Source organism: Onychomys torridus, chromosome 15, assembly GCF_903995425.1.
Source record: "Onychomys torridus chromosome 15, mOncTor1.1, whole genome shotgun sequence".
NCBI classification, from domain to species: Eukaryota; Metazoa; Chordata; class Mammalia; order Rodentia; family Cricetidae; genus Onychomys; species Onychomys torridus.
The window spans coordinates 11,271,208-11,343,296 of record NC_050457.1 but is presented as its reverse complement, the minus strand read 5'-3'; positions in this window follow the sequence as shown (position 1 = coordinate 11,343,296).

Genomic DNA, 72,089 nt, shown 5'->3' with positions numbered 1-72,089 from the left:
TCAATGTGCAAAGATGATCCTTCCTTAACTCTACCTTTTGTGGCATGATATGATGATTAGTTATTTTAGAGCCAAGATAATTGACAACTTTGCTCTGTTGCACCTTCTCAGGGGCAATACAGAGTACCTTTTGCTTTAGCAGTTCTACAAGTGAGCTATATGCTTCTTGAAGAATGTTCTCCTCTTTAGCTGCTAACAGTATATCATCCATATAATGGAGGCATTTCAAGCCAGGAAAACGTGCTCTCAAAGGTTCTAAAGCAGTAGCTACAAATAATTGACACATTGTAGGACTGTTGGCCATGCCTTGTGGCAATACAACCCACTGATATCTTCTATCAGGTTCCTCATGATTAGTGGACGGTAAAGTGAAAGCGAATCTCGCACTGTCTTTGCAATTCAGTGGAATGGAAAAGAAGCAGTCCTTAATATCTACCACAATAATAGGCCAATTTTCAGGCAAAGCTGACAGCAATGGAAGACCACGCTGTATGGGTCCCATAATTCTCATTTGCTCATTTATAGCTCTAAGATCATGTAACAATCTCCATTTTCCTGATTTATTCTTGATGACAAATATGGGTGTATTCCAGGGAGAATGGGAGGGTTTAATGTGCCCTTTCTCCAATTGCTCTTTCACTAATTGATATGCAGCATATAATTTCTCAGAGGAGAGTGGCCACTGAGGCACCCAAACTGGCTCCTCCATTACCCAGGATATGGGAATGCCCTCCTCAGCGGCCCCTAGGAAAAACCCAACCCTTGTTTGGGTTTCCTAGGTACTGTTTGTATTGGCTCCTTTCTGCCTTGTAAAAGTTTTCCCAGGCCAAAATCAGGATGACACCCCATGTTTTTCATAATATTTTTAGATTCTTTGGAGTATTCATTGCTCAACTGAAAGCCCATGGATTTCATAAGATCCCTCCCCCAGAGGGACACTGGAAGCTCAAGGAGGTAGGGTTGCATAACGCCAGAGTGACCTTCAGAATCTTGCCAATTTAACAAATTTGCACTAATATTTGGAACACTGGCATAACCCAATCCCTGCAATGTTTGTGAGGAAGCCTGTATAGGCCAACCTCGAGGCCAATCTTTGCTAGCTATGATACTGCGATCTGCTCCAGTATCCAAATCTAGGTCTCTTCCCAATTTCTCCCAGGAAGGCACTGTGAGGCTTCCTGAAACTGCAAAACCAAGGAGCAATTACATCGTGTTGTTTCAAAAACCGCTCTAAGGTGTGTTTTTTTATTTTCAATTTCTTAGAGAGAAGCAGCTCTTTAAGAGCCAGAAAAAATGGGTGCGAGGAGGAAGCGCCCATGTTAGTATACTTTTTTTTTTCTTTCCTCAATTTGAGAAGTTTCTCGGAGGTTTCTCGGAGCCTCTGTAGAACTGCTCCAGCCCTCGGGTTTAGCCTTTTTGTTTTGTTTCACCTGCTGGTTTTGCTTTACCTGCTTGTTTTGTTATGCAAATTACCCATCAGCTACAGTTGCACAGCAGGCTTCCCTTGTTAACTTTGTTATTCTAATTACCCTTCTGCTCTTGTCGCAGCCCTATTGAATTACCTGTCCGCTATTGTCAGGGCTCTGCTATTCCGCTCCCCTTTTGTCTACAGGTGAGCGTAAAAACCCGCTTTTGTCGCGGATCCTCAGTTTTTTTTTTTTTTTTTTTTTTGTTTTTTTTTTTTTGTTTTTCCTGAGGACTCACTGGTACCTCCTGACTTTAAAAGGTTCTGAATCCGGAGAGAGGCATGGAATGTCTCCGTGCTTTCATTTCTCTGTTGTCCCCCTACGAGGCCACCACTTGTCGTGCCCACCTCGACCAGCAAGGATGACGCAACACCGGGATTCTTCTTAATACAGTTTAATCAGAACCTTGGTTAATGCATTGTCTCTCTCTCTCCTGGGGCAAGCCTCTCCCAGCACCTAAGTAGGACTGGGCTGCCAACCTCAAGCAGCCACGTGGGCACTGTCCACAGGTTCACGCATATGCCAGCAGCACACGAATCCGGCCATAGCCAAATAAGGAGTTGTTTACCATAAAGAGTGTTTGCCATCGGGAAGGCAGAGGGTAGAAGCCAGCACCATCTTTAGGGTGCGGCTACACGCAGCTCTCTACAAAAGAGTAATTGTCAAATGGTAAAATCAATATTGTGAGATATTATTTCATATTAAGTTTTAAACATTTTATAGTTAAACCGGTCCATTGTGTAATGTCTCACAAGAAAACATCAATAATTAGAAGGCAATAATAAAAATGAACACTGTTTACATAGAAAAATGCAGAGCCCATCTATTATTTGTCATAGAGCAGATATCTGATAGTAAAGCCTGTGACTCGGTTACAAGATTAAACTCTAGGTAGCATGAGTAAATCCGAGTTACTTTTACCCTTTGTTTTTCTTGTTACCTACCTTAATCAATAGCATGTGAACAGATATATAATAATTCTATGCAGTATTCTCTTGACCATTATGAGAAAAATTTCAAATGTTAATACCATAAATACCTATTTTTACTGATTATGGCTTTATAAATGTATACTTAGAGAAAATACTTCAAAATCATTGGGAATTACTCCTACTTGTCGGAGTCAACCAGCTGCCTAGATGAGGGTAACAGCCCTCTTTTTCCTGGTTAGAGTAGTTATTTCCAATTATGCCCAGAACCTCTCTAGTCTCTGGTTCTTGGCCACATCAGCAGTGCCAACTAGAGGTTCCTTGTCATGGAGTGAGCCTTAAATTCAATCCAAAAGTGGTTTGTTACCCATGTAATATTGGCGCCATTATTGAACCAGTATATTTTGCAGGCAAGACATTGTTTTAAGTCAAGGGGTTTGAAGTTGTGTGAAATTAATGATTACTTTTCTCATGTGGTAGCATGCAAAGTACCTCCCAGCACCATGAAAACTAGTGAGAAGGGTGAAACTTGAGATGGGCACTAGCAACTTTTCTCCATATGCATTGATAAAAGTAACTTGTACTAAGCAACTTGGAGTCTGTTTTGTGCACAACCTTTTGTCTCATTCATTAATTCTTTTCACAATTGTTTTTGCCTTTGGATTTTTCATTTGTTTTTATTGTGGTTGTTTTTCTTTGGAGAGAGAGAGGGAGAGCATGAATTTGAAGTTGAGTGGGCTGAGAGGTATGGAGAATATGGTAGGGGATGGAAAAGACAAATAACATCATTAAAATATATTGTATGAACATTTTAAATAAAAATGAAAAATATGTCAGATATATACAGATTATGTCATTCTCTCTCTAGTGCAGGAGCATGCATACTTATACTTTTGCTAGCAGTTGTGATTTTTAATTTACTTTCTATCTTCAATGTATATAATACTAATATTCAGTGGCATAAAATTTCTTGTTGCCCTGAACACTAGTTACCTTTTTTTGTTTGTTTGTTTTGTTTTGTTTTGTTTTTTGTTTGTTTGTTTTTTTCAAAATGGGGTTTCTTTGTGTAGCTTTGGGCCTCTCTTGGAACTTGCTTTGTAGACCCGGCTGGCCTTGAACTCACAGAGATCTGCCTGCCTCTGCCTTCCTAGTGCTGGGATTAAAGGCACACGCCACCATCACCCAACCTGTTTGCTTATTTTTATGTGGGCAAGCCCCTAAGTCTGGGTACTTTATTTTCCATACCAAACTTTTTGGGGTTTTGCATTCATTTGGCTTTCAGTCTTCCATTCATATGCACCCTCTTAAAGGATGCACACTGGCTTCTATCAGCAGACTATGGTTCCTTTCAAAAGAACTTGTAAACTAACCAATAGGAGAAAATAATATTTTTGCTATCCTTGTTTATTCTCTCTTTAATATATAAAAGTGTTTTGATTTGTGAGTATTGGGAAGTCTCAAATGCTTTCTCAGTTATTATTTTAGAATACTTCCAGTAAGGGTTTTTGTTAGACATCTGAATAAATGACTTTCTTGGGCATTGGCTTCTATACTGGTGGGTTAATTTAATTCATTAATTATATAATATAGGCATATACAGATATGTTATTGCATTTGGATTTAAAATTTTTCTGCTTTTTCTCCTGCATGGAAAACATATTTCTGTGCTTTAAACATTCTGGAGAAGTAACGAAGACATTAAAGAATTCTGAGAAATGAAATATTTCTCTTGTAGTTTTAATATCACAAGCCCCTCAACCCATGGAAGAAGTACATGATGCTTTCTAAGTACTATTGTGAAATAAACCGCTGGAATATACTGACTGTGTATTTTGATCGAGGTTTGCTTAATTACTTCATGTCAAGAATCAAGTGTGCCACATGTTGTTATTATATCATAGAGAATGGAAAATGTTATATAGTAACTGGATGACTATTTTCCTTATCTCTTTTAATGTTCTGAAAATGCCATTATTTACTATACAAAGTTTTATGCACTGTGAAGATGTGATTGGTTACTCACTAAAGAGTGGCTTCCTACTTAATATTGATTTGAATATGTAGTACTGATCAGATTAGGTTTAAAAGAACATTTTTACATAGGTTTGTCCTTTTAGGAAGTCAGCAACACTTGGAAGGTAGGGCCCAAAAACATAGAGAAGGCACAAGGAGATGGGATAGTTGTAAGGTATTCATCTTTCCCAAAACACTGATTGGGAAAATTGGGAGTGCCTTGTAGATAAATGTAATAAGCATCAGGCTCAGCAGATCAGATCATAAGGGGACAGAGAGAAGGTGGGAATGTTGTTGAGACAGGGCACTGATGATAAGATATTTCATGATATCTGAGTACACCAAGACTCTGTCCTGTAAGCCTTCTGTGAGTAAACTAAAGGATCTGAAGATTTTATGGATAGCCTGAATTATTTTTTCCCAATTCTTGGGCCTCATTAGTGTAGGATGATGAGCCCACAATCTTATGTACCCTGCAACTGTCTCATCTGCCTGTCTTACTTGTAGGCATAATTCCTTTCTTAATTAAACATCAATGTTCATTTGAGATAAATGTATATGTATAAATTACTAAAAGACCCTTCTTTAGTAAAATATCTTACTTAAATATCATTCTAACCATTGTGTTTTTAATCACTACACAAGTACAAATTTAGAAATACAAAGATTTGTAAGGGTTGGATTATTAAGTCTTACTTTCTTCATTTTTTATTTTAGATTTTTTAAGATTAATTTTAGATATAGCCATATATGTTACCATTTATGCTGTTAAAACATTTGGTGAAGTATTTTAAATTCATGTGAGTGTGTAATTATCATCATAATTTAATTCCAGAATATTTTCTTCTCATAGAATTACCCTTATTCCATAATTACTACCATGAACTAATGACCATATTGGATTTGCATTCTCCTAAAATTAACTATTGTGAGGATATTTTTCTGTGATATTTGGTATTTTTGATACATGACAACTTCAGTCATTTATTTGTATTTAAACTAAATTTTATCATTTATTTTTCTTGTAATAGATGTTCTTCACATTAAATGGTTAGCAAACATAATCAATACATATTCTTATTCTATAAACTTTCTATTTTTAATGATGCCATTTAAAGTATGCAAGTTTATTATTTTAATAAGGCACAAATTGTAAATATATCTAATTTTCTCTGGTTGCTGGTACTTTTGGTTTGGTATTCAACATCACTTGCATTATATTAAGACACAATAATTTCTGGCTCTAAAACTTTTAGACTATTAGAAAATATTTTTTTAATTTCTAAATGATTTTGGTCTGAATTTGAACAGGATTTGGAATAACAGCACAACTTCATTCTAGAGTAAATATTGTGGTTTCACTGAATGGTTGTGGTTGCTTTGCTGAATATCGGTTGCCTGTAGATATATGAAATTTATTGTATTTTCAATTCTGTCTCATAGATGTATGGCTAGCCAATGACTAAAACATACAGCTTTGATTACTGGAGCTTTGGAATAGCTTTGGAGTTCAGGCAAAGATTCTTCAAATATATTCTTTTATCCGGCTATTTGACTGTTTGTGATTTTTTAGAATGCCACATATCTCTGAGATATGCTTGTCTCTTTATATATTATTTTAAAAAGAAATGAAAGAGGGGTTTGAAAAAACACAGAATCTTATATTTTTGGTTGTGAGCCTAGCCTTTATGGATGGATCTAAAAAAAAAAAAATCATCCTGATTGAGGTAACCCAGACTCAGAAAGAGAAACATGGTATGTATTCACTCATAGGAGGATACTAGATGTAAAACAAAGATGACTAGACTGCTACACAACTCCAGGGAGGCTACCTAGAAAAGAGGACCCTAAGAAAGACACAGGGATCACCCAATGACAGAGAAATGGGTGAGATCTACATGAACAACCTAGAAGTGAGTGGGGGTACTGAAGGGCAAGTTTGGTGGGAAAGAGAGATTAGGGGAGTGGGAAATCTCAGCTAGATCAAGAACAGAGAGGAAGAACAAGGAATAATAGACCATGATAAATGAAGACCACATAAGAATAGGAAGAAACAAAGTGCTAGAGAGGTCCCCAGAAATCCACAAATAAACCTCCACTGTAGACTACTGGCTATGGTGGAGAGAGAGCCCGAACTGACCTCGTCTGGTGATCGGATGGCCAAATACCCTAACTGTTGTGCTAGAACTCTCATCCAATAACTGATGGAAGTGGATGCAGAGATCTTCAGCCAGGCCCCAGGTGGAGCTCCAGGAGACCAGTTGGAGAGAAAAAGGAGGTATGAGTGAGAATTGTTGAGACCAAGATTGGAAAAAGCACAGGGACAAATAGCCAAACTAATGGAAACACATGAACTATGAACCAAAAGCTGAGGAGCCCCCAACTGGATCAGGCCCTCTGGATAAGTGAGACAACTGAATAGCTTGAATTGTTTTTGAGGTACACAGGAAGTGGGACCTGGACCTGTCCTTAGTGCATGAGCTGGCTGTTTGGAACCTGGAGCTTATGCAAGGAAACTTTGCTCAGCCTGGGAGGGGGGAACTGGACCTGCCTGGACTGAATCTACCAGGTTGAGTTGAGTCCCCAGGGGAGTCTTTGCCCTGGAGGAGATGGGAATGGGGCGTGGGCTAGGGGAAAGGTGGAGGCAGGGGCAGGAGGGGGAAGGACAGGGGAACTCGAGGCTGATATGTAAAATGAAATTAAACTATTAAAAAAAAACCACAGAAACTTATTTGATTGGCGTGCACATTTGGTGAGTGTTATTTCCTTACCAATAACAATAGCAAAATGCCCAATATGTGAATATATCCTAACCACTTTTCAGGGCCTTTTAAAAGTGCTTTCAACTGTGGTATGTAGGTTTTTCACAGTTTAGATTTAGGCTAATATGGTAAATTTGCTTTTTTAAAGTAGGTTGTTCACTTCATAATATTTTAAGTGAAATGATTTCTTAATTGCATTCTTAAATTGTATCTATGGCATTGAACTTCAAATTATGCAAGCTTTTATATATGTCTACTGTCTCTTTTCTTCCTTTGCATTGTTTCCATGGTCCTTTATATATAAAGTCATGACATATGAAAGTGTTTTTAATTCTTTATGATGTGGGTATCAGTCCTCTATATCACCCAAAAAAGTCTTCACTAGGGATGACAGTGAAATGTTGAATAAATTAAGCAGGAATTAACTTATTTTTCTTACTTTTTCCCTTAAAGGGAAAGTTTTGTTTTTTCATCACTTAGTATGTTTGTTTTGTAGTTCCCGCTGATCAATTCATGCTGGTTTTCTTTTTTCTTTTTTTTTCATTCTATGGAGTTTAATGTTTTAATTGAGAATATTAATTAGATTTTGTCAAATTCATTTGTATTTAATGGGATGAAAATATGCATGATAGATTATTAATTAATGACCTAATACTGATAAGTTTTGTTTTTTAACAAAAATTTTATCCCTAACATGAATATTTCCTTTTATTCTTAGTAAATATTTTGTATTCTCATAAAACATAGTTGATTTCATTCCATATTCATAACAGGAAAATATCTGAATTTTATTCTTCACTGTGATATTTATGGTGTTAGAAACACTGACCTCATCAAAAACCTGAAGAAATATTTCATCTTCTTATGTTTTATCTAGAGTTTATGAGAAATTATTGTTAATTCCTATTTGAAGCCATGTTATCCTTAGCTTTTCTTTCTGGAAAAGTTTTCTGGCACTAAATCTTTTTACTTTAGTAATGCATACTTACACTTTTCTGTCTGCTCTAGACTCACTTTTCACAGTCGTGGTCTACTCGGTATTTGTCTACCTTATCTAAGTTATCTACTTCATTGGCATACCACTGTTCATATTATTCCCTGATGCTCCTTTTTGTTTCTGTGATATAGAAAGGATATCTGCTGTCATTCATTATTTTGGTCATTTGAATCTCCATTTGTGTTGGTAAATCTAGTCACAAGTTTATAGTATTCTTGATTACTCCTAAGGAATAGAATTTCAATTTATCAATTTTCACTGCTCTGTCAATTATGAATTTTATTCATATATCTATCTATAAGCACATGTTTGCTCTCCTTACCAACTTAAAGTAAATGTTCATGTTCTATGTTTGACAGAATATGTCAGAACCTTTCATAGACCCCTTAGGAAGAGGGTTTCTTCCCTAAAATTTTCTTTCATGTTTTTTATTACTCAAGAATTTGCCTTGACTTATCCGTTGCCTCCATAGACTGTGATATTAGGACATTTGACAGATGGCATTCTCACAGAAACTTCTAGCAGTGGATAATAAATACAAACTTTGTAGATTAGATCTCTTGGGAAATGACAGTATAAATGAAGAAAGTTGAGGGAATTGAATCTTTGGAAGAGCTCTTATCCCATTTTTCCCTGCAGTAGCACATATACCAGCTGTTAACTTTCAAGATTACAGCATATCTGAGAAACTGCAACCAAGAGTCAACCTTTTTATAATGACTTAATTCTTGTTAATTTAATCTGTGGGTTAATTTTCAGAGTTAATAATACATGAAAAATGTCTCACTTCCTGAACATTATTATGACTGGCCACCTTTTGGGCATCTTGTTCAATTTCTACTGATGTGTATAGTCTACATATTTTTAATTACTTCCTTTAATTCTTGCAATTATAAATTATTACATTTTTCTCTTTCCTTCTCTTCCTCCACATCCTCCCATATACCACTCCTTTCTCTTGTTCAAATCCATGACCATTTTTTATTAATTGTGAATATAGGTATATATGTATGTATTCCTGAAAACATGAATAAAATCTTCTATTTCTGTGTGAGGTAACTTACGGCTTCAGACCTGACCTTGTGGTATTATAAAGCCCATTGGTGTTCTCTTCCTTAGGGAGAACTGTTTTTCTAATCCCAGCATTCCTTGGTTGCCTGTAGTTATTTACTGAGGTTTCCCATTGCTTAAAATAATTCTCCCAAATCATAGAAATGAACTGCCCCTTAAATATGTTTCTTTAAAAAGCGTGGTTGAAACAGAATTCTAAAATTATAAAGTTTCACTGAGATTTTGGACTAATAACATGATTACTATGGAGTATTTTAAGCATACAACCGGATCTATGCTATAAATCTCTGTTATAAAACATTTAAAAAAGTTTTTCAATCACATTAACTTCATTATAATTTCCAGTCAGTAGATATGCTGAACTAAGGACAAACGTACTTGAACAGTATATATGAATTCTGTATTTCTTTGTGAATGAACTTGTAGGATGAAAGAAAATACTTCTTTAAGTTTTGTACTTTCTTCAAGTGATAAATGAACCCTTTTTTGAAATGATAGGCCTTTCTTTTTGGAGTGATATCTCAAAAAAGTTTCTGGCTTCTAGTTTCTGAAAAAGAGTGTTCGTGTCTGAATAGGCAGTGACCTGATTTCATCCCTTTGACTTCACTGGAGTGACAAGCATTCTTTACCACACAATAGGAGGAAGCTTTGTGATGATTGATTGTACTGACAAGGAAGAAAAGTAAAATAGTAATTTCTATATAAATTTGACCAAGGGCATTCCTGAAAGCAAAGGAAATTGTCAGAGTGTGATATTAGCACTCCATTTTCTAGTAATTGGATAAATTCTAGATATTCTGGTATATGTTGAAGCTCTCTCCAATCCTTTCTTAGCATGAACAAAATGCATGGCAATGCTTGTCACTGCTCGTTATCCCATCCATAGAAACAACAATTGCCTGTTGGACAAATCTGAGGTAATTAAGGAACTATTTTTTTTCATCGTATAACTTCATTTAGAGTAAACTATTATTGCAAGATTTACTTTATATATATATATATATATATATATATATACATATATGTATATACATATATATACATATATGTATACTTTTTATATATACACATATATGTATACTTAATATTCCATTACCAGGATGCCACACATCCACAATCCTTTTCTAAATATTTAAAAACTTACTGTATTGCAGACATTATTGGTAAAAGATGATACACTGTATACTTTGGACATAAAGAATGTACGGTCTGAAATAGGAGACACAAGTAGTACTGTCTTATTCCTTCCTGTGTTCCCTACTCTTCCTTCTTTTGGCTCCTGGGTGTCCAATTCACATTCAGTGAATATCATATGTGTGTGTATACATCAATTGCTTATTGTTCCCTCACCAGAGTCCATTTTTAAGTCATTCTTCTTGTCTTAAAATACAGCATTTGACATCTTATGAAAATACATACTAATCTGAGACAGGCAGCATTCTTAATTTATCCAATCTTTAGAAATCTTAGCAAAGGAGCAAAGTCACCACCATTATATTGGTGAACAAGTAAGTCTTAATGAAGTTAAAATAATGCATGTTAGGAGTTATTTTAGCTTCAAAGAGACAATCTAGGTAGCTTTGATTTAGAAGTATTTTGTTAATAAGAACTTGTCTGAATGGAAGTGGTTGCTGGAATTATTTTAGCAGTTCAATTACGGTTGGGTTACAGTCTATGCAATTATCCAGCCTCTTTCTTCAGTTTCAATATAGCAGCCCTAGTTCAATTTGTCAATTCTATTTCAGGCTGAAAGTCAAAAGAGGTCAAAGTAGCCATGGCCATCTATAAGAAAATAAAACTTTCTCAACAGGAACATGCTTGGTATACTTACTATACTTCACAAGAACTGAGTCACAGTGATACTTTACTACTCAATCCCACAAGCCTTTAGGAAAGCATGAGCATTCCCATACATACACACACATAACATACACACAACAAGTACACACACACACACACACACACACACACACATCACACACAAATACACATACATGCATGTAATATACACAAGAATATAAATGCACACAAGTACACACACACAAATACACATTCACACACAAATACATATACATAAAAATACACAATACACAAAAATACACACACACACACACACACACACACACTTTTTTCCCCTTAAACACCACAAGTTTAGACAAGGGGATTGAAATGTATAGAATTGAACATTACCTAAGTCTGTCTACTAGCTGTCACTCCCTTAAAGAGAATAGATAAAGAATTGAAATTGACTACTCCACTCCTAGCAGCTGCCAATTGCCAACAGTCTTTTAGTGAAGAATTGGATGTCATTTCCATCTGCCTTCTTTTTTGCTGAAATTTTGTCTTGCTGGAGCTCGTGTAGGTCTTCTGACAGCTCTGAGTTCACATGTCCAACTTCCCTGCTGTGTCCAGAAAACACCGTGTCCTTATAGTCATCCACCAACTTTGGATCTTGTATCTCTGCCCACTCTTTGTCAATGACTGCCAAAGAGCCTTGGGAGGTGAGGGTGTGAGAATAATGTTCTATGTAGTGTTGATCATATTGAAGTCTCTCATTCACAGTACAAGTTGAGAATTTTTGTGTTAATTAACATCCACTGTAAAAAGAAATGTCTCTGATGAGATTTGAGTGAAACATTAATGTACAAGTACAACAATAAGTCATTAGAAGTTGGTTCATTTAGCACAATGATGGTAGTGGGCTCTCTGCTGGGGCCTATGACCTACATAGCCACAAGCTGGTAGCCATGGTGATGACTTAATCTATTAAGTGTCATTCATTCCTCCTTTGGAATTGGAATTGTTTCTACATGGATTAGCTATTTCTTCTTACAAAATATGGTATTAACATTCACCCTTTTAAAAGGTCAGTTCTTAATTAAAATCATACCAAATAATACTGAAACATCACACTCGACTGCTGAGAACCCAACAGCCATGTTTGGAACAAGTTTTTACTTATCTGGATGTTACTAATGGATACTTATTTGAAAAATCTGCCACAAAAATATACTGTAACTAAATTGTTGAAGAAATGTTGAACAAAAAAAAAAATTAAATAAATAAAATCAGTGTGGCTCATAACTATTAGTTTTGGTCTGAATAGGAAGTACTCACATCTGGCTTATTGTGAACTAGGTGCTTGAAATGCACTATTTATTTATTTATTTTCATGAAACCATATTGGATGCATCTCTTTTCTGAGCATACTTGTGTTAAGAAACTAGCCCAAATCATTCAGCTAGTAAAGAATGGAATGTGAATGTTCACTAAGACAATCTGGATTCCAAGTTTTGGTTCTTACAAACTATCCATTAATCTTCTCTATTACCTTTCTGATTCTGTGGTATTTGTCCACCCGCATCTGTTTTTTATGCCACATGAGATTCATAGATTCCATTTTCATAATTTTTATGTAGCAATTGTATTGTTTATTGTTATAAGTTTCATGTTTCCTCATTAACAGCCAAGGGAAGCTAGAAGAAACCTTGGCAATGACATCTAGACATTGTTGCTCTCCTGTTAAATAAAACATTTCTAAAAATACCAAAACCACAAGCATGCACTAACAATATGTTTTAACAATGATCATTCTGTTCTCATCTTTGAGCACAAATTGTATGCAAAAATGTGTTGAATAAGAGGATCAGCCTTGTATTTGCTGACATGATAGAATTATATCCTCACCAGGAACGATTTTGTCTTCTCTTCCTTCCTTTTTCTTTGTGTGTAACATTCTAAGCATAGCTTAAGATTGTTTTATCCTCCTGAAACCATTCAGTGCATAGTGATGCCTTACATCCTTTAACTCCCTCCCAAGAGCATCAAACACATCCAAATCTCACCCTAAGCTCTTCTCATATCCTCTGATCTGGGTCTCTCAAGATTGCCACAATGTGTGAATTTCTTCATTATAAAAAGTCAATAAAATCACCTACTGCAGAATTCCCTATGACTTGGAGTAGACTGCTTTGCTGATATTAAGCAACAATTGAATATTCAGTGTTTCTTTTCTATTTAATTACTCTTTGGCTTAATATATCTACCAATTTTACTATAATTTTAAACCTTTCATAGGATTTAAAAATTGGATCTATTATGTTCTAAATTGATGATTTATAATCAGAGAATATAAAAAAGCACATTTCATTCAATTTTATCACCTGTATTTTATTATTTAAAAAAAAAAAACTGTCAATTTAACTGAAGTCTTTCTCTAAGAGTTCTATTGTCCCTGAAGTTCTGTCCAAGATCATACAATGGATTGCTTCCTGAATTTTCTTATGTCTTCTTGCAAAACTCTGCACATGCTTTTCTCATCTGTATTTTTACTTTTTTCCCATTCTCCCTGTAACACTAATTACATGTAGATGATTAACACATAAGCTTTTTCTTCACATAGTTATTTTAATTTTGCTTTTTGGAGATTTTTTTTTATCTCTTTAGTTGACTAGCCAAATTTAGAGACTTCCTCTCAAACTGCCATATGGTCAGGCCAATATTACTTCTTCCCTTTTGGTCATTTTGTTCCAAACTTCTATGCTGTTTAGCTTAGTAAATGCTCTGAAGTATTCAATCATTTGATTGGCTATTCTGTTTCTGACATAAGAATATTACTTGCAATTTACAAGTTGTATCTATGCATTAAGAATATGTATCCACATTACAGGGAGAATGCATTTCATAATCTCTATATATCATTTAAAGGTAATGTCTATTGTGATAGCACTGTATAATTTTTTTTTATTTTTCTTATATAAATGTAGTTCCTAAAAGTTGGTCTCTTTCACCATTTTCCACAACATGCAATAAATGTGGGTCTCTGTAGTTTTTAATACATCCACCTTTTATTATTTTCCTATCAGCAATCTGTATAAAGTATCTACTTAATCAAGAACTTTCTGGAGAACAGTCTTCAGCATGTGTACAAATGAATGTCTTTCTCAGTAATTTCCGAATATATGGTTACTATCCCATATTCTAGTTTCCAGTGTGATTTTCTAATAGCATAGTACAATATGCAACAGTTTGACTAAAACTTATTGAAGACTTCTTTCTACTTCTGCAGTTACTTCAGAACATTGCTTGTTGCCTCAGGACTATTGTTATTTGCTGGGCACCTGATATATGTTCATTCCTCTATGGTGTCATACGACAACTTATAACTTCATCTTTGAGTATAGAGATTCAACAATAACACATTTTTAAAAGTCAAAAATATTGAGACATGATTTTGATATGTCTTCATATTATATACACAATTCAGAAAATAATCCTCCATAAAAATTCAAAATATTTTTCTCTCTTCAATATTTGCCTGCACTGGATCTGACTTCCCTGCTGCTCTCTGCAGCCACAAATGACAACTAGCTATGTCCCCTTTCCTAGAGTCTCTCTGTCTTCCTCTCTCTGCATGAATGTGCATACACTTTGTAAAATGAAACAGCAGTTCACACATTTTAAAAAACAAAGTGTAATTCTACATATATATGCATCATTTTATGTTACTGTTGCAGGTTCTATGGTTTAGTATTGTGGGATAATTGTATGTGTATGAAGATGTGTTGTGATTGCTTTAATAAAGCACTGAATGTTCAAAAGCTAGGCAGGATAGAACAGGCAGAACTTTTATGGAGAGAGGGGACTTTGAGAAGAAGAGAGGCAGAGAGACACAGAGCAAGTTGGACATAATGGAAAAAAAATTAAAAGCCATGTGGCAGAATTGATATTAATGGAAGCAGGTTAATTTGAGTTATAGAGCTGGTAGGGGAAAACCTAAGCTAAAGATCAAGCTTTCATATTTCATAAGAAATCTCCATGACATTATTTGTGAGCTGGTGGCCCATAGAAAAGTCCAACTACATTTGGAGCCCAATGTCCAGCACATAAAACCACATAGGGGCTAAAAAGCTGAAAAACAAAAGGTTCTGAACACAGAGTCAGATGTGACTTCATGGCCACCCTGGTCTTTTGAGTAGGCCCAGTGCTTGCAGCATACAGAGCTTGTTTGAGATGCCCTGCTATATGCAGCCCTTGTGCTATTCTGTTGGCAAAGGGCTAGATAAAAATGCTTGCCTCAATGTACACCCAGTAACTTCCTGGGTAGAGCTAAGGTAGATAGGTGGGGATCCACAACAGGAACTACAAGCATGAGGCTTAGCTCTCACTTGTGGGGAGAGGGAAGGGGGTGTGTGGAGCCAGCTGCCAGCACAATTTACTAAGCTAGTCCCCAGCCCGAGGTCTAGCTGCTGCCTATCAGTTTAAGTTTTGACTAATGGGGCTCAGAAAGCACTACAGAAACTTAGTAAAGCCAGGTACAGACCAAAAAAAAAAAATCTAAATAGAGACAGAATGCTTAAAATTTTGCTTAGAATTAAAGAAAGAAAAGAAAATGGATATAGACAGTCATAGAAAATATATAAATAATTAGTTTAAAAATAATGCAGTCTTTAAAGAAAGAGTAGAGTAATATTTTTAAAAAGCCAATTAAGAATGGAAAACACACAGGGTGCCTAGATTCTGTGTGTTGTTTTGTTGACTTTAAATTATTAAAATGTTGATATAAAGGATAAATGCTCTGCATCTCTCTGCCATCTCTGCCTCTCTTCTTCCCAGAGTCCTCTCTCCCCAAAAGTCCTGACTATTCTCTCCTGCTAGCTTTTCGAATTCAGTGCTTTATTAAACAAATCACAGCCTTACATCTTCATATAGCATACAAATGATCCACAACACTTAACCATAGAACCTGCAACAATAATCTAAAATGTTATACACATATGTAGATTTACATTTAGTTTTCCATAATGTGTGAACTGTTTCTTGTACAATTTTATGAAGTATATGCAAATACATGCAGAAGGAGGAAGAGAAAAGAGAGTATGGGGAAGGAGACCTAGCTAGTTGTAATGTCTGGTTTTGGAGAGTAGCAGGGAAGATTTGTTGACTTTAATTTTTTAAATGCTGATGACTGAAGGACAAATGCTGATGAAAGTCTTTGGATTATAAAAAATAATGCTAAATTAAACCAAACTATATATTTCAATGGTGTCTTAACTTCAGAATGAAAGTCAGGAAATACATTGTGTTGAGGGAGAGGTTATGTCTTTGTTTGCATTGGAAATAAAAAGCTATGGGTTTCTTCAAATTGAATAAAGATCAGATTTGAATGGAGTAGAGCTCCTGAAAATCTTGACTATGGATGTGAAGGAAGAATCCAAGAACAACTACAAGACAGGTAACATATAAGCAGATCACTAGACGTGGGAACAGCTCTGAGACTAGATGAGACATGACAAATAATTTTCACTACAGAGTTCTCATGACTTATTATTTCATATGACATGGAAACAGATTTATATTACAGTTTAGTTATGTAGGCCAAATGGACTTATGAAGTTGACAGATGCTTTTCACCTGCTTAAATATAGAACAGAAAATCATCTTTTGCTAATTTGAGCACACTGCACATTGCATACTTGTGTTAATGGAGATATGCAGGTTACCCTTAAAAGTTTGTTTGTTTTCAGAACAAAGGGAGGAAAAATGAATAAAAGACAAGTAGCCCAAGTGATCCAGCCTCTCAGAATGCCTCAGTTGCAGTTTCCTCAAAGATCTCCATCCAGAACATCTTCAAAGATGCGCCCTAAGAGGGTCCAGCCTTACAAACTACTCTCACCAGGAGTTCAGATATGCTCTGCACTTTCCTATTACACAGAGACTAGACAACAAATGATACAGTTAGTACTCCCAGTGTTTCATCATGTTTCTTATTTTCTCAGGGACCTCTAATGATGTCATTTCCCTAAGAAAACAGGACTCTGTCTGGAGATCACAACATTTACATTACCATGAGGTAGGGTGGGTATTTTATTGGTCAATTGGTGGGTTATATTTATATATTTGTCATCATTTAGGGTGATTTGTTACAAGTTGTCACTGGTCATTGTCAGAAAAACAAAAACTACAAAGCAGGTTAGATTCACAGATCTCCTTCTGAAAAGAAAAAAGAGGGGTTTTGGAATGATAGAATAAAAAAGAAGATTATTGAGTCTACTTTTAAATTAAAAAGAAGCAACTACTAATCTCAAATATTTTATATTCACATGGACTTATGTATATTGATATAAATTTAGTTACTTTTGTTGTAGCATACTGTATATATGTTTCTACTCTTATTTAAGGTATTGTACATATGCAGTTCATTTTTAAATGTAATGTAAAGTTCAGTCTTTAAAGGCTATTATAATGAATTGTTAAGGATAATTAAGAAAAGTAGGTAAATAGTCCATCTACAACAATCAAACTTGCAGTCATATATGTATGTATTCAAGGTTAAACACATACATTTTGAATTGATTGATGGTCTTCAAACGCTTCAGAGACCTACAGAATATGGCATTTAAGATACTTTAATAACATAAGATTTTTCATGACAGTGAAACATGTCTGCTACTGACAGCACCAATCTACTTCAAAATAGGATGATGGACATCAAAGAACATCCATATAAAGTTTGATTTCATTCTTTCATTTGTGACAAATTTAGACGCTGGGCAATGAAACTTCTCTTACCTCGACTGCTGACAGTCAACAAGTATAGACAAACATAACACAGAATATTCTGACTGACGTATTTTGCCACGACAAGGCAGGACACTCATTTAAAATTTCTGCTTCACAGAAAAGTCTGTCAGGCATTCTAGTCCTATAGGCTCAAGATGGATGCCCCAACATGCAGAGGAATCTTTTGTTACTCTCCAGGTAGCCAGCTATTTCTGTCATTTCAATAGTTCTGGAAGTTGCTTGCTCTGAACTTCCTGTTTACTCAGGTAAAATTTTGTCCTCTTGAGTCATTGTTGGAAGTTAAAGACTATGTAGTTATACTGTCTCTCTACCAAATTAAAAAATATACAAAAGGAATATAAAGTTCATAGGATTGAGAGACATGAAATTTAAGTAATTTATTTAGGAAAATGTTTCGAGACTAAAAATTTTTTGGGGATGTTAAAACAAGTTATGATAGAAAATTCTTTAGGGATAAGACATTGAATTATCAAGATACAGTAAATAATAGAGTATTTTCTTTGAATTTGACAAATACTAATGGACTGGACATTGTGAATGTAATTTGTACCAGATAATTATAATTTATAATAATAATAATAATTATTATTGTTATTATTATTATTATTATATTATATATGTTTTAGTTTTATATATCAGCCATGGGTTCTCCTGTCCTCCCCACTCCCGCCCCCACCCTCACCTTCCCACATCCCCTCCCCTCCATTCCCATCTCCTCCAGGGCCAAGACTCACCTGGGGATTCATTTAAACCTGGTGGATTCAGTATAGGCAGGTCCAGTCCCCTCCTTCCAGGCTGAGCAAAGTGTCCCTGTGTAAGCCCAAGGTTCCAAACAGCCAGCTCATGCACTAAGGACAGGTCCGGGTCCCACAGCCTGGATGCCTCCCAAACAGTTCAAGCTATTCAATTGTCTCACTTATCCAGTGGGCCTGATCCAGCTGGGGGCTCCACAGCCTTTGGTTCATAATTCATGTGCTTCCATTCATTTGGCTATTTGTTCCTGTGCTTTTTCCAATCTTTGGCTCAACAATTCATGCTCTTACAGTCTCTCCTCTTTCTTGACAATTGGACACCTGGAGCTCTACCTGGGTCCAGGCTGAGGATCTCTGCATCCACTTCCATCAGTTATTGGATAAGAGTTCCAGCTCAACTGGTAGGATGTTTGGCCATCTGATCACCAGACTAGGTCAGATCAGGCTTTCTCTCGACCATTGCCAGCAGTCTACAGAGGATGTATCATTGTGGATTTCAGGGAACCTCTCCAGCACTCTGCCTATTCCTGTTCTCATGTGGTCTTCATTAATCATGGTCTGTTATTCCTCATTCTCCCTTTCTGTTCTTGATCAGGCTGGGATCTCCTGCTCCCCTAAGCTCTCTTTCCCCCAAAGCTTGCCCTTCATTACTCCCATTCTCATCCAGGTTGTTCATGTAGATCTCATCACTTTCTCTGTCATTGGGTGAGCCCTGTGTCTTTCTTGGGGTCCTGGTTTCTAGGTAGCCTCCCTGGAGTTGTGAGTAGCAATCTAGTCATCTTTGTTTTACATCTAGTATCCTCCTATGAGTGAGTACATACCATGTTTGTCTTTCTGAGTCTGGGTTACCTCACTCAGGATGATTTTGTTCTAGATCCATCCATTTGTCTGCAAACTTCATGATGTCATTGTTTTTCTCTGCTGAGTAGTACTCCATTATGTATATGTACCATATTTTCTTTATCCATTCTTCAGTTGAAGGGCATCTAGGTTGTTTCCAGGTTCTGGCTATTACAAACAATGCTGATATGAACATAACTGAGCAAATGCCCTTGTGGTATGATTGAGCATTCCTTGGGTATATGCCCAAGAGTGCTACAGCTGGGTCTTGGAGGAGTTGGATTCCCAATTTTCTAAGGAAGCACCATATTGATTTCCAAAGTGGCTGTACAAACTTGCATTCCCACCAGCAGTGGAGGAGAGTTCCCCTTGCTCCACATCCTCTCCAGCACAAGCTGTCTTCTGTGTTTTTTATCTTAGCCATTCTGACAGGTGTATGTTGATATCTCAGAGTCGTTTTGGTTTGCATTTCCCGGATAATTAGGGATATTGAGCATTTCCTTAAATGTCTTTCAGCCGTTTGAACTTCCTCTGTTGAGAATTCTCTGTTTAGTTCTATAGCCCATTTCTTAATTGGACTGTTGGGCATTTTGATGTCTAATTTCTGGAGTTCTTTATATATTCTGCATATCAGCCCTCTGTCAGATGTGGGGTTGGTGACGGCCTTTTCCCATTCTGTAGGCTGTCGCTTTGTCTTGTTGACTGTGTCCTTGCTCTACAAAAGCTTCTCTCAGTGTCTGTGATACTGGTGTTATATTTAGAAAGTGATCTCTGGTGCCAATGCGTTCAAGAGTACTTCCTACTTTCTCTTCTATCAGGTTCAGAGTAACTGGATTTATCAGATAATTGTTCTTATTGTGTATAGTTTTACTATGTTAGAATTAAAGCCTTCCCTTTTCAAAGAGACAATATGGGGGAATATTGTGGGATATCTGTACATTTGGTGAAGATGTATTGCTGTGATTGGTGTAATAAAGAGCTGAATGGCCACTAGTTAGGCAGAAGAAAATAGGTGGGACCTCCTGGCAGAGAGAGGACTTGGAAATAATGGAGGCAATACCAACAAGAGAAAGAACAAGTCACACAAAGAGAATGGAAGAGAGACAAAAGACACATGGCAGAACACACATTACTAGAAGCAGATTAATTTGAGTTATAAGAGATAATTGGGGAAATCTTAGGCTAAAGGACAAGTATTCACAATTAATAAGAAATCTCTTTGTCATTATTCATGAGCTGGTGGCCCAAAGAAAAGTCTGACTACACTTTAGGGGGAAAAAAAGCATACTATATGTATTCAGGAGCATATATTTTAAAGTATATCAAATTTTCCTAATATTAAGTTAAAACAAAAATTGTTCTATCACATGAAAGGCACATCTGATCTTGAAAGTTTGTTTAAACAATGCTACTCTGGATCCAATCTGAACATACAGAGGTTTTCTCAAGAAGTTTTACAAAATAATCTGTTAACACACATTCCATGGGCCAGTTGCTTATAAAAATTGTTTAGCTGATTTTCTTGGACACTTTGTTTTATCAATTCAGGTTTTTAAATGTTACTGTAGCAACCTGAAAAGCCAAAATAGGAACAACATGGCTGAGTTCTTGAGATAGCTAATGGAGTCACAGGTAGAAGACGTGAAGCTGAATTTCTGAACACCTACCCTACCATGTTGTCCTTTGACATCCACCCAAGCAAGCATAGTCAAACACAGACACAGACACAGACACAGACACACACACACACACACACACACACACACACACACACACACAACACAACACACACATGTAGACACACACACAGACACAGAATGAATAAGTCTTTCAATTAATCAATAAATGAAAAAAAAGCAAGATAACTGCTATCGCGTCAAACTGAAAGGCTATATTATCTTATTTACTGTCTTATGAGAGTCTGTATTTTATCACATCTAGAGTGCTAAAAACTACAATATGGATGAAACCTTTGTAACATTGAATATACAATATTTAAAGTGATAACTTCTATGATATGTCTTTCTGTATGCTGTGAATATGTGTTGCTCTTATTGGTTGATAGTTAAGGCTGTTTGGCCAATGGTGAGGCAGAATAAGGTTACATGGTACATTCAAACTGGCAAGAGAGGAGAAGAAAGGAGAGTGGGGCAGGCATGGTGAGCCAGGAAAAGCAAGATATGAAAGTACTGGTAAGCCACAAAGCCATGTAGCAATGTATAGATTAATAGAAATGGACTAAGTTAAGTCATAAGAGCTAGCTAGCAAGAAGCTTGACACATAGACCACATAGTTTGTAAATAATATAAGCCTCTGTGTGTTTATTTGTGACCAAGCAGCTGTGGGACACAAGTGTGAGAGATTTGTTCCAACAACAGGGCCAGGCAGGACCAGAAAAACTTCCAGCTATACTCAGCACCCCACATCAGGTGCTAGATGCTTGATTCTTAGATGGGATTATGATTAAAAAAAAAACAACAACAACAACCTGGAGCCAGATATTGGGGTAAAAGCTGAAAAACCAGAGGAGCAGAGCAAGGCACAGCCAACCTTACCTTGCCAACTCCTCAATGCCCAATGTTTGTGGCACAAATTCCCAGAAAAAGCCACTTACCTATGGCCTTGAAGGCCTCAGTTCAGTTGTGAGTGGCACATGGCCAGAGTCTCCACCCCATGTGGCCTGGAGACCCTAAACAGATGGATGCAGATGGTTGGATCTTTCACTTCTTCTCTCCTAGTGAGATGTGGGCTCTCTCTGGATTCTGATTTTGGGCTGCTACCACACTAGGTAGCTGTCTTGAAACCCACTTGGGTTTCTACTATTCTATGCAATTGGCAGTTTGTGAGTAAATTAAGATTTCTTAAAGGGGGAAATAAATTAAAAAAGATTTTTTTCTCACATTAAAATATGGGAAACATTTTTACAATGGAAGGTTTTGGTCTCTGATAATACGATTGATGTTCTGAAAACTGGAACAATTAAATGAAAGGATAATTAATGCATAGATATAATGTTAGTCATAAATATTATTTATTTGATCACTTTTATATCTTAAAAGTTTGGTTAATATGAATTCCAAGATAAAAGATTTAAAAAAAAAAAAACTTGTTAAAACAGATCATAGATTCATTTGGACCCAGACAGCAGAATTTAAAGGTAAACTTATTTCAGAATTGTATTTTATATGGTTACAGAGAAACAGCCTGAGTCTTTCAAACAGCTGACTTTAATCTATCCAGTACTATACAGGAACTGTCAAACACTCAAGGCTTTGTATGAGCAGACTGGACTCTTGTATAAATGTTCAATTTGAGGAGATTTAAAGAAGCTATCGTGTCATACAATATGCACTCTCATTCATGAAGCAAATGTTAGACCAGTGGTCAACTTGTAATAGAATTATCCTTTAAGATGGGAAAGAGTTGGTCTTAGAGGCTGGTCTCCAGTTACAATGGTAAACCTGGTTGAAAGATGAGGCTAAGACATTGAACAATGATGTAGTGCTAGAGGTATAGAAATTTCCCGAGGTCAACTTCTTAGAGAAGGTGATAATGCTGATATTTAAAGACAATCTCTATATGATAACTGCACACTATTTTTATGCTAAATAGCAGCCTTGAATGCTTAGGATAGAATTGAAGACATAGGAAAGAAAATTGAGTCATTTACAAAAGTTATACAGGGACCCAAAGAAACCTTCATGGATTTCTTACAAAGGCTGTCTTCAGCATTAAATAGAATGATACCAAATTCAGAAGCTAGACAGATAATAATTGAATCTCTGGCTTTTGAAAATGCTAATGCACAATGGAGAAAGGATAATTAGGCCATTAATGGTAAGATGAGCAACCTTGGAAGAATGGATCTAAGATACAATGAATATTGAATTTTGTGACCATGGTGATACTTGGATAGAAGAGTTAATTTCCAGAGGATTCAGGAAACATAGTAATGTCAGATATTTCAAATGTGGTAAACATGGTTACGTAAAATGGTACTGCAAACAGAGAGTTCCTAGAAACAATGTTTTTTTTTCAAGGAATAATCCAAACAGAACATCTCTCCCTTCTGGATTATGCAGAAGGTGTGATAGAAACAAACATTGGACTAATGAATGTTGATCAACCAGGAACAGACAAGGTAATACTTTGCCTCAGCCATCAGGAAACTCCCTGAGGGACCTCTCACAGCCCCCTATGACAAATTCAGTTCATTCCTTTCCTGCCATCATAGAAGAAACTCTTTCTCAGAGCAATTAAAGAACCTAATGCCAATTATAGGAAAACATACTGTTCTGGATAATAGAACATCTTTAGAAAATAATGCAAAAACTTAAGAAGAAACCATAAATCAACACTGATAAATATTAGATTTTAAACCCCCCTAAAGTCAGGATTGAGGAAGCATTTTGTTTTTGTCTTTCAAGAGAATGAATACTAAGAAATGTGAAGAATACTTGATAAATGAGACATTTGAAGAAAAAGAACAAATCATCGAGAAAAAAATTTCCAAATATAGAGTAAATTGGCCTATTGGTATATCACGTATGTAACAGGATAAAATTTTATATCATCCTAAATGTTTGTTTCTGTTGTTCTTTACAGACATATAATGCAAATGGTCTTTATGTAGTCCTAGTTCAATTAAAAATTGAATCTGGCTTTGGTGTTCAAGCATGGCTCTCTCCTTTTCTAAGCCAAAGCATGCTTGTTAAAAGAAAATGCAAAATCTCTGTATCATGTCAGAAGAGCTACCTTATTTGGGACAGAAAAACAAAAACAACAAAAAAAAAAACCCCAAAAAACAAAATTAAGGGACTATTCTATTGCCACTAATCTCACAATTCTTTGTTTTTATTTTGACTCATTATAGACTTTTCTTAAGGTATAAATTTTATATCTATCAATCTATCTATCTATCCATCTATCTATCTATAAACTTTTGTCAAGATGTTAATGGTCAAATACAGTACTAACTAATTCTAGAAAAAAAGGCTTCATCTAGCTTCCTATACATGATTTTGGGTTTGAGTCTCTATCAGTTTTCTACAGAGAACCATGACCACATCAACTTTGAAGTCACCAAAAAGATGGTGGGGCCCCACAATGACTCCATCAGGATGATGATAATACCACTAACATAAAAAACACCATCAAAAGATCAGTTTTGGATTACAAACTTCTCAGGACAATTTCAAAATGGCTAGCTGAGATGATCCACCCTCAATGACTACTTGAGTAAGGACTTGAGACAAGCCCTCCATTTTCCTATTATGCAGAGACTGGACAACAAATGATACAGCTGCCTCTCCCAGAACTTGACAAGTAACCCCAAATTTTTTTCCAGGTTCTCTAAATATGTCATCACCCTCAGACAGCAGGAAGTAATTTTAAGAACATGACACTCACATTCCCAAGAGTTGGGGTGGGTGGTTTTTGGTTGTTAAATGGATTATGGATAATTGTCATTGTTTAGGGTGATTGGTTACAAGTTGTTATTGTTAATGGTCAGGAAAAAGGATAAACAAAGGAGATTAAATTTAGGGTTCTTGTTTGAAAAAAATAGAAAAAGAAAAAATGGGATTTAGATATAAGATAAAAATATTATTGAATCTTCTATGAAAAGAATAAAAGAGGATATAGAATTGTTAAGATAAAAGGTAGATTATTGAATCAACTCTTAAAAAAGGGAGAATATGGATATAAGATTAAAAGGAAGATTATTGAATCTACTTTTAGAAAGCAACTACTTACTAGTTTTAAATATTTTACATTGGATTGAATTTTTGTATATTGTATACAAATTATGTATATTGATACATATTTGATACTGATTCTGTAAGAAAATATTATACATATATTTCTAATCTTGTTTAAGTTATTTTACCTATATAACTTATTTAACAATGTGATGCAAATTACTAGTCTTTGAAAGTTATTACTAACTAATTAGGATATAAAGAAATGTAGGTTAGTAGCCATTCAAATTTAACTTGTAGTCATATTAGGTATGTTTTCAACATCAAACAGAAACATATTTTAGATAAACAGGTCATCTTCAAATACTTCAGAGATCTCCAGAATATAACATTTAAGATGTTTGATAACATGGATTCTATCTTTCCTTTTTTTTTTTTTTTTTTTTTTTTTTTTTAATGACAATGAGACATGTCTGTTTCTGGCAGCACCAATCTACTTTGGAGAAGATGATGGGAATTGAAAAAACTCCATATGGAGTTTGCTTTCTTTGTGCCATAAGTTAGCTACTGGGCAAGAAAGTGCCTTTGCCTCCACTACTGTACTGTATGCTGTCCAAAGTGGACAAGCAGGACACAAAAGAAGGACTGATGAATCTTGCCAAGACAAGGTAGGAAGGAAGGCTTTTAGACAATCCTGCTTAACAGATGAATCTGTCATATATGCTAGGCCTGTAGGCCAAAGATGGATGTTCCAAAATTGCAGAGAAATCTTGGTTGACTGTCCAGGCAGCATGCTGTTTCTGGTATTTCTCACACTTTTTGGAAGTTGCTTGTTTGCACTTCCTGTTTAACGAGATAATATTATTTCCTTCTAGGGTCTCTGAGGGAGTTGAAGATTAGATAGTTATAGTTATAGTTTTCTTTATTACTCATTGAAGAGGTGCAAAGTGTATAAGATTTGAAAGACAATCAAAAGGTAGTTTTCAGTTTGTAATACATGTTAGGATAGAAAGTGAATTAGGTACAACATTTTGGACTCACCAAAATAGGATAAATAATGGAGTATTTTCTCTGAATTTTTGAAATGTTTATGGACTGGACATTGTTAATGTAATTCCTGACTGTATGTATTATATAATAGTTTATTTTCTTTTATTAGTTATAATTTTCTTTTACTGTTTTAGACAAAGAAAAGGGGAAATGTGGTGATATAATGTGTATCCTAATAAATTTGTCTGAGGATTGGAGGACAGAGCCAGCTATTAGATTAGACATAGAGGCCAGACAGTAGTAGCACACACCCTTAATCCTATCACTTGGGAGGCTGAGAACCATTTGGATCTCTATGAGTTCAAGGCCACATTGAAAAAAGAGCCAGGCAGTGGTGGCACACACACCTTTAATCCCAGTACTGTGAAGCACACATGCCTTTAATCCCAGGAAGTGACATGGCTGAATGGAGAAAGGTATATAAAGCATGAGGAAACAGGAACTAAAGCAGTTCAGCTGAGATCCTTTCAGGTAAGGTCTCAGAGGATTTCAGTCTGAGGAAACAGGATCGACTGAGTCGTTGGCAAGGTGGCGTTGGCTGTTGCTTACTCTGCTTCTCTGACCTTGTAGCTTTCATCCCAGGTTCCAGGCTTTTTATTGTAAGACCATCTAAGAAATGAACAACAGCCATGAGATCATAGAATTGCACTCTCTGTGCTTTAAAAACGTGAAGAAATTCATTCTGTTTAATGATATATAACTTTTTACAGATAAACTTCTTGCAAATAAAATACAGTGTAGCTAAATTTCATTGTACACGAACACATAGATATCCATCATTCATATACATATTACTTATTACCTTTAACCCATGGCAATCATATTAAAACCTATCGGAAAATCTTACAATACTCATATGAAACATCTTAGGATATTGCATACAAAATAAAATTCTTAAATTATGTCTTAAGTAGAGAAAACAAATTAAAATGAAATTTGTCTTTACAATATATATATATATATATATATATATATATATATATATACATAATTTCTTAAGACTGTGATTTTAATCACTATGATTATGCCAGTAGGTGAAAATTTATTGAGACTTATAGGTTTCATCATGTAACTTTAGGTAATAAGTTGAAATCCATATCACTCAAGACCATTAGTTTTCTTTACATCAGAACATTATTTTTCCAAATAGTTGTTTTTATTACTTTCACAAAATGATGTGTAGCTAGTTTGTACCAGCAACAGCAAGCAGTATAACCAGTCAAGAACAGCCACCGAATCTCTGTGCCAGTATAACTAGAAATATATACCCTCTCTACACAGGAAATGTCTTTCTGACTCTTTTTAATGTATTAAACTTACAGCTTTCCCGAGGCCTCATGATCTCTGTAACAGCCATTTAAATGGGCATTATAAAGCTTGTCTTTTCCAGCTCATTTTCAATTACATGAATTACTCTTGTGATTTTTTTCTTTATGTCAAAAGTTAGAACTTCTAAAATTGAACTTCATGATGAAGATGATCTTTGCTTACCTATAGTTCTTGTGAAGGCAAACAACATAAAAATCATTTTTATTTAGAGAAACCCTGAATGCCACTGCACTGAAAATACAGAGAAAGTTCAGCAGGATTACACATATAATTTCTTAGAACTATAGCTTCCTAAAAGTAAATTTGGAAAATTTATATATATAATATTTTTAAGAGGAATACAACATTGTTTGATTATATATTTATAATTAATTTATACTTTATTTTCTTTAAATATAATTTGAAAAACATTTAAATTGCAGAAAACTTTAGAGAATAGGAAGTTTAAAATTTTCAATACCTTCATCTGCTTTCACAATTGTTAATTTTGGCTACATGCACAGCCTTGTTGTGTTTTTGTATGTGTGTGCATACTTATATATACATGTATGTGCTCATGTGTAAATACTAAGCATGTGTAATAGATATTCTTGTCAGTAAAGTTGAATATATCTGGAATTAAATAAAACCCATAAATAAGGAAGCACACTTGTGATTTGAAATGAAAAAAATCCACTTATAATATAAATCTTTAAATTGGGGACCATCTTCTGCTGGAAGCCTAAATAGAAATCATGGCATGATTTCATTTCTCAGAATTGTGTTAAATCAGTCACTCACCCTCAACACACAAATCATTCCCCAAAAGGCAAAGTGTTTCAAATTAGGTCAACTGTCCCATCTCTTTAGTAGACTATCTGCCCCTGTAGAAACATTTATCATTTGAAGAGAAAAAAAAAAATCAATTAGTCCATCAATAAATAGACAGATACATAACACTTCACTCCAAAATTTAGAGTGTAACTAGAAATTTATAGCATCTAATGATCAAAATCACCCATTTTATTTCATAGATATAACTAGTATTAGCATTCATATACATAGATTTTCTGTTATATATGTGTGTATCTCTCTCTCTCTCTCTCTCTCTCTCTCTCTCTCTCTCTCACACACACACACACACACACACATCCCCATTCATGATTTTCAAAGCAACATAATATCAGAAACAAAATCCTCCTAACTACTAAACAAAAATGTATATGTTGCTGGGGCTTTTAAATTTCCAGAATTACTGGTGTTATAGTTAATTTCATATTCTTGTATTTTCAAGGAATGAGTTTACCTTATGCCTTATCTCTTCAATAATCTAGAATATGTCTTAAAAATATGTATTCAGGGACTGGAGAGGTGGTTTAGTAATCTAGAGCTGGATACAGATTCAGTTCGCAAGAAGCACAGTGGGAACTCACAACCATTTGTAATTCCAATACTAGAGGATCCAGTACTGTCTTCTGACATCTGTGGGCTTCTGCATACAGGTGGTATAATTTCAGACAAGCAGGAATATAAATAAATAATTTATTTATCCATTACTACCTCATTCTCATCACTACTTCACCACTTGAGTGAATTGTTTCAAGAACTAATATTGTGATTTGCCAATCTCAGTTTTGGGGTATAAGCCTAGGTGTTTGCCATCTCAATAAATTAGACTTGGCTACCATTCCTCAGTATGCCAATTAATGTCAGAAGTGGAAACCAGAGAAAGAAGACTTATTTAATGTCACTACACTGGTAAGAGGAAAAAATAATGGGATCCAGTGACTTCAAGTCTGTGTTTAGAGTGTGACATGAGCTTTAGACGTCAACAGAGGAAGACGTGGAATGAAGTAGCAAGTGGTGTATAGATTGAAAGTCTGGCTAAGTCAAGGTCCAGTCTCACCCAGTGTTATCTGAGCTCCAGACTTCCAAGAAAATCTGTTGATCCCAATTGTTATGTACTCACTTGTGGGGATCAAACTCATTAAGACCAGGTTGTGCTCTACTCTAAATTATTACATATTGTGGAAAAGAGTGGCTTTTAGTTTTCACTCTTCCTTGAGAAAGTCAGTAGGTAAAAATTTTTTGAGAACTTGATGCTTGAGTCCTAATATTTATGTATTTCATTTCCACACTTTTCCCATCTCCAACTCTCTCTGTACCTCTCACTCAACATAACCCCAACAAATTAATGACCTCTTCTCACTTAATTTTTAGTTTTAATCCACAGGCACACATACACACATGTGTATACACACACACACACACACACACACACACACACACACACACACACCCTGCCGAATATATTTAGTGTTTCCCATTTGTGTGTGTGTTTATATCTGACCACTAGGGATTGATTAATCTGTCAGTGGTTTTATTCCAGGAGAAAACTTAGTCTTTCTCTCTTAGAAGCCAAATGAAGGGTGACAGGAAATTTTATACTGAGTGAGGAAACCTAGATCCATAAAGAGAAACACTCCTTGTTCTCTAGTTTATAGTTCCTTGCACCAAATCTTTAGATGTTAGACACTATTTTACAAAGAACTTTTGACTCCATTTTGAGGATGGAGGTTAACCATACATAAATGGATAAGTGAACAGTACCATTTATGCAACATCATCCATATACTCCTGGAAATAGAATGAATGCCAGTCTTTAAATTTATTGAGGTAAATTAAGAGTATAGGAACAACATTGGTTTATTAAAAACACCAGGAAAACTGAGTCCAATAACTTATCAAACATACTAGATGGGGGAAGTGTGCAGACCCCTCATCTGTGTCCCCATAAAGAAAATGACACCTGACACTGCAGTGGCAATGGCCCTAAGCTGTCATATGATCATCAGATTGTGTCTCCAAGACAGAGAAAAACCAAATTCCCCAGGGACTCTCATCTCAGTCTACACTCCACTGTTGACAAGACCTACTTGAATTGTTCTTTTTCTCTCCTCTTGTTTTCCTGTCTGGACCTGGCATCTCTCCATACATACATTCTTTCATCTGAACCTACCTCCAACCTTTTGCATCTTCAGAAGGACTCAATTCTGCAATTTGCTTTCGCATGGGTGACACTCAGTGGCCTGACAGAGACAGCAGCAGCTTCTCCTCCAGCTCCATTCATTTTGTTATCTTACCTGTATGTATTGTATTCACATTTCTTTCAGCCCCCTGATTTCCAAAGCTGCTGAAACCTCTTGTACTCTGCAGTGGTCAGTCTGCTACAGAAAGAAAAGCAAGGCCAAAAGAGTGAAATGAAAAAGGACAGAAGGATGGAAGGACGAAAGCAGACTGGCATAGATTTTCTGTGTAATTGAGATCTGAGGGTTAAAATTAGTAATTAAGATTGGAATATAAGAATCTGTGTTGGTCCATCAAGTTAATAGGAGTATCTGTCAATTTGCTTCTACCAAAGTGAAAACAACAAAATGACATGGAATAATGAAGATTCACTCTCTTTGCCTGTTTGCTCTCACCTTGCTAGCAACTCTAGTCTTTCACAGCATTAGAGTCTACTTTGGGATTTTGGCAAATAGTGATGACCAGTTGAGACATAGCCTCATGTGTAGTTAGAATTTTCCTGCCTGGTCCATAGTCAGGACAAATCTCTCTCACCCACCAGGCCCATAGACGCTCAGAACCAACCAAGTAAACACATAGAAACTTACATTGTTTATAACTATATGGCCACGGCAGGCTTCTAGTTATCTACTTCTTCTATCTTAAATTAACCCATTTCTATTAATCTATATTTGCCACATGGCTTGTGGCTTACCATTACCTTAAATCTTCCTTGTCCTGGTGGTGGCTGGCAGTATGTCCTTGCCCCAGCCTTCATTTCCCAGAATTCTCTTCCTCCTTGTCCACCTACCCTATCCTTCCTGCCTGGCTGCTGGCCAATCAGCACTTTATTTATTTTCACCAATTAGAGCAACACATTTGACATACAGAACATCCCACAGCACTCATGGACTGAAAAACTACTGGGTTCTTGGACATTGTGTTTATAGGTAAACATTTTTTAATTAGCTGGTCTTCAGCCTCTAAGTCATTCTATTAAATCCCTTCAATCTGTATAGATTAATTCTATGAGTGCTGTTACTCTAGAGAACCCTAAGTAATACAGAGTACTATTAAAATACTTATGAAATTATAGAAGCATGCGTTTTAAGACCATAATTTGAATCCAGAAAGATTAACTTCACAGAAGACTGTCTGAGTCATTTCAAAATTGAAAATTATCTAAATTTTATTTCCTTCATTTTATAGATAGCCTCATTACATCATTACAGGTAGATCTCTGAGTTTGAGGCCAGAAAGTATGAGGAACTCTGTCTTGGAAAAAGAGAGAGTGAGAGAGGGAGAGCCTCATTCAATAGTTCTAACTTAAAATCTTTTCTATAGATAATACTTATTACATTAAAGAAAAAATTTTATCAATACTATTTTTTTCACTTTAATGAAAATACTTGATAGAAACTGGAATAGTTATTGAAAAATAATTTTATTAGCCTATAATAATAATACTTACATTATAAATCTGTTTTTACATTTAGAAATAATATTATTGTAATGATGAAACACTAACTCATTAAAAATTTGTGAAAATATCAAACTATGCAAAATTTAACACAATCAACATAACATTTTCACAATGCAAATGTATTGAAACCTATAATCCTATTGGGATGTTTAATACATTCCCATCTCTGGTGGTGTTTCTTGTTGTACTACTGAGTGATATGATGGAAAAATAGTCAAATAAGTTCTATAAGATTAGCATTTATATAATACATTATATTCCACATTTAACTCTCAGTTAATATGTATTTTTCTAGATGAACCTTTTCATTTGAAGTAGATCTATTTTAAAGCCAATGTAACTGCTTCTAGCTTCCTCTTATAGGTCATCCTAAAAATGTCTCCCCTCTGAGTGGAATAATTACCTCATTTATACTTAAAAATATTATTGTTGTACATGTAATAATATACATATAGAGTTAAATTAAAATTAAAAAAAAAACTGATTTTCTTGCAAGTGAGTTATTTAAAAAATTAAACTGATATTAGAACTTATTATCCCTTTGTAGTTGAATAAATCTGATTAGAAATGTTTCTCAAAAACATATTTATATACTTATGTTATATATTAACAGAAATTATGCCAGGTATTTCTAAATATAAACTTTGCTTATTAATTCATATGATTCAAGATACCAGTATAGTAACAGGATACATGCAATTTCTTCATAAACACAAATATTCAGATTAAAAATTACTACTCAGTGTCTTAAATATCTGTGGTATATATCATTTCTTTTCACATCTTAATTCATATTCTAGTGCAATATTCTGATTCTGAAATTCATTACTACAGACTGATTCATTGCATTTTTCATTTCTGTACTTACCTATACATTTAATTGACTAAACCCATAAAAGACCTGCTCAATTTCTCTCCATGAATACTTTTTCCAAAGGAGGGAGGCAACCAAAAGTGCTACTTTGTTTTGATGCCTATGAATCACATCAACAACTAGCAAAAAATTATTTCTCTATGGGTGTGGTAATAGCACACATAAGTTAGCAATATCCAATGGCTCTCTAATTGGAGTTAATACCTACTCAATTAGAGGTATATCATGCCTGAAACTGAAAACCTAAGTAAGTAACAATCATTAGTGAAATCATGATTATTGGAGGAAGATCTATAACCACTGATTTATTAAAACAGTATAATCTAAAAATATTTGTCCTTATATGCACAGAATAATATAATATTCAATCATAATTAAGGAAACTTCTCTTTGTTACTGATGGAGACCACTACAAAATAACCCAACCAATCAAAAGGAAGATTTTTGGAACCCTGACCCAATGAATACAGCTACAAAACACTCTCTTACCTAATGCTCAGGGAACATTGTAGAAGACTGTAAGATCCCTCAAATCTGGGAGTTTGATGTGAGATTGTTCTTCTAGTAATGTCAGAAGCTAAAGTCTGTAAAGTCTCACCAGCATGGTTGCCCAAAGTGAGCTGTATCAGGAGGACATCAACTTATATGACAAACTACAGTGTCCAAGTTGCCCATGAGACATCAACCTACTCTAAGAACTATAGGCAACTGAGCTGGGAGCAGGACAGGTGGCCCTCCTCAGGGTAGGGAGCGCCAACTGCCTGTCCAGTACAAAAATGTCAGCCCTGAAAACATAGTATAAGTAATATTATATGGACTGAACAGGTTATATTTGAGAAGATTTATGTATACAAACACATATATGTATGTAATAACAATTGAAAAAGGAAGCCATGAATTTGAATCACAGAGAGGGGGGTTATGAGAAAGTTTACAGGGAAAGAAAGGAAAGAGAATTGTAATTAAAATAAAATCTCAAAAACAAAGAAATTACAAACTCTGCTTCCTCTCCCCAACTCATATAAAATGTACATGTGAATAATCTATCATCAAAATATGATCTAGGAATTTTCAGTTCTGTAAGTGTAAGTGGGGAAATTAACACCTTATGGAACTCATAGTTAGCTCAGTTTCCTAAACAAGTCCCCAATGTTGCTCAGCTTTGACCCTTGCCTGCTCTTCTGGCTGTAATGGTCACCTTTTTGTTGTATTGGAAAGTAGCCCAAACTTAGACTCCTCTCAAATACTTTACTTTAAATATGTGTTTTAAAAGCATTTGTTTCTATTTTTAAGAATTTCATAGGGCATAAAATATGTTTTAATCAAATCTACCTCCATTCCCTCATTCCAACTGCCCGGCTGTCACTACTGTTATTCTCTCCCAATTTCACACACTACTGTTCTTCAGAACCATTGCTTCTACTCAGTGTTGTTCTTACGTACATGGGTATAGATAGGATCATATGCTTGAGCATGAAGAATCTTGCAAGACCCAAATGCTATAGAAAACTGATTTTCCTTTTTCTAGAACCCTATAACTGCCAATAGCTAATAGCCAGTGGTGGAACTTCATGATTCTTCCTTCAAGTGTGCTGGGATTTTTCCTTTTTTTACAATCCTGATATGGTTCAGCTTTTGTGGTGCAGTTATTTCTAGTTTGAGTTCATTTGTGCAACAGTCCTGTCATGTCAATAAATACCACTTTTTATGGATATCTACCCCCTCTGCCTTCATAGCCTTTAAGCCCCATCTTCCACCATGATCCCTGACACCAATTTGGAGTTTTGGTTGATATAAATGTCTCATCTAGGGGGAAGCACTCCATCATCACTTTTTTTCTTCAGTTGTAGGTCTCTGTAATAAGCACCAACTGCTGAAAAAATAAGTGTCTCCAATGAGGGTTGAAATATGAACTAATATATGGTTATGAAGACAAAAACAACTTAGAAGCAGTTTGTTATGTTTATGATGGTTGATTTTAATGTCAACAATGAATGTCCTGAGTAAGGAGCTTCAACTGAGGAACTATTCTGTATGTCTTTATGGATGTGGCAAGACTCACCTAACTGCTTCTAGGAGCAGTCCACTAGAAATGGAGTAAGAAAAAGAATAATTTGCCTTTTGCACACTAGACCTTCTCTCTTGGTACCTATTTCATCTACCCTACTATAGATGATGACGATGATTTTGCTGATATCACATATATGCATATATATATATGTATATAAAATCCTATAACATGTATATTTAATTATGTATGTATGTATGTATATATATATATGAATAATATGATCACCTATGAAAATAACTACAGATTAGGCTCCAGAAAAAAATCTCATAAATTTCAAAAGAAACATTATAATCATGTTTGCTGAAAATCTTCTCCAATCATAGTACTATATAATTTAATATTTAATAATATCAGAAAATAGACTATTATAAAGACTTAATAATCAATAATAATAATTAACTTTATATATTACTATTCTAGAAATAGTGTAGGCTATAGTGAAACATACTGATATGTTGTATATTATTATAATTTAAAATTTTTATATGAAAATTTGAGAAATAGTCAGATTCACATGAATAGTTTCAGTATCAATACAAAAAAGAAAACAAGAAAAGAAAGATTCATGTGATTTGGAAAATTATAAAAGGTTTACTAAGGAATATTAGTGAGATGGGATATAAAACTGAAATCCACAGAGTTAAAGAATTAATAAATGATCCAGTACTTTGATAATGAAAATTAAGCAGAAAAGTACATTACTCTAATGAAATGTATAACTAAATAAATAAAAATGCATTGGAAAAAGAAATAGCAAACAGTAAACTAATATAACCCAAGAACACACTGGATAGAAGTCTTAATGAACCAAGCATGAAACAAAAGTTTATATTATGTTTTTGAAGAAAGTGAAATTATTGATGAAAATAAAGCATAAATCAATATGTTTAAGGGTATGCATGCCTAGGGGTCAGCAACTATGCTGGAATGTTATGAGTCTTCTCATAGGCAAGAGCAGGTTCCTTCTTAGAGTTTCAAATTTCAGCAACAGTAATTCCTGCAGGATATCTGAAAAGATACAGTTACTGTTACCAAGCTCAAACTCAGTGGGCAACCAGCAAAAATGGAAGATGCCAGTAGCTGTGCAGTGTGGTGATGTTTTATTTCTGGTGAAATGTGGTGACATTTTATTTGTATGTTAATGAATAAAGCATGCCTGGAGATCAGAGGAAATGGCCAGCTATTTTTAAGTAAACAATAAAAGCTAGGCAATGATAGCACATGCCCTTAATCCAATCACATGGCAGGCAGGGGCTCTGTGTGTTCAAGGACACAGCCAGCATGGTGACACACACTTTTAATCCCAGTACCACCATTGAGACCTGAAGGTCTGTACAGACAGGCAGTGACAAGGAAGTAAGGTAGCTGGGCTAAGAGCCAGTGAGAAGGCAGAACAGCAAGACACTAAAGGCAGTAAGACAGGAAGTAGGCCCTTTTGGTAGCTGCAGAGCTGGAGAGGTAAGGTTGGTGGCTATTGTTATTTCCCTGATCTCTAAGGCTTCCACACCTATATTTGGCTCTGTGTTTCTTATTTAATAAGACTGTTTAGAAATTTGTCTCCAGTGAAGAATGGATGATCATTTGTCCCAGATATGATGAGTTAACGGAAAATTAAAATTAAAAGTTAAAAGAAATAACTGACATATTGGAAAACTTTTCTGAATGCTGTGGTAACTGTGGTCATTTTATCAGGAATAGTCAGCCAGAAGCTGAGGTACGTAAACTCCTGTTGCCTGTTGGTGCCGTTATTTAAGGAGGTAGTGCATTCTTGGAGGAGGGAGTATCTCACTGATGGAGGATTTGAGACTTCATAGCTTTGGACCACTTTAGGTTAGCTCTTTTTTCTTCATGTGTGTAGTTGAATGTGGGATTTCTTGGCTTCCTGATCCAGACTCCTTGCCTGTGGCTTGCTGTCATGCCTTCTTGTAAAGATGCACATTTATCATTCTGGAATACAAAGTCAGAGCTAATCCTTGCAATTGTGCTTATCACAGAGTTTTATCACTACAACAGAAGAGGAACTAATACATAAGCATATTGAACTACTGGAAAAAAATGGTTAAATCTAGAAGAAACAGAATATCTACCCTGAATGGAAGTTTATAAAGAAGTTGAGGATTTGTTCCTGCTTGTCTCCTCCCAGTCCTTACAGATCTCTGAAAACACTTGATCAGAATCATTCTCATAGTTCTTGTTATTTTGTTTCCTGTTCTTAAAAAGTGTTACAGTTTTGTAGCTTGGTTACCTTATGGGACTCCTAACAGCAGGAACAGGGGCTGCCGTGGGATGGTCTTTCTGTACACTGTGAATATGTTGGCTACCATTGGTTAATGAAGAAGCTGCTATGGCCTATTGCAAAGCAGAATAGAGCCAGAGGTAATCCAAGCAGAAACAAGGAGAAGACGGGATAGTCAGGGATGATGCTGCACACTACCTGGGGAGCAAGATATAATGGAACACAGGTTAGAAATGGGTTAATTTAAGATAAAAGAGCTAGCTATCAAGAAGCCTGCGGCATAGACCAAACAGTTTGTAATTAATGTTAAGCCTCTGAATGACTATTTAAAAGTAGCTGTGGGACTGGGAACTGCTGGGAGGGGCATAGAAAAGAATCTGACAACCAACGTGGGACATTGATCCACATAGATCTAAAAAAGCTTTAAAAATGTTCTAGAATGTATAATTAGAATCAAAAACAGGCAGCTCATGCACTAAGGACAAGTCTGGGTCCCACTGCCTGGGTGCCTCCCAAACAGTTCAAGCTATTCAATTGTCTCACTTATCCAGAGGGCCTGATCCAGTTGAGAGCTCCACAGCTTTTGGTTCATAATTCATGTGCTTCCATTAGTTTGGCTGTTTGTCCCTGTGTTTTTCCAATCTTGGTCTCAACAATTCATGCTCTTACAGTCCCTCCTATTTCTCACCTATTGGACTGCTGGAGCTCCACCTGGGGCCTGGCCTAGGATCTCTATATCTACTTCCATCAGTTATTGGATGAGAGTTCCAGCACTACTGTTAGGGTGTTTGGCCATCTGATCACCAGACTAGGTCAGATCAGGCTTTCTCTCGACCATTGCCAGTAGTCCACAGTGGATGTATCATTGTGGATTTCTGGGGACCTCTCTAGCACTTTGCTTCTTCCTGTTCCCATGTGGTCTTCATTTCATTTACCATGGTCTGTTATTCCTTGTTCTCCCTTTCTGTTCTTGATTCCAGCAGCATCTGGGATCTCCTGCTCCACTAAGCTCTTTTTCCCACGAATCTTGCCCTTCATTACCCCTACTCATGTCTAGGTTGTTCATGTAGATCTCATCCATTTCTCTGTCATTGGGTGATCCCTGTGTCTTTCTTAGGGTCCTGTTTTTTAGGTAGCCTCCTTGGAGTTGTATAGCAGTCTAGTCATCTTTGTTTTACATCTAGTATCCTCTTATGAGTGAGTATATACTATGATACCACCCTGAATGCACCCGATCTCATCTGATCTTGGAAGCTAAGCAGGGTTGGGCCTAGTTAGTACTTGGATGGGAGGCATTCTGACCACTAAGAGTTAATAATTCACTGCTTGGGAAATGACAAAATGCCTGGGATGGCTTCAAGATTTTGTTTTGGTCTATTTTCTTTTAAGCAACCAAATCTACCAGCCTGAGAATAGGCTATCATATGCCTCCAGATTATTAAAAATTGGGGATGATGAAGAAGAATCATAATTATTTATTAACGATGTCAAAAATTGAAGGAAAATGATTAGAAATGATAATTCTAATAATAATTCTCTGTTCTATCATATTTTATTAAGGATGACTAAAAGATGAGCAAAAGGAAGTGAAACACCTGTCCAGAAACAAAAATGATATGATCTGTGTTTTGGAACATCATGAATGTGTTTCTGCTTACTAAATTATGGATAAATAAAGAAGCACTTTGGCTGCTAATCAGTTAGGATACAAGATTCTCCCCACCATAATGGCCTGGCTCATTTCTTTCCCTCACTAAGTCCTTACATCCTCTACTAGGATTTTTTTGTTGCTAGGGATGGCTCCAGAAAGAGGAGGGACTGTTAGAGTGTGAATTGTTGAGACCAAGATTGGAAAAACACAGGGACAAATAGTCAAACTAATGGAAACACATGAATTATGAACCAAAAGCTGTGGAGCTCTCAAATGGATCAGGCCCTCTGGATAAGTGAGACAATTGAATAGCTTGAACTGTTTGGGAGGCACCCAGGCAGTGGGACCCAGACTTGTCCTTAGTGCATGAGCTGGCTGTTTGGAACCTTGGGCTTACACAGGGTCACTTTGCTCAGCCTGGAAGGAGGGGACTGGTCCTGCCTGTACTGAATCCACCAGGTTTAAATGAATCCCCAGGAGAGTATTGGCCCTGTAGGAGATGGGAATGGAGGGGCTGGGGGGAAGGTGGGGTGGGGGAGTGAGGGGAGAGGACAGGGGAACCCATGGTTGATATGTAAAATTAAAACACAAATATAATTTAAAAATTTTTTTTAAAACACATTTATTTAAAAATGAAAAAAAAAATGCTCAGAATGCCTAGGTAAATTCCTCAGGATAAAAAATGCTGCAGTTATTATTCGAATTCTGGTATAATACAATGTTTATATTTTATATCTTTATAGAATTTGTCTATATGTCTAATTCTGGCATTCTGCTGTTCCTTGGCCATATGACACCACAGTAACTCTGCATGTGCTAACTTTTCTAAAAAAGGGAGGTCCTGAAATCTTATTCTTTTACCTTCTTTACACTCTATATTTTGCTCATCAATATGTTTCTGTGTAGGACAGAGATATATACCATATAATTGTCTGAGTGTACAGTTGGAAGAGACTTGTAATCTGAACTGTGACCAACTCCTCTAGCCTACCCATTCTTGTTGATATTTTAAGTTTATTTTGTTTTAATTTTCTTGTTCCTGTGTAAGAATAGGGATGAATGTTTCAAAAATGTCCCATAGCCTCATGTAGAGTCTTCTGGCTTTTGAATGTATCAGAACCTCCAAGGCATAAGGAAGACCTTTAAGTAGATTAGGATATCTCCATAAAAGTGGGGGTGGGTGGGAATAGTATGTTCAGGACTGTCCTGAGGAAACTTAGAAGTGTCATTCATGGGAGAAGGAATAAATGATTCATGAAAAACTTTCCATCAATCCAATATCCCCAAATTGTACAAATATTAAAAGTGCTCCAAGTAAGCAATAGATGGGGATGAAAACCAAAGGAACATGGCTCAGCCTTGCTGAATCTTTGTCAACCAGATGTGAGGGCTTTATGACTTCTGCTGTTTCATTCAGATATGGCTGTGCCAAATCTCAAAATATTTTACATTCGTAAGAATTTCATTTTATTGATATAAATTTAAGGTCAATTTTATTATACTGTATGTATATTTTTACTCTTATTCAAGGTATTATGTTTATGCAAATTCATTTAAAATTATAATATAGCATTAAGAAATATAGATTTATAGTTAGTCTTCTATGATAATCAAACTTATGTTCATTTTAATTAAGTTTTCTAGGTGTACAATGATATATTTTTTTTACTAGGTAGGTAATCGTCAAACACATCAAAGACCTACAAAATACAGCATTTAAGATGTTTTAAAAATTTAGCCTTTTCTGGACAGTGAGACATGTCTGCTCTGGCAGCACTAATTTACTTCAAAGAAGAGGATGGGCAACAAAGATACTCCATATGGAGTTTATTTTCTTCTTGGCAAAACTGGCCATTTTGGCAAGAAAGTGCTCTTGCCTAGACTGTTTGACAGTCTGTTGTATAAAGTGGAAAGTGACCACTGAACTTTGACAAAACAAGGTGAGATGGTCCTTCAGTTCCTGCATCACAGAAACTGCCTGATATTTTGTAAGACACAGAGGAAAGCAAATGATGAACTTTCCAAAATGAGCAAATAGTTCTTAAAATTTCTTGCTTCACTGAAAAAATCTACCAGATATTCTTGGCCTGTAGACTGAAGATGGTTGCTCCAGCATTCAGGAGGAACTTTGGGTGACTGGCTAGACAGCCAAATGTCTCTGTCATTTCTAGAATTTTGGAAGTTGCTTACAATGCACTTCCTGTTTACTCAGATAATATTATATCCTTCTGGGGTCGTTGATGGAGTTGAAGGCTATAAAGTTATAATTATAGCTTTTCTTACTCAAATACAAATAGACTAGACATTGTGACTGTAATTCTTGTTTGATAACTGTTTTGTTGCATGTAATTTTACTATGTTAAAGTTAAAACCTTCCTTTTTGATTCGTCAGTATAGGGGAAGTGTTGTGGGATGATCTTTCTGTATACTGTGAATATGTGTTGCTACCAGTGGTCAATAAAGAAACTATGGCCTATGGCAAGACAGGAGACAGCCAGGTGGGGAATCAAAGAAGAGAGACAGGGAGAAGACAGCAGAGTCAGAAGCAACGCTGAGAACCACCAGGGGAAGCAAAATGTAATGCAGCAGAGACAGAAACCTTTGCCTATGGAGGCTGCAGTCTCCAACTCTTTTAACTAGCTTTTGGGACCCTACTTCTCAGATTGGATCACCTTGTTCAGCCTTAGTACCTGAGAAGGTGTTCAGTCTTACTACAACTTGATATACCATATTTTATTGATACTCATAAAAGACCTGCCCTTTCCTGGATGGAGATGGAAAGAGATGGGGTTAGGAGAGGGATGGGGGAGTCAGAGAGAGGCAATGGGAGGAGAGGATTGGGGGAACCTGCAACTAGTTTGTAAAATAAATAGATGAATTAAAAAATTTACTCTTTGATGTTACTGATTTTGTATTGTCAAAATTATTCTTAAACTACTTGGGAAAATATTAAAAGACTTGAAAAATTGTTTTTTTTTTTTTTTTGCTCTTGTTACAAAAAACTATTTGGGAAAATCATTTGTTCTTTAATTCTTGGCTGATTACTCTTTAATGAAGAGGCAAGTCATCTTCAAGCAATCTATCCTTTGAGCTTTGAACCACAGTTTGTATTTTGTTAACCTTTTAACTAAGTGTAAAATAACAACCCTACTTGTCATATTCTTATTGCCAATGTTCACCTTCTCATGTTTGTTTTTACTGGTTTATCTTCTTTTGTGAGAAAGCAATTCAACTTTGCACTCATTTTCAATTGGTTACATTTTTTTGTTTTGATTCATGAATATGTTTTGTGTGTCCCCCAAATAGTTTATTATATGTCAGTTGAGCATATCTTTCCTAGTCTATTGTTTACCTATTTATATTTGTAAAGTGCCTTTGGAGTATAACAATTTAAAAACTCTTTGGTAACTATTTTTCAGGAGTTACTCTTTGTGGGACTAAAAGAACTTGCACATATCTTCAGGGAACTCAATATTCCATGGTTCTTAATATTTTTATCTATCCTTGAAATTTTTTCCTTGGATGCCATTTAATTTTATTGCTGTAGTTATTCTTAAGCTATTTCAGATAACATCAAATGAATTGAAAATTTTTGATCTTTTTTTAATCTTGTTTTGAAGAATTAATTGGAAATTTTCCTTGAGTACATCAAAGTTTGTTAATTTAGAAAACCATATTTTTATGATGTGCAGATTGATAAGTTATCAACATAAATATTCATGAAACAAACCAATATATTTCTAAGAAGTTGGTTCTCAAATTACATGAATAAAATGGAAATAAAGTTTTATGAATATAATGATTAATATACATATATATTCATATAATATGTAGATGAGCATAGTTATCATGGAAATAACAATAGTTAGCAATGTTTAGGATGCTAGTTAGTATATTACACATCCAGAAAAGTATTAGAATATTATTTGGATAAATGTGTAATTGGTGTTATGTGACACTTTATGTAATTAACTACACATACTGCCTATATGAAAAATATCTGACAAAACATTTTCTTTCATATATGTCTAATGTCAAAGGAACTAGACTCAACTTCATTTGCAATTGTTACATTCAGTGAGGTATCACTGATTAAGACTATCCTTTTTCCCACAGCCCATCAAGAAGTAATTTAAAAGGGAGTTGAAAACAAAACAAAACAAATCTTAATGAATGGTAAATTAAATTGTTTGAGTATTTCTGCAAATAAACCCACATGACTTTCAGTTCTTCTTACTTGAATGTATGTATAGTAGCATCAAATGTTACATTTCTTTCTCTTATTGGCTCAATAGTGTACAATAAGTTCTAATTATGATGTTAATTTTAAGTTATCATTTAAAATTATGTAAGTATAATGCAGCTCTCATTTATAATTTTGTGGTTAAAGAAGTAAAAGTAAAAATATCAATGTATAGCATCTTTTTCCTTTTTGTTTTCTTCTTTAATTGCAATAATTAGTATGTTTCTTCAGTGAGCTGAAGACAGTAACAAATAAACTTATAGTGGCTAGTTGTAACTACTTTGGATTATTAAAGAATAAAACTGTGTTGACATATCAAAGAGTGAACACAAGCTCTGTTCCTGGTAATGACGAAGAAATATTCTAGAAATAATAAGCTAAGTATGCAATTTTCTTGCCTTCAGAAACATAGCTCATTTTTTGTTTGTTTGTTTGTTTTGTTTGTTTGTTTGTTTGTTTTGTTTTTTGAGACAGAGTTCCTCTTTGTAGCTTTGGAATCTTTCCTAGAACTCACTCTGTAGCCCAGGCTGGCCTTGAATTCACAGAGATCTGCCTGCATCTGCTTCTCAAGTGCTGGGATTAAAAGTGTGCTCCACTGCTGTCCAGCCAAGAACCTAGCACTTAAGAGGGAAAGGAAAAACAGTAAAAGTTCCAAACGTGATATGATATAGTACAATAGGATAAAAGGGTACATTAATGAACTTAATTTTAAAGAACAACAACTTGTTTAAAATGTCTTACATTGGTATAGATTTGTCTATTGATACAAACTTAAACTTAATTTTGTTACACTGTATATATATTTCTACTCTCCTTTGAGATATTATGTTTATGCAACTCATTTAGATTGTAATGGATAATTAAGAAATACAGATCAATTAGTCTTCTATGATAGTTAAATTTATAGTCATGTTAAGTTTTCTAGGTATTCATAGATATATTTCTGATAGACAGGTAATCTTCAAACACTTCAAAGGTCTACAGAATATGGCATTTAAAATATTTTTAAAATTTTAGACTCTCTGGACAGTGAAACATGTCTGCTCCTGGCAGCACCAATTTACTTCAGAGATGAGGATGGGCATTGAAGACACTTCATATGGAGTTTATCTTCACCTTGGCAAAAATAGCCATTTGGACAAGAAACTGTTCTTGCCTGGACTGCTTGATCAACTGGACATGCAGGACACATAGGAAGGTTAAAATTTTCTCAGTTATGATAAAAGATAGGTTAGATAAAACCCTGGACTCACAAATATAAGATAGATAAGATATCTTCTTTAATATTGTAACTGTAATTCTTGCTTGATAATTGTTTCGTTATATGTAATTTTACTATGTAAAAGTTAAAACCTTCCTTAAAAAATAAAGAAAAGGGGAAGTGCTGTGGATATCACTCTGTGTAAATAAAATTCTGATTGGCCAGTGGCCAGGCAGGAAGTATAGGCAGGACAAGAGAGAAGAGAATTCTGGGAGGTGGAAGACTGGGGCGAAAAGACAGCGCCAGCCGCTGCCATGAGAAGAAAGAGATAAGGTACTGGTAAGCCACAAGCCACGTGGCAAAGTATAGATTAATATAAATGGGTTAATTTAAGATAAAAGAAGTAGATAACAAGAAGCCTGCCATGACCATACAGTTTGTAAACAATATAAGTCTCTGTGTGCTTACTTGGTTGTTGGGTCTGAGCGACTGTGGGAATGGCATGTGAGAGAGATTTGTCCTGACTGTGGGCCAGGCAGGAAAACTCTAACTACAGTGATATGTGGTGAATGTAGTAACAAATTCTTGCATGATTCATGGGGAAAAAAATCACAAAAAGATAACATTATCTACATCTCAGGAGATAATATATCATTTTCCATATTTAGAGATAGAATAGAGCTTAATCTGGAATGAATAAAATCAAAAAAGTAAAAAAATATTGTATTGAGTGACAAAAGTTCTAATTTGCAGGAAGTATAGGTAACATTAATAAATTCACAAAGAATGACTTATGAGACAAAAACAAAGTACAATACAACAAATACAAGGTACCAGTAGCTTAAGTATTGAAATCAATCAAGCATACCCATGCTGAGCCTCACTTCCGAAATACTGCTTTTTGGTCATCCTCTGTAACCAAGCAAGGCATCAAGTGGAGGGATTGAGACACTAACTTAATCACAAGACTTCTGACTGGGTCCTAGCATAATTCTCATCTGAGAGACCACAGAGACTTCATTCGGCAACTGATGAGAACACTTGCAGAGTCCCAAAGCCAAACTAAGTAGAGCTTGTATAGTCCTTTGGAGAAGGGGAGGAAGGATTGGAGGAGCCAGAGGGGTCAAGGACACCACAAGAACACTCTCCACAGAATCAACTGACTGGTAGTCAAGTGGACTTAGAGAGAACAGGAAGCCTGTATGGATCTGACCTAGGTCCACTGCATATATGTTATAGTTTTGTAGCTTGATGTTCTTGTGGGCTTCTTAACAGTGGGGGATAGGGGTATCTGTGACTCTTCTGCAAGCCTTTGGGATGCCTTTCCTCCTACTATGTTGCCTTGACCCGCCCTTTTTTTTTCCTAGCACAATAGAAATATTGTTTTTTATTAGGTTTTTTTTTTATTTTACATACCAATCAAAGATCCCTCTCTTCCCTCTTCCTGCCCCTCCAATCTCCCCATCCCAACCCTAGAAATATTCTTATCTACATGTATGTACTTGTATAAAACAGTTTAAGTGGACATGACCTACAGGAGTGGCACTGCCTCTTTCTTTGTGAATAGATTTCCACAATCTATCAAATAAAAGGGCCCGTGAAAGGCATGGCTTACTTCTTTTTTAGTGTGTGGGCTTCCCAATGAATTGACCCCATAGGCTCATTTATTCGACTGCTTTTATCTTAGTAGATTGATCTCTTTAGGAAAGAATTAGAAGTTGTGCCTTCATAAAGGATGTTGCTTATCTTGGACTAGGCTTAATATGAGAAATATGTCCCTGGTCTTACTGTAGCACTTATGCTGTATTTGATTGATGTCCCTGAGAGACCAGCTCTTTTTTGAGGGAAAGTGGAGGGTAATGGAGGTGGAAAAAGGAGGTGGTAGGAAAAGACTAAGGGGAAGAGAGAAAGGGGAAACTGCAGTCAAATTGTAATATATGAGAGAAAAATAAATAAAAAAGAAATATTTCCTCTCTGATTAACATTATATAATAGTAATCCATTGACTTCTAAACAACAATAACATCCATAAGGATTTGTGACAGTAGCAAAATTTTTCAGTTTAGAAAATCAAAGGACATAAACTTCAAGCAATTTGCATATTTTAACCCCCAACTAGTGAGGCAGCCAGTCTGGAAATGAGGGGATAGGGGGTGGGGGCATGGGGGAAGACCACAGTTTGCTTTCTTAACCATTAAGTAATTTGCTATTCATGAGCCAAAAAGAGCAGACTTTAAATACAATAGGGGCAAATTCGAAGGTGTCTAGATCAGTGAAAAAACTAATTACAGAGATCAGTCAGAAGAAATTGATATTAGAAGCCTACTTCAATAAAAAATTGAAATCATTAAGAAGAAATTTATAGGGTCAGGTGGTGGTGGTGGTGGTGGCAGCAGCGGTGGTCCGCAGGCCTTTAATCCCACACACAGGAGGCAGAGGAAGAGGCAGATGGAACTCTGTGAGTTCAAGGCCAGCTTGGTCTCCAGAATGAGTTCCAGAAAAGGTGCCAAAGCTATATAGAGAAACCCTGTCTCAAAAAAACCAAAAAAAATAAAAAAGAAGAAGAAATTTATATGCTTTTATTATTAAAATAAAAGAAGAAGATTGAGATTTAGTGAGAAACAGATAACACCAAAAGCTGTGAGGAATTTGATTAGTAAATGAACGATTGAACATGGAAATTATTGATTTGGTGGTAAAGTTGCTACCTTATAATCTGAGATTTTTATTCTGTAAACACAGAGATAAGTTTCAAAAAACTAAAAATATTCCAAGAAATAAAAGCAAAAGGCATTTCTTTCAAGAAGCTAGCTAGTTAATGATTAAAAGTAGTTTACAGTTATGTGGTAAGACATAAGTGGATGTGTTTGTGTGTGTGTATGTGGGTGAATGTGAGTATATGTGTGTGTGTGTTTCAGTTACTGTGATATCATTTGCATCTAGTACAACAGGTATTTGCCATAATAGAGAATATATTGAGTATATAGATTTAATAGTTTACAAGAAAACTTTATCTTTATTGAAGAATGGTTCTGAAAATTACATATGGTAATTGGCTCATATTATTACTTCTTTCCCAGAAATAAGTAATTATCAGCAAATAAAATAAAATACATTCTAAGCTAATGAAAACATACATTGCAGTGAGAAATTTTGTTATTCCTTATTTTAGGAGTACCAAAATTTTTATATTTTAGAAAATAAAAATTGTCTCAGAAATAAAAAAAATCTATTTATATTTTCTTAGAAAAAGAACTAAACATTTTAAACTAAAAGTTTCAAGTTTTGAAGATAAAAATAAAATGACAATGAGTTCATATTGATTAGTTTATAAGCACACTGTAAGTGCAGTGATTTTAGTCTCTGTTACCTACACGTGTATTCATGATGAATTTAAAGAATAAGTTCTGTAATGGATGAAATAGTTAGCTCATTAATCAAAGTACAGGAGTGACAGTACTAGATTGCATAGACACAAAAACTTTAATCTTAGAAAAATGAAGCTGACTTTACTAGGCAGAAGATAAAACAGAAATCCTACCAAGGTTGAGGTCATCGGAATGACTCTCCTGGCTCTGTCTAGCCATTTTCACTCACTTATGATCTCAACCTACAGTTAGTTGTGCCTTTCTGCTATCAGTACCTTTTTTTGCTTTACTAGTACTGGATGAGAGTAGTGGTTAGCATGACTAAAAATAAATAAATTACTACTTTCCAAGTGATGTAAGTATAATCTTGATTTTGTGGCTTGTATTTGTGACTTCTCATGCTCAAAATGGCATTTCATTGTGTGCAAGATGGTTTCCTAAGCTCTTAACCTCTCAGTGTGAATCTGCATTTTTATGTGTCAAGTGGGCATAATAACACTTACTCTTCTCACAAGGGTGTTTTAAAGATTAAGTAGCTAAGTGCTTGGGAGATAGAATGGGTTTATAAATGCTAAGTACTCATAATCATTAAGATACAATCTTAAAATAAAATTAAAAAAAAAACCAAAGTAGCACCAGACTAATTCAGAATTAAAGAAGAAAATGGGGCAAACTCTTTGTTCATTATGGTAAAAAATGTCCTTGGATTTACCACCTTATCATTTTCTATTTCTTCACTGTCCATTCATTCTCAGTCTCCACACATTTAAATTATGAAGGTAACATTAAGAATTTCAATAACACTATTTATTTGTATGTTACCTTCATAATAGTCATTCATTCTCTGTTTTATAAGAAATAATGAACATTACTCAGGGGTATATGAAATAGCTAAATAGTACCGTATCAAACATTTCAAGGACTTCACAGTATAGAATCATATATTAAGTATAGTTGATAATGATTGAAGTCACAAATGCCAAATCACAGCAGTATTATGTGAATCTATGTTAAGGATGGTGAAAAAAATCAAACAAAGAATAGGATTTTATATACTACTACAAAAAAAGAGGTAGATATGACATCATAGAATATTGCAGTACCTAATCCAATATAATGAAATCAAAATGTTTGGTTAGAGTATATTTTGCATAATGTTGGAGAAACATGATCTGCAAATTTTTAATAATTAATTGGACCCTTGGTATTATGACATTTTAATAAACTATCACCAAAATAAATTAACTTAAATTGCATATACAAATTTAGATGAACTTGATACCATGTCCAGAACAATTGAGTGTTATGATGAATCAGCAGTTTAAAAACAACAGAGACTTAAAATTACAACAGAAAACTAAGTAGTATGTTGACAATATTATCATTTTCTCAGAATAATTGCTTGGAATAATTTAGTATTTGTTGTAAGGTGAAAACATTTGTTATGTCTTAATGAGACACAAAAGAAGAAAACCATGCTCAATCAGCATGATATTAAGTTTTACTTTTATGTACCACATAGACCAGGAGGTTTGTTAAGTATGAGGGAAAACATATTAAATAAACTGTTTCTGTGGTTTTGAACAATCACTTCTCTGCATGTTCTGGATTCCATTTATCTGTCACCTTCTTCTAGTGATATTATATCTAATTAAGCACAGTAGTATATGGGAAAAATTTGATTCAGAGAAACCATTTATTATATAAGAAACACAAGATTAATTGTTCTACAAACATATAGAACATCACATATTTTGTTACACATTAAAATTATAAGCCTAGGTTTGATTAATTTATCAAGCAGTCAATCTTGAAAATTTTCCAAACTTTTCTGTTATGCATTTTTCTCTTGTCACAGACCTGTGAAATGATTCTCACACCCGCACTACCAGCAGAGTGAATTCTCTGGGTTCAAACCTGCTTTGCCTACAGTGTCTTTCTTCTGCTAACACATACAGTGAACATCTGGCAACAGTTGTGGTCAGTATACATAACAACAAAAAGTAAAACAAAAAAGCAACAAAAAGAATTTCGAAAAGACATGTGAAGAATCTTACACGTTTCCACGAATTGGCATAAGGCAAGCATGTTGCAAATGGTGGAGTGTCACAGAACTCACATCATCAAAGATACAGGGGTAATAGGATTATTACATGATCAAGGCTAGCCTGGTCTACATAGAAAGTTTCAAGGAAGCTAAACAGTGAGACTTGAATTTTTAAAAATGTAGTAAATTTTCATGAAGCATATCCTTGAAATTACAGATGTGATAATCACTTTTGGGAATGGATTGCAAGAGTTCACAGGCAATACCTTCAGCCTTTCCTTGCTGCCTTGGTGAAGCTTTATTTGATTTTGATTGTAACTTTTCCAAAATGTGACTCAAATTTCCCAAAGGCCATATTTCATGAGTTAATATGGGTCACCGACTCTCTGACTTACATGTGGAGAACAGGCCAAGGTGACAAAATTTCAGCAAAATGATCCACAATGGGGAAGGAATAATATTCCTCATATGTTATCTGAAAATAGAAGGACAATTCTGACCAGTTTCAAATAAGGAATCAACGTCAGCCCAACAAACTGACATTTCAAAATCCAACATGATGCCATGTGCCCTAAACTGCAGCTCTGTCTTTATCCCCAGCTGACACTGAGCCTTAGCATTTATCAGTACTACTTTGACACTTAGATTTGACCCCACTTCATCACAGCTACACAAATGCTAATCGTTCTGGGCATTCATCTAAACAGCCTGCATCCTTCCAAGGTTCATTTTCTTGTTATTCTACTTGTTTTCTAACTTGAAATACTTTCGCAGTCCCAGAATAGTTGCAAATATCCTATGAAGCCTTATATATTCTTCATATATTTATTTTATATAGAGGGCAAAGAGGTCTTGTGCCCATGGATAAAAGCACTGGAGAAGCCAGGAAAGTTAAACACACAGTTTCACTGGAATGAGGGGCATAGCTATTCTTTCTGGAACACCAGGAATGATATAGTTTTTCAACCTGGTGATCCTTTGCTGTCTGATGAGACAGCCTCTGCCCCTATTTCCCAGAATTTTTGTTTTTGTTTATCCCAGACCCTTTCTCCCTAAATCTTGAGGATTGTTTTTAGGCCATAAAAACCACTCTTATGAGTGATGTCAAGTCATTAAGCCTAGGTGACTTCTGTGTTATCTTAGGACCAGGCCAATCCTGACTCCCACAGTCAGCATGATTACCTCAGCCATTTTCCTTAGACCTTTTTCTTGAGCGTTGTTTCTAAGTCAATAAGAAACCATCTTGTGGATGAAGCCATATGCGCTTGGCAAAGAGCTTCAGTGTAAACATGTATTAAATTGTTGTGCACTTGGGACTGAATTATTATCTAAATGTATTTTTTTGCAAATTTGTACTATACTATATATGACTAAAATAAAATTATCTGCCAGACTGTAGAAGTCTCAGTCCAGTGTTGGTTACAGTAAAATCAGGCTGAGCCGAGTTTCATTCTTACCTCCCTGTGATCATTTTTCCCTGATGTAAAGCCTGCTTTACATCTTTACCACACTTTTATCAGTCAATGCATTTAAGTTATGACCACACATCCTGAAACAACTTTCTTTGCTGAGGTTGAAATGCTAATTTGGGTTTCACAATGGTTACAGTGCTCCTCTGCTCCATGCTGAGATACACCCTTCAGAGGCTGGTGTGAAACTTGAGTAGCTTTCTGGGTATGTACTTCTGTCTGGGGCTTTATCTGTGATGATTCTCAGATTTCCCAGTGGCCACTCAGGAACCTTCAACGATTGTATTGAGAACCTTAAAGAATGTCAAAGTCAGACCCTCTCCACTTCCAGTCCTCCCAGCCCTCTATTCCTGAAATCCAGAGATGCTCCTCTACGCTTCCTTTTGTATAATGCAAAGGGATGATCATTGTGGGACTACATGCTGCAGTCGCTATCTCCCCAGTGCTGACAATGATGGATAAGTATGCTCCAGTGCTCCAACCCAGGAAGCTAACACAGGGCTTTCAATTCTTGCACAGTCTTAGGACAAGAAGAGGATTGTGCACAGCTCTCCATTCCACCAGCTTCCAGGACTCTGCCTGAAAGGAGAGGGATATGCCTTCCTTCATGATGTTTGCCTCTATTCTCTAGGAAACCGGTTTCTTGATATTAGAATAGAAAAGGCAAGAAGTTCTTGCAAATTTTATTTTATTTTAAGACAGCCTGTGCATTTTATGCCACTCAGGGCTTTTGTCTCACTACTAGCCAGGCAGAAACAAAACAACAAAAACACAAGTAACCCTCTGAATTTCCCCCAAGGATTTTTTTCCTAGCTTGTTTTATTTCACATTTTAGTTACCTGTTACATGGTGCTATTATTTTTATGTATTGCTTTTCTATTTAGGTAGAAGGATAGCCAACATTAGACTCAATAATGCCTGGAATTGGAAGTTTTTAATATCTAATTTGTTATGATAAGGTAGACAATACAAAGTTATAAAATATAGAAAAAGCTGCAGCAGAAAAAGTCATATAAAATTAGATAGTAAAGGAATAAATTGGAAATGGTAAACAAAGGAAAGATGCTATATTTTCTGGAATTGGAGGAAATTCAAGATGTTCACATGATCTCATTAAAGTAGATCAGTGAAAGAGCATTTTCTAGATTTGTGTTGCAAATTGCTTTTGTGTTTATCTTCCTTGGGGCTAGTTGGGGAAATATGCTGTTTTATAAATTTCACTTTTGGAAGAAAATCAGCTTGGTAAAACATTTAGTCTTAATATAAGTATAATGTGATATTTGTAAAAAGTTATACACATTTGCAAAAATATACAGATTAAATTTTATGCCTCAATTTTTACCTTGTGGGTACATAGGAATGGGTGTTGTGGTGTTTGCAGATCCATGTGTACAAGCGCGTGCATTCATATGTACATTAGGAGGCCAGAGGTCAACCTTATGTGTCGTCCCTTAGGCACTGCTTACAGTTAGTTTTTGAGACAGGTTCTCTCACTGGCCTCCAACTTGCCCATTAGGAAAAGCTCTCTGGCAAGCTGGTCCCTAGTACATGGCGCTACCAATAGTTCAGTCCACCACTCTGGCTTTTTTGTGTGATTTCAGGCGATTGAATTCAGGTTCCTGTGCTGTTCCACAAGTACTTCACTGACTAATCAGTTAACTCCCACCCATGCAGCAACTTTTGTTCCATTACTTGCTCAGTCTTTTGAAACAACATTTCACTTTGTAGCGTAAGTGGGCCTTAAAATCCTAATCATGACATCTCATCTTCCGGTGTTTGTTCTTTCCATGAATGTCACCTTATGCTTGGTCATAAACACATTTGTTTTGTAAATTAGGTGTATTTGGCTTTGATTAATTTTTTTTCTTCTTTATGTGGTGCTAGATACAGAGCCCACCAACAAATGAAGCATTGTTGGCTATCTGTTCTGTTTCCAAGATGTGTCTATTAAGCTACCATAATTGCGATCAACTTTGCTTGAATATATGCTGCATTTCTTTTGGAGAATGAATAGTGAGACAGCAGGCACATATGCAAGATTTTAAAGAAGCTCATGTACACAGCTGTTTTTGTTTTCCTTCAATGGTCAGAGAATTGTGTTGCCTCATCACCATAGTCAACATTTAGTGTGGTAGACCTTTTATCACCTTTCAAAGTGATCATGTTGTAACATAATCATATTCTATTACTATGAAGGGAAACCATGACCAAGGTAACTCTTATAAAATAAAGCATTTAATTAAGAGGTTGCTTATAGTTTCAGATTGTTAGCCCATTATTATCATGACCAGGAGCAGAAGGACATGACATGACAATCTGTATTAGTCACGATTCTCTAGATAGATCTCTAGATAGATGGATAGATAGATAGATAGATAGATAGATAGATAAAGTAGATAGATAGATGATAGATGCTTTAGTAGAGTGGAGTATGGGCTATGGTACACATTATCTAACAATGTCTATCTCCCAAGGGAGAGTCCAAGGATCCAGTAGCTTTTCAGTCCATGAGGCTGGTTGTCTCAGTTGGTATTTAGTATAGGTTAGAATTCCAATGAGGTAGATACTAATGAAAGCAAGGCAACCAGGAAAAGAGAGAGACACTGGTCCTGGCATGGGCTTGTGAAAAGCCCACTCTCAATACACTTCCTTAAATAAGACCAAGCTTACTCCAGCAAGGACACATCTTTTATTTTTCCCAAACAGTTCAGCTACTGGGGACCAAGTACTCATACATAAGAGCCTACAGGGACCATTCTCATTCAAGCTACCATAGGTATATCACCAAATTTTAGTTAATTATTTGTTTATGGGAGGTAGACTTGGTATGTAGTCCAGCCTAGAAAAGAACCTTTTATGTAATCCACAGTGTTCTTAAACTCTAGATCCTCTTACATATGAGAAGATAAGGAGGTGCCCTCATGTCTAACTCATTGTGTTTTGTTATTGTTGTGTCTATAGTGTATTGCTTACATTTTCACATATGTGTGCAAGTCTGCTTGTCCCTATTGACACATGGAAAAGACAGAGGTTGATTTTGAGTGTCTTTCTCAATTAATTTTGATATTTTAGCCCTTCAAATAGAACTTTATTAAGTGAAAGAGGTGAGGCTTATGTTTATATTGAACATGATTGGGCTTGAGGTATAAAAGTGTTTGGAGAAATAATGCATTTACCAGCAGCAGTATGATAGTGCCTTGAGGTTAAAAAACATACACATTATTAGAACGTTATGAGGGAGGAAATGTTTATAAGCAGGAGAGATAGCCATATGGACATTTTGATGGGTAGAATAGACTTCTGAAGAGTCATTCAACACAGCTCTATCCCATTCTGATCATTGAGACAGGGTCTCTCACTGAATAAGGAGCCTGTCATGTCAGTTAGATTGGCTGTACAATGAGACTCTATGATCTCTCTGTCTCCTAATTCAGTATGGAAGTTACAGGTGTGTGCTGTACTGTCCATCTTTATATGCATAATGGGGATACAAACTCAAGTCTTCATATAGCACAGCAAAAATAAATAAATAAAAATACTCAATCTGCCATCTTAAGATATAATTGAACACATGTGTGGGGGATTTTTGTTCTTGTTTTTATTAAATGGATCTCATTTTTCTGTCTTTAATCCAATGAGGTTTTTTAATGTGCAGTTAAAAAATAATGGAAAAATCTCTATGTATGTTTTCCAAATTTGGTATTCTATTTATTTCCTGATGTTATTCCACATGCTTGTCCTGAAGTTGAACCAAAGGTCTAATGCATGCTAAGAAAGCACTCTAACATGGAAGGACACTCCTCATCTGCTTTTGTTTGTTTGTTTGTTTGTTTAAAAGATATTTTGTTATAATTACTAATGACTATCAGTCATAATATGAGTTTTATAATATAATTTTCCATTATAACTAAAAATTGGTTTGGATTTAGATTGTGATTGATTGAAAACTGTGATTTTTATAAGTAAATGACATTATTTTAATTATTTGATCTATAACCAAATATATTTCTGTGTGTGAAGCAATAATTTTCTCACCCATGCTTTATAGATTTTAATGTACATGCAACACAGTCTGATTAAAATATATATTGGGGGAAATTCTCTTTTCTGTTTAATATTGATTTATAACTTCCACTCCTAGCATATAAAGTACAATTAGTTATTTTACTGAAACTTTTATTTTATTTTTAATTTTTTTTTAAATTTTACAATTTAATTTAATTTTACATATCAGCCACAAATTCCTCTGTCCTCCCTCCTCCCACCTCCCCCACTCTCCCCCTAATCTACCCCATTCCCATCTCCTCCAGGGCAAGCACTCCCCTGGGTTTTCAGCCCAGCCTGGTAGATTCAGTCAAGACAGGTCCAGTACCCTTCTCCCTTCACCCAGGCTGAGCAAAGTGTCCCAGCATAGGCCCAAGGCTCCAAAAGGCCAGCTCATGTACTAAGGACAGGTCCTAGTCCCACTAACTGGGGGCCTCTCAAACAGTTCAAGCTAATCGACTGTCTCATTTATCCAGAGGGCCTGATCTAGTTGGGGCTCCTTAGCTATTGGTTCATAGTTCATGTATTTCCACTAGTTTGGCTATTTGTACTCACTCATAGGTGGATACTAGATGTAAAACAAAGGATGACTAGACTGCTACTCACAACTCCAGGTAGGCTACCTAGTAAAGAGGACCCTAAGAAAGACACTGGGATCCCCCAACAACAGAGAAATGGATGAGATTTACATGAGCAAACTGGATGTGTGTGGGGGGTAATGGAGGGCAAGGGTAGGGAGAAAGAGAGCTTAGAGAAGGGGGAGATCCCAGCATGATCAAGAACAGACAGGGTGAACAAGGAAAGAGATACCATGATAAATGAAGACCCTATGGGAATAGGAAAAAGCAAAGTACTAGAAAGGTCCCCAGAAATCCACAAAGATACCTCTACAATATCTACTGGCAATAGTCAAGAGAAAGCCCTGAACTGACCTACTCTGGTGATCAGATGGCCAAACACCCTAACTGTTGTGGTAGAACTCTCATCCAATGACTGATGGAAGCAGATGCAAAGATCCATGGCCAGGCCACAGATGAGGATCCGGGAGTCCAATCAGCAAGAAAGAGGAGGGATTGTATGAGCGAGAGATGTTGAGACCATGATTGGAAAAAAATCACTGAAAGTTTTATAAGCTTGCTATATAATGTGGAATATTTTTATTTAATTTTATTTTAGTTTTCAGTGTTTTGTGTTTTATAAATTTTAATTAAAATAGGATACATTACTTCTTCCTTTCCTTTTCTTCCCTTTACTCTCTCCTGCAAGCTCCTCTCATGCCCTGCACTCTCAAAATGATAAATTCTTTTGTTTTTTCTTATTTCTTGTGTGTGTGTGTGTGTACATACAAATATATAAATGTAACCTGCTAAGTCTGTTCCTGTTTGCTTGTATATGATTTTATGATTTATATTGCATAATCAATAAGTGGGCTCATTCTTGGATTCTTTGTAGCCATTGTCAGATTTCTGTATAGATTATCAATGATATTTTTATGTAAAAATAGATATGCTCTTTAAAAAGTCTGCAAGCCACTGAAAACCCACTCATTTTCTTGGCTTCCAGTGTAGGTCAAAATGGCTATCTGAGGGATAAAATTAGGAAATATACATGCTTTCTTATGGTAAATTTCTCTTTTACTTCATCTTAAAGAGTCTCTTCCATAAGATACGTTCTATTCTCCCCACAGTCAAGTTACATTCCATACTGTTACATTCTCCATAAATTCTCCCTATAGCCATATATCTCTTTTGGACAGTTATATCTCATGTATTCATTCTTTCTTCATTCATTCACTTTCACCTTACTCTCATGCATCTTCTATCTCTCACTCTTTTCTCTCTGCTCATTTTGCTACATTACACACACACACACACACACACACACATACACTCTCACACACACACACACACTCACCACTCATTGTTCTTTACATAGTTGCTACATAGCCATTCCTCCACACATACCCACACACATTTATTCTTACACTCTGCGCAGCTCTTTCTCAGCAGTTTTCTCCATAGCCTTTCATAGTTTCCTGTCTCATACTCACACATATACTTACATATTCTCTCATTGCTTCTTCTCATCTCATAGCCAAACTCTGGACAATTATATGTTACATTTTCAGGGTCTGACCCATTTTTATAAACATATAATGTCATACAGTTTTTCTCAGTCTAGGCAAGTCATATTGATTGACCATTGGGTAATGTTTGGCCGTGAATATAGCTCTTTCCCAGACAGAGAATGACATTGAAATTCATGAGTTAACAATAACAGTAGTTGGCTAAACTGTGAGTGGTTGGGGTATGTGCAGTCAATTACTATGTGTGGGGGGTATGTCTAAATTTAAACAACCTGACTTTGATTTAGCAATAAACATCTGGGAAGTAGTCTTTATGTATTTTTTCAGGGGTGGCTTTGTCTATTTTGAATTAGTTCTGAATTTTAAAATTAGTTGTCTTTGAGACTAAGAATACTGTTAATTTCCTGTGTCAAGTAAGAAAAATATTCTAGTATATATTCTGTTCATCAGAATTATACAGCTTAAACAGAAATCATCTTCCTGACCATTGACAGGTATAAGTGTGCCTGAAGACGTAAAACACTACCAGTGGGCTATGGCAAGAACCCCACAGAAGTATGTGGTGGCACATGAGGAGGTTCAGACAGAAAACAACCATTTTCCACAGGTAGTGACCCCACAGACTTTGCCAAGTGGGGATCTCTTACAGAGAATTATTCATCTGGTAGATCAACTTGTTGAACACCAGCTGTCACCTGCTCTATATTGCCATGGCCTCTGGTAAAGCCATTGCTACCAGCAACTCTCAATGCATACTGATCTCCATGATGACTTAGCTAATTTACAATTCTCCTAACAGTATAAGTATTCAACCTTTTTTATTTTACCAGCACTCATTAATTTTTTATTGATTATCCCAAAATAAGCTAGACACAAAATGACAGATATTTCATGTTTACTCTCCTATTTAAAGTAACAGTAAAAGAACATATTAATACAGAAAAAAGATCATATAGGAAGATAGCAGACATGAGAGAGGTTGGGAGGGGAATGAGAGAGTACACTGGGGTGGGGGGTGGATGAGAATATGATCAAAGTACACTTATACATAAATGAAAATACTTTGTGAAGTTAATTCATACTTAATAACTTTTAAAAAATAATAAGAGAAAATAGAGGTTCATTTTACTGTTACAAGCCATTTAAGTATTGTAGCAATATTTTTGTTTTGCCTTATGGATTTAAGATTAATATTTTCTTATTTGATTATACAGGAAAATTCAAAATATGCATCCATTATATATTCATCTGGCTACTACCCATTAACTGAAGCCACTCTACCTTCTTTAATACTCGGAGTTCCTAATTTTAGTCTGCATAAGAAACAAAGATATCTTCTATTTCAAATCTCAGACTCTTACAATTGGCTTTATTGAATTTTGTTTTCCCAGGAAAAAATGGCAACTCTTAACTGTAACTAATCAAACTGTATCCAAAAATGTTTTGGAACACAGAGGAAAAAATAAAACAAAATTGTAGACAAAGATTTTCTCTCTTCACCCCCCTGGGCATTTGTGAGGGTCAGGTCCAAAGAAGGCTGTTGCTAAGAGAGCTCTGTTCCCAAGCCTTTTGTTCGTCATAGGAGGAGATTCAGAGTAACTCCATCTCCTGCACCCTCTTCCTGTCAGTACAGAGTTCTTTCAAAGCCTTCAAGTGTGCCTGTCTCCCCTCCATCCCTAAGGCAAAATGAGAAGTTTTTGTAGCATTACAAAAACAAGAGCTAAAGAGGGTGAAGTTAAATATTCTCTTCAAGTGACACTAAAGTAAATGTCAATCCTTTGACATGTTCCCTGCATTCTTTCTGCCTGTCCTCACTGGAATATCTTCCTTGTTTGGAGATAAACCTTTAAAATAGGACTTCAGAACACACAAATTGTTCCCTATTTCTACTTACTATCTTCTGAGTCTAACCTGACACCTCTGCTACAGCCCCTTAGCAATGGTTATGGCTGATGGAAAAGAACTAGCCATGGAAGGGAAGGCAGGGCATGCTCACTCAGTTCCTTAGTCTTGAGGATGAAGAAGAGTTCTCTTCCATTTGGTTTTTGGTAGCTGGCCTATGGATGAAAAATCCACAATGGTAGGAGTTTGTGTAGAACAATATTTTTACCCATTCCTGTTAGCTATTAGTGTTTCTTTAAAAAAATTGCAATTAATAAAATGGATGACAAGTCACATTCCTTGATGTCAGGTTGTTTGCTGCAGTGAAGCGCCTGCTTTCTGCTGTACGTATTTCTTACTTTCACCAGATTTAGGAGTCATGTCAAAGTAGCAAATCTTGCTTGTGGAGTCAGTGCCATTAGAAGACTCTCTGAGGAACTGAGGAAATCCTATCATGTCCTCAGAGACCACAAAATATATTCATTTTGCACTGTGAAATGTCTCATAATTTTTTTTTTTTTTGCCTAGCACAATAATTAAATAAGTAATCTATACATATTTGCTTAGGTAGCAGTCTTTTCAGTTGTGAAATGGAACACTAGTGACTGTATTCTAAATATAAGAAACTATGAGTTTAAATTAGGAAAAGAATTATCACTATCAATGAGATTTAAAAGCAAAACATGTAATCCAGCCTCATATATATTAAGATCAAAACATGTTTTATTAATATAGGATGTTATCTATTCATTTTGCCTTAAATAAGACACTGTGAAGGCATGATTTAAAAACAGTATAATGGTTTCAAAAGAGAATCCTCAATAAACTAGATTTATCTCATGGGCCTCATTAGGAAAAAAATTAAAAATTAATGGTTTAAAAATTATTAATACAAATATGTCTGTGGGGGCAGAATGTTAATCAGGGTTGCTAATATTTACAAAATACCCAATTACTACACATAAATCAAAATATGGTTTATAAAATTATAAATGTATAAATCCCCAAATCTGAAGTAGAAACTTTAATTTTGTAATTAATTCTCAAAGCATGAAACATTGAAACAGCAAGCAACTTTGTGGGACCCCTTATTAAATGTATAACTAATCTAAGTAGAGTATTGATTTTTACTTTGATGCTGTAGTACATATGCACTGTACAAATTTATTTGGCAGCTGTAATAAATTACAAAATTCCAATGATTAGGAACAACACAGAACCACTTACTTGGGAATTCAGACTGAGTAAATCAATCACATGAATTAGAACCAAATGGCACTACTTCATTTCTCTGATGATGTGGGGTTCTGAGGTTATACTGCTTTATCTTATGCATTAAAATATGGGAACCAAAAGATGGAAGAGACAAACTGGAAAATGAGTAGAATATTGTTTACCAGATGAATGGTTTAAGCAGGGTAGGTCAAGTGAAAACTTTAACTGCATCCTTTGTGAATAAATCTAGAACACAATGTACAGCAAAATGCCTTCTTAATACACAAGGCAAATGGGCGCAAGACATTTGGTGTTAGTGGTTCTTACCAAGCACCAAAACAAAAAACAATGTTCATATCCATTGATTTGGTCATAGTCAATATTCCACTATTGAAAATGTTTGTGTAATTTAACTATTATATACACATACTAAAACATGAAATAACCTCCTTCTAAGTCCCTATAAAAATACTTGCCATCACATTTAAGGTCAATATGAATGGAGAAGCTGTAACTACACTCAAGAGATGTTCTCTCTCCCTCACCAGTCACGGAACACCAACAGACTTTAGGATTGGAAGATGATAATTTTTGGAAAGATACATTTTCAGCCAAGTATATTTAACTGAATGGATTGTATAGTATTGAATATAAAATCAAGTCTTATTCAGATATGATACAGTGAATGGATGCCAAAGCTATCACACCCTAGTTACAACTGAACCAGAGATTCTTAGAAATTAGTAAGTGTTGAAAGTTTGCCATTTTTGTCACTATGTTTTATGTAGTGCACATCCTTTACATAAAGTTTTGAGCTCAGTTCTCCCTTATGAATTACAAATTTGATTTAGATCATAACATTCTAATGGGAAGTAACACAAAATACAGTGCTTTTCTAGGAGTGAATACTTCAGTATGAGGCCCGGCATGACATGCTATAAATTTATTTTTATTATTATTTCATGGATAATGAACCACACATGTCTCTTTGCAAATAAACAGGTATAATATACAGCAAGACTACCATTTCAGAAACAACTCATCCACAATGTTATAAATTGTTTGAAGGGTAGACTTTTTTTCAGTTTCTAACTGTCAAATAATGATAGAGAAGATTTCAATGAGGTGTGGAGAAAATAAGGAAGGAATGTTATACTAAAATTTATTTACTACACAAATTAATTTTGTAATTTTGATTTAGTAGTTTAATAAAAGATATATACGACTGAGTAATTCTAATATAATGATGCCTTCTGCAAGTGGTAGTTGAGATACAGTGGGACTATGCCTAGAAAGTGCATTTTTAAAATATTTGCTGTGTTTTAGTAGAATTTACTATAAAATGTCATGAGCACATTAGGATAAGATAGGAGAGAAATAGGGAAGGTAAGGGAAGCAGACCTTTACCTGTATCAGATTTTTTTCTTCTCAGGGTGACTGTTCATCTGAAGATGCTTTCTCTAAATAGATACAATGAGGTGGGTCTTTTCCACAATGGTTCTTAGAAGACAATTATGTTCTGTGTTTAAAACTATCAAAATTTCCCATCTGTATGTCAACAGTTTAGATTATGTGGTGTTTTGAATCAGAAGTGTCTCTCAAAGCCTGGGGTGATGGAGTACTGGTTTCTTAGTTGGTGGCTCTGTTGGAGAGGTGGTGCAGTCGTTTTGCAGGCGGAAGTACATCAGTAGAAGGCTTTGAGAATTCAAAGCCTCACTTTCTTCCAGTTTAAGTTTTCTGATTTTTGTTCATGGTTAAGATGAATCCACCAGGTTTATATGAATCCCCAGGGGTGCCTTGATCCTGGAGGACATGGGAATGGAGGGGAGGGGCTGGGAGGAAGGTGGGGGTGTGGGCAGGAGTGGGGAGGACAGGGGAACCCATGGCTGATGTATAAAATTTAAAACACATAATAATAAAGAAAAAAAAAAAAAGATGTGACTTCTCAGTTTCTTGTTCTGGCTACTTGACCCTATATGTTCCCTACCATCAGGAAGGTTACCTCTGGATCTCTAAGGCAAAATAGAGCTACTTAGAGTCACGATGTTTCACAGCAACATAAAAGTAACATACAAATCCCTTTTCTTTGTGAGATAATAGATATGGGACCCTGGAAGTATGCTATGGCAATGCTCTATCACTGAGCCATATTCTCAGCCTTCTTTTAACTTCTGATTTGGAGAAAGAATTTCAATAATTTGCATAGGTGTCCTTGAACTCACCCTGTAGCTGAAGAAAACATAAATTTATGATCATCTTCCATCAGCTTCATGAGTTCTTATGTGCTTGTATTAGTAAGCCCAGCAAATTCTCATTTTCTAAGTTTGTATTTTATTGATAATAATTAATGTACAGTATTTATTTGTAGATACTTGTTAATCACTACCTTCATAATAAAATATTATCTGTGATATTGCTCTGTTACTGTGTGCATGTTGTTCTAACTGCCAAGAAGGTATCCCCATGAAATAGGACATTCACAAATTTTCATGAATAAACATGTTTACTACTTAAATAACCTTTTATTAATGAAGAATTTATTCCCTATTCAACCATTGGATTCTGTGTTACAGCTGATTTCCAAATCTGTTTCTCAAACAAGACCTGCGGACCCAGGAAATTTCATGGTAAAATTTGTGATATACAATGAATTTTTCAATGTTCTAGGGCAACAATCATGTGGATAAGTAAAAACCAAAACACACATTGAACACTTGTCATGGAAGGCAAGTGACCAAGGGTTTTTAAAATAAATAATGCTATGAAAAAATTAAAACCATGTTTTAAGAAACAAAATCAGTTGTTTGGTAATTTCTGTCTCTAATTGTAGCACTCCGGGATCTGTGTTAGGTAGAATGCCATGATTTTAAGGCTAGCCTGGGATAATAGTAAGACACTAAAGCAATATCTTCTTTTATATTTCTTTGATTAAAACCATGCTAAGTCTAGAGGACTGCCTTATTTTAAAATTTTCATCACGTGGTGCATACATGTCAGTTATGAATAATATATATTCATAAAAATTGAAGCTAATTTTGGAGATATAAATCAGGTATCATTCATTTCATCAATTTAAAATGTATAATTCCAATATTTATTATATATCCCATTATACAATTACCAACATACACAATGTGTGTATTTTTGTCATCCCCTTTTGAAACCTAGTACCTGATAACATAATCTTATGAATTCTAAGACCTAATAGTACAGAATCTTTTGTATATATAAATGTGAATACTATGAATGAGCTATAAAAATAATTCATCCTGTATGTTATCATTCATGTATTGCCTCTGTCATGTAGCATAATGTTCCCATGATCTGTTCTCTAATGTACATCATTCCTCATTATTGACAAATAAAAATGGCATTGTATGCTTTTATTCATCAATGTTTGGTCTTAGGGACACCTCAAGATATTACCTGAAGATATATGAATGCTGCTAATACAAATATTTTTGTGTTAAAATATGCATACAATTCTTTCAAATATATGTGTTTGTGTGTTATTAATATATTAATATATGCATGTGACATATATGACAGGTGAATGATTTTATCATGTAAGAAATACATGATCATTATAGTTATCTTAAATAAAAATGGTCATACAACAAATGGAGAAACCTCACATATTATTTATTTCACAAGAGCATGTAACCCTGATACTAATTTTCCTTGAACATTGTACAAGGTTTTTCATCAGAAATAATGTGTCTTGATTGTGTCATATCAAAATTTCTATTTGTTCTAGAACAGATTTATTAACTTTTCTCTACAAGAGTTTGTCTTTTTTATCTAAATTATATAATTTTTAGCATACTGTTTTTCATATGATATGTTACAATTTGTTTTATTTCTAAAAAGTTGTTTATCATATTCTCTCTTGAATATTAAATCAGTTTTAACCTAATATTTGGTTAATATATCAAAAATTGCCAATATTATTGTTGGATTTGGGCTCTGTGAGGGACATATATCTCCAAATTATTTATTTACTAATTATTGAACATTTTCATCCAGATGGCAACTGGCTTAGTTATCCCATTTATGCATTTGTAGAACAGTACCTAAAAAACACAGAGGAGTCATAGATGTTTTGCATCTCTTAGTAAATTGCTATGGTTGCTTTATAACATTTAAGGTACTTCCCTCATTCCATTATTTACAGTTAAATTTGGGAAAATATAGAAGTACTAAAAGAGATAAAGTTGACTACATGAAGAACTGAATACCATAAAACTGGTGGTTGAACCAGCAGGAATTTGAATAAGCACTCTGTATTTACAGCCTTAGACAGGAAATAAAAATGAGTAGAATGGACCAGAAGCAATAGTATGAAGATCAGAAATGGGGTGAGTTTTTAAAGAAGTTTAAATAACACAACTTATAAAAGCAAAATACACAGTAAAATTATGCTCATTTTATTTCTGTTAGATCTTAGAACTGATATAAATTAAATTATGTCCTTGTACATCTAGACAAGCACTCTACCACTGAGCTACACCTTCATCTAAAACTGATTTATGTCCCTATTTTTGTATTCAAGAGAAAGGGTGTGTATTTCAAGAACACAGTTTTAATCAAAGATTAAAGAAATATTAGTTTTGTGTCACTAGAACACAATTATAATTCTATATCTATAAGAAGAAAATTATGCTATAATTAAAAGAAGAATTAAAATAATATCTAAAGTTAAAGAATATTAAAAATGGCCAACATACTGAATAAGCAGTTTTGATAGTGAATGGGAATGGTATTCTGCTGTCTCAAAATGTCCTGCTCTGGCATGATGATTATTTAGAATTAGAATTAAAAGATTAGATGCACAAAGAATAATTTGACTTTCATCCTTTTATAAAGCAGAATGTAATCATGCCATTTGAGGCTCTATAGAAACAGTTTAGTGGTTATGAAATCATACTGCTCTTTTACTAGACCCTTGTTCAGTTCCCAGAATTTACAGCATGCAACTCATCACATTCTGTATCTCCAACTTGAGCTAATATGATGCTTCTGGCCTCTACCAGTACCTTCACACACACACACACACACACACACACACACACACACACACACACACACACACTTATTTTAAGTGTTACAGAAAAAAATGCCTAGCAAGAAATATTCTTAGCTGTGTAATAGTGGTGCATACCTTTAATCCTAGCACTCAGGAGGCTGAGGCAGGGAGATCTCTATGATAATTACTGCAATGAAGACCAGTTTTCTCTTTTTCTGTTATTTTTGAGTGTTTAGTAGGACATTTTAAAGTCTAATTGCTTTCAGTAATATTTTTATAATCAATGAAAATTCTGTGGGTCATGGATTGGGACAGAATTCATATGGGTCACTATTCCATTCCACACAGCAAAGGCCAATATCATACAGTGTTATTGAGCAGGTACTAACAGTTCCTCTAGGACAGAAGATAGTTTCAGTGATGTTTTCATGTATTTTGTTGGATTTATTTAGTCCTATGCAGCTTTTCTCAGTGTTTCTCTATAGTTGCTGCTTGGAGATTTGAGAAGATGTTATAAAATATTCTGACCTTCAAGGGATGATGCTTTACTTCTTTAGAATCTTGTAGTGGAAGAACTCATGGAACTGTTAATAACGTTTTCCCATAGAAATCTTGTGTAGAACCTATGACAGTATGAGAATGAGCCATCAGGAGTGTGGCAGCCAGATGTTCCACTTGGGGATGAGCCCTCCACAGACATCTGTTCTCCATACTTGGACCTGTTTCATTTCTCTGTAAGGTTTTTAATTTTCTGAAAATAGAAACCCCTTTATTGAGCAGAACGCAATAATTGGATATATCAGTTTAGCCAAATTAAACTAGTAGGTTTGCCTCTGGCATCTGTGACCTCTCCAGCCATGGGCAGTTAACAGGGTTTACAATATGTGGCAAAAGTTCCATCATATTAAGAAAACTTCAAATCCAATTAGACAGGAGGTGGTTAATCTCAAGCAAGGATGTATGGCCACTAATATGGACAAAATTAAGAAACTGATTGGCACATGGTGCACTTGAGTTGGGAACTTCCAAGTTGGAAACATGAATGGCTTCTTCCGTGTTCATGTCCCTAGAGATTATAGTTACAGCAAGCAGAATTAGCACTTTTATCATCTCTACTGTACATATTACTGATACTTTCTTTTATTTAATCTCTCAATCACAGTTTCTTTTGGGAATTTCTGTTTTTTCTAGATTCTAACTTAGGGCTTTTCCAGAAGTTACCAGCAACTTTCTAAGGAATCTTCAATTTTATTTTGCTTTCTTGTCTTAAGTACAACATTGTATCCCCATTTCATCATATCACCAATTTTTTCAGATTATTTGCTGCTTGTTAATGACCTCCAATCCTCATGCCTTGCACTCACTGAGCACTTTTATATAGACCATGCTTCTTCTCAGAACTGGGGACAGAGCTCTGTGTTGGGACTCTCCTGTTCTATTCACTGTCCTTTGCTCTCCTCAGCTGTCATTTGTTTGGCAGCCATCTTGCTCCAGACAGTATAAAATGGCTTCCCCTGCATGGCCAGCAATTACGTGGAGCTTCCAGTAAGGAAAACTGAAACATTCTCTTGGTAAATACCTGTATAAAGTTAACTTAATGTTTCTCTCACTATTTTCTGTTAATCAATATACTAATCACAGACCAGAAATAATTCAACAGGAGCACATTACGGCCATCACTTAAAGCAAAGGTTGTCAAATGATTGGTGGCATTTTTAAGTCAAAATAGTTTCTATATCTACGAAACTTCAAAATATTCAAATTATACTTAGAAAGAGAGGTAACATCGTAAAAGCTTTAAGACTTTTTTTCTGATATCTGTTTACCCACTATAATTATTTTATTTATATAACATAAGCAAAATAATTGTAACCTATTTTCTTATAGCTCTGGCTTATGAGTAATGGTAGTAATGGCATAATTTAGATTTTTATGAAATTAATACTGTTTTATTTCTATTTAGAGTTTAAGATCTGGAAAAATGAAACTAAATAATATGATATTGATATTGAAATCCGTAGGGTTTGTTTTTGTTTTGTTTTTGTTTTTGTTTTTGTTTTATGAATCTCCACTTGTAGGACTAGAGGACATGCTCTATTTTCCAGCTTGCTGCATTAAGCAAGCACTGCTGAGCTCCAGGCATGGAGCAAGGGAGTGCTGAGCACTAAATCACCATTAGAGCAGGATGGATATTATCGAATTTCTGGAGGAAGAATAAATTATAGTCTATGATACATGTTATGGTTGAGTTTAAGGAGATGAATTTTAACTATTTTATGAATTGCCTAGGGACATCCAATAAGTTATGTCTAATATTCAATTTTGATTAATTCTTTTTCTGAAATAGTAACTCTTTTAATTTCCAAAAGCCTTTAGTAAAATTGGCTCCAGCATATTTACCTGCTACTAGAATCTATTAGAGCAGTCTTGGGAAGTTGAATTTACATTTTCTATTTTCACCTCTTAGTCAGACTTGTTTTCCAGATTTACTTCACATTAATCCTGCCTGATGTAATACCACTCACTTATAATCCCAGTATCAGGTGGCTGAGGCAGGAGAACCAGCCTTAGCTACACTGCCAAGCTAGCCGAGGATACGAACAATATTATATAAAAATTAAAAAACTTTAAATAAATTAAGTATAATACAAAGTTTATTTCATTCCCAATTTTTAAAAAATAAATTCCAAAAGTCCAATCAATGAGAGAGAGGAGGGATTCTATGAGCAAGGGACATGGAGATCATTATGGGAAAAAGTACAGAGATGACCAGCCAAACTAGTAGAAATGCATGAACTGTGGACCAAAAGCTGAGGAGCCCCCACGGTACTGGACTAGGCCCTCTGGGTACACTGTTTAGCTAAAACTGTTTAGGGGGTCCCCAGGCAGTGGGATCGGTACTTGTCCCTAGTGCATAAGCCGGGTTTTTGGAGCCCAAATGCCTATGGTGGGACACTTTGTGTAGCGTTGGTGCAGAGAGGAGGGGCTTGGACCTGCCTCAACTGAATGTACCAGGCTCTGCTGACTCCCCATGGGAGACGTTGCCTTGGAGGAGGTGGGGAAGGAGGGTGATTAGGGAGGGGAAGGCTGGGGGTGGGAGGAAGGAGGAGAGGGGAAACTGTGATTGGTATGTAAAATGAATGGCAAAATCTCTGAATAATAATAAAAAAGTTCTTGATAAAATTTGCTTTGAAAAGCCATTGATATTATAAGCAATGGATATAGTGTCCATTGAAAGTTATTGAAAATGCAATAAATAATACATTCAATAAAGCATAATGTTAATTATTCAAAATAAAAGAACATCTTTAATTCCCTGTATCAAAGAATATACTATGATTTTTAAAGGTTTATAATTGGCGCCCAAGAGCCCAAATTCATTAAGGTAGCATTTGTTTTACACAATGCAGAAACTAGACATATTAAATCAGTCTTAGCTATTCCTCACCTTGCGGAGATTTAGCCACAGCTTAGTGATTAATATGTCTGTAGAGAAGTCAATAGGAGGCCTCTATTAAATCTGATTATTACTATATCAAATAAATGGCTCATTTATCAGCCTTTGTGCACCCTGGCAATGTCTGCATGTGTGTTGGAGAAAGATAATTACACCATGCTTGGAACAACAAATTGGTTCCTTTTTGCTAGTTTTATAATTAGGGAGAAAATATCTGGTAAGATGGATAAAAGTTCTCAGGTAAAAGAAATTTTATTTTCAAGTCCAATAAACAGAGTCTGTGAAGCTTATTTTTATATTCTTCACAATTTAAAAATTATGACATATATGTGTGTGTATATACACATATATTTATAATTAACTTACTCTAACATGATTGAAATTATTTATGGGTCATTTTAAAATATCATTTATTGAGTGAGTATACAATATATTGATGCATCATTTGTTCAAACATAGGCAGGCTCAATTTAAAGATTTTATAAGAAATTGTTCTGCTTGAAATTATTTCATTCATAGTTATGTAAGAATACACATAAATATATTTCTGTATTTTTCATTTATTGTGAAAACATCTGTACTTTAAAAATACTGTTTATTATTTAATGAAGGCAATTGCCAATACTCTTGATTTCTCCCTAGAACTTGACTGTGATATTCTGTTACTGAAGATACCACATATTTGAGTTATAACAGCTGAAGAAATAAAGTTAATGTAGACCTAGAAGTTTCATCAATACTTGTTGGCCTTCAGAGCCCCGGGAGGTGTTGTGCACAATACCAGAGGAGAAAATTAATCATCAGTCTTACCCAGATTTGAGTTCTGCAAGCTATAATAATATCTGGCCTGCTAAGACATACTCACTGACATAATAATGGTAATGGTGTCATGAGAGTAAACAACCACTTTTTTGCTTGAATTTAAGATCTGCTCTATAAAATGAAACTCATACCTGGAACTCTTGTCCTTTTTTTAAAATGGTTGCTGCATTTTAAGCCACAGCTGTCTGAATTAGCTACTGCAGCTCCGCTGCTACCCACAGCAGTTAGGCCACAAACAGTTAGGGCACGCCCCTCCTTATAAACCCTTTTTTCATCTGGCCCCTCTCTCCCACTTCCTGTCAGCTAGTTAGTGACGCAGCCTCCTGACTGCAGATGAATTTTATTTAATCAAACACATCTTTGCATTGTTAAACAAATGTTCCAGAACTTAAACAAAAGTAGCACAGCTTAAAATAATAACATGGAACCATCACTAAGACCAAGTTCCTGGAGCTATAAAGATCATAAACTCTAAGGGATAGAACTACTATTATGATTTTGCTAAATGGACCTAGAATTAAACCAGCTTATAATGACATATACACACAGATTAGTGCATTTCCTGATCCTCATCAGAGCACCTTTTTTTCTCCTTACATTAGATGTCACATAGCATAGAAAAGTATAACTGGTCAAAGTGCAGAGGATAAGAAATTATCAAATGCTCATACCTAAATAAGACATCTATATCACATCCCCTCTACTCAAGGATCAAGGAATCATTGCAAAAAAAAAAAAAAAAATCAGAAACATAAGGACAAAGAGTGATAGATTAACTACAAGGAAATAGAGTCTCCCACACTCAAAAGGGCAGTTGTATATATGAGCTCATAGATCTGTAACGTTATGCATAAGGCTTGCAAAAGCTCAAGTCAGATAAAAGTCCCACCAATAACTGCATAGTCATTGACATTTGATAGCTCCTAGGAGAGGAAGAGCCAATTTTCTTTTATGGTATTGTCTTAGTTAGGGCTACTGTTGCTACTCCAAAAGCAACTTGGAGATGAAAGGGTTTATTTGGCTTACATATGTCAATCACAATCCACTAAGAGAAATCAGGTGGAAATGGAAACAGAGCAAGAAACTTGAAGCAAGAGCTGATGGAGAGGCCAAGGAGGAGTGTTGCTTGATGGTTTACTCATCATGGCTTGCTCAGCTTTCTTTCTTTCAAAACACAAGAGTATAAGCCCAGGAGTGGACCACCCACAAAACGTTAGCCTTCCCCACATCAATCACTAATTTAGATAATGCTCTACAGGCCTGTCTACATCTTGTTCTGAATTAGGCATTTTCTCAGTTAAGGTGCCTTCTACTCAAACAACCCTAGCTTGTGTCATGATGACATAAATCTAGCCAGGACAAGCTGACCCTTCTCAATTTGACACACCAACACACCACTTTTCAATGAAAACTTTTCTTTCTCATTTGTTCCCAACATGGCATATTAATATTAATATCAAAATATAAATCATAAATCACTTTAAAATTGCATAGTCTTTACAAATTCAAACACTTTAAAAGAACAACCTCTTTGAAAAATCCAAATTCAAACACTCTCTACTGTGGGCTTCTGTAAAATAAAAAATAAGTTTTTGCTTCCAGAGGAAAGAAGCATAGCACAGCTACAATCTTAAACTAAACTCCAACTGTGTCCAACAACTCAGTGCTTAATGCCTGGGATCCAATCATGCTCTTCTGGGCTCCACCAAAGGACATGTGTCACATATCTGATTCTATACTGCCGGAGAGGGTATTTGAAAAGCCTGACATGTCGCCAGTGGAATCTGTGCTGGAGGTACCCGACACCAATCCCTCCCGGCCTGCCCCACTGGATATTCTACTAAGCCTGCCCTCTGTGGGCCAGGGGGAAAACAACCCTGTGTCCCAAGGGCAGACTTTAAGCATTTTCTCACCCTTCCAACTGTTACTGGGTCTTGGAATCCTCCTACTCTATTTGCTTTTTATGGTTTTCTTTCTCTCTCCTGGGGTGGTTTCCATGACATTAGAAATGATATTGAGATTGTGACAATGGCAGGAGTTAAAGCTGTTATGCAGGTCATGGGAAAAATCCAGAAGGATGGTGGCAGAAAACTGTAGATGGAGTGACATATAGATAGGATAAAAGACAAGAGTTGTCCAGAACTAGTTAGAAGACAGCTGGACAAATTAGAGAGTGATGAAGAAGGACTTAAGCTGAGAGGAAGCTGACAGTCTGGTATCTTAAACCATTGCCTGTATTTCTGTGCTTTCTGAGAAACCGCAAAGCAGATGGCCTCTGGGGTGATTACCTCAGATGTTCTGATAATTATTAACCTGTGAAAGAATAAACTGATAAGCTTTAGCTTTCTTCCTGGGAAATTCTATGTGCAATCAAGTGGC